Source organism: Aquila chrysaetos, chromosome 4, assembly GCF_900496995.4.
Source record: "Aquila chrysaetos chrysaetos chromosome 4, bAquChr1.4, whole genome shotgun sequence".
NCBI lineage: Eukaryota > Metazoa > Chordata > Aves > Accipitriformes > Accipitridae > Aquila > Aquila chrysaetos.
Window position 1 is genome coordinate 66,613,941 of NC_044007.1, and position 71,543 is coordinate 66,685,483.

Consider the following 71,543-nt stretch of genomic DNA (forward strand, 5'->3'; position numbering starts at 1 on the left):
ATTATTCAAACAGCTTTTAAACAATTACTCTTTTGAAGGGTCTAATTGAAGGAAATAAACCTGTAGAGAATCTGACTGAACCAAAGATCTTCAGCATCCAAGATTATCTATCTGTCACCCTGTGACCTATTTCCTTCACACTACTTTTTAATTTTTGTAGCAATTATAGTGTATATGGATAATACCTATTAGCATATTTATGGTCATTGCTTCATATTTATTGTCTGCACAACTCATTAATCTTCATCTAGTGTGTGAGGCTGACAGCTCAATCTATTTTGCAATCTCTGGGCAGCAGCCATATCCAAAAAGCTTTTGTTTCCCTGTAAATAAACTGTGTTCAAGACCAGAGGACAATGGTACATCATGCAGTGATTGACACAAGCCATGGCTGCTAATCAAAAGTAGATTTTATTACCAGCTGAGTCAAGTGCATTATGGGGCCATTGTTCTAGTGCTGTCAGGGCAAGAGCATACGTAGTCAGTCACCTTCTCAAGATGGGTTGATTGTTCTCCAAGATTAGACAGAGTTGCCTTATTATCCATCCCAGACAACAAGGCATCTCACCCAAACAGACGCCTTTACAGAAACTGCCTGTACATTGAATTGATTTGAATTGCTAATGCATAATCTGTCCAGCACAGATGTGCAATGAATATTTGGATGTTGTTTTGCATGTCAGTTGAGAAGGCTGAATGATGAGGTGATGATCGTTCAGTGATGGGTACTGGACATTTGCCAACAATTGAGTTTGAGCACTTTCCCTGACAGTAATCAGATCAGCTTCCAAAACGTCTTTTCTTCAATTCACTGACAATTTATGTTAGAAGATAATGCAACTCTCTCACAGTTAACACAGTTGGCAGCAATTTGCATTTTTTTCATATAATTAAATTTTTCATTTCACCCAAGAAGAAATACATATAAGCCGCATATAACCGATACACATATTCCAAGACACTTCCAAAGTAACTCCACTTGAATAAGAGGCCATCTAGATAAGTCAAACACATTGAAACTCTCCATAATACAGGTGGCAGTAGTTTTATTAGCTATAAAGCTACATTTGCTGTGAAAAATTAGGAATCTTGTTATCAAGCTGTATTAGGTAAGCTTTCCCAAAAAAAGCAAATAATGTAATAAGCATTTAACATATGACCATGGTCATGCTTAAAGTAGGTCAGCAAACACAATGTTCTGATTTAAAAATTTTCAATCTCTGTCAGGATTGACATAGTATAAAATAGGAACAGAAATGAACCCCACAAGACCGATATTATGACATCAAGGGACTGATATGAGCTCACAAAGTGACATCACATGATTCATGTGAATGTGAAAGAAGTCTTTATGCAGTCATAATCATAGAATCACACAAAAATTTAGGTTGGAAGGAAACTCTGGAGATCATACGGTCCAGTCAGGGACTTAGCTCACAGACACACTTGGCTGAGTTCTAAGTACCTCCAAGGATGGAGATTAAACACCCTGGAGATTGCCAAATACTGGGCAGAATTCTGCAACTTATGTTTGTTGTTCTTTCTCTGTGCACCTCTGAGGTGATTCTCCATCTTCTTTATATCCCTCATTATTTCAGATCTAAAAAGCACAGTTAAAACCCTACCTTTAGGATGTAAGTAGCCAAAGAACTACTGATAGCTTAGAAAATCACGGGCTTGTGGGGACACTTCTGATACCTAAAAAATTTTACCTTCTAACTTTATTTAGGTATGTGTCTAGTGTATCTCTAGTCATATAGCAAAACACTTGCCCTCAGAAATAAATAATAATGCTTCTCAAGAACTTCTAGAGCTCTTTTTAGAATATACATTAACTAATGCAGGTTTGTTATCTGTCTTTATAAGGTAAAGATGAGTACTCATGAGTGTGTGGTAGAGGGAAGAATCACTTCCTTAACTTGCCAGCCTTCCTATGAGTGAAATTTACTATAGCTAGGAAAAGAGTGGGAAGTGATTGAGCCAGAAACTTTACAACCAAGGTCAGAAAGGAGTTTACAGGTAAGTCTGATTTTTCCATATGTCAGCCTTGTTCAGGTTTAGGCTAAGTGGGTCTCATTTCGATTTTTATTATCATTTTCATCTGTCAAAAGCAAGACTTCATTATCCCTGCTTTACAGATGAAACAAATCACAAAGTTGCACTGGTGGCTTTTGGGGGGAAGAAAATTCCAGTTATGGATACTTTAATTTTGTGTGCTATTAAAAAGAGAACTATAGACATGTGTAACATCTGTATGCACTGCATACTCATAATATTGGCTAAAATTCCATGGATTTTCCAGCTAGAAATCCAGAAACAAAGCCTTTGAATAAGTGGCCTGAGAAGACTAAGTTTAGACCTTGAATGGAGATAGATGGCAAAATCTTACCAGATGTCCACTTCACACATCTGAACTCCAGCCTGTACTCCTCAAAGCTCTCCCCCAGCTGGATCCTACCTCACACTGGCACCTCTGCTTTTGACCTTAATATTATGCTGGTGAGCATAGTCAGTCTTGATGTTGTAGGCTATGCCAGGATTTTGCTCCATAGTCCAAACATATCAGATGAGGCCCTGCTCAAAACAGACTCTGCAAGAGAGGGAGCAGTGTTGCCTTGAATGCTCAAGCTCAGAGGATTCACCCAGACCAGGACTCAACCCTTTGAGAGCAGCACCATAGGAACCAGGAGTAGAAGCACCACTCAGCCATGGAGTCATGTTCCCATTTGTTCTCTGTCTCCAACGAAGTCTTCAATATTTCATTGGGTTTCCCGCTGATCCTTTAATTTCCCATCCTGAGCCATCACATGCTTTTGAGACACTGAAATGGGAGCCTGGGCATCATTCTCAAGGCTGTTTGTTTGTTAGTTTCTGCTGCAAGGAGAGTGGTACTTGAAAGATGTCATGGAATAGTCAGTGCTTAATGTGCTTCGTGAAGTAATTTTTTATCCCAAAGACATTTAACACAAGCCATTTTTCCTGCACTGAAGGATCCTTTCCTTAGGGCTAAAAGTCTTATTTTCCAAAGCATGGAAAGGTACTTCAGCTGACAAATAAATGTCAGCAGCGTGGTCTTTTATTTTTTTAAGCCTGAAAATGGAGATAAAGACAAATTGTTCCCTTACATATTATTCTGTAAAAGAAACACATAGATGAGTGGTAAAACTGTGTCATCTGCTGAGTAAAGGTTCTGTTTGATCTTGAGGTTGCAGTCTTCCCATGTATGGTTATGTGAAAAAAACCTCAGAATACAGGAATACAGACTATTCTAGACTGTAGGAAGGAAAAGAGTATTAATCAGTTCATGCGGTCTTCAAGATGTATAGACATGAGGGAAAATTCTAAGTCTTTCTGGAACCTAGGTAGCAGATTCATGAAGGCAATAGACCAAGTATATATGCCACTAATTGGTTGTACCACACCCTTAAGAGAATAGAAGGTGCTTTTTTTCTGAAAGAAATGTGGTGAAAACAAAAATAAAATGTGAAGAAATGGAAATAATAGTCAAAGTGCTAATTTTACCAACACTAAGCTCCCACTGCTATTCAAATGTAATCACAATTGCTGGCTTTATAAAGCCATTTCAAAATACACCATCTACAAACATTAAGTAAGCATATATAAGCATAGGAACCTTTTCTAGTTCATGGGCGCCACATGGATAAGCCCATGGCACAGTATGTGCTCCGGGGGGGAGTGCTGAGCAGTTCAGAATGGCTCAGGTCCCTCAGGGGTCCTGCTCCTTCAGCCAGGGAACCTGATCCAGCAGATGCTTCTAGGGCAGCCCTGGTGGGTCCAGTTCCACGTAGAAGCAGCTGGCAGAAAAGGAGGCTGTGATGCCCATCCTCTATAGTCTGAGACAGAGGACGTGAGTTCAGTGGTGGTCTCTGCTGTGTGGGTTGTAAGCTCTCTTCCTTATCTCCCATGCTGCAGCTGCTGCATCCAAGCAGTGCACTCTAATCGTGTGTCTGTGGTCAGCATTGCAGGGTCCAAGGGACCAAAACAAAGTCCTGTTTTCAGAAATGAAAGGGCAAGTCTTGTCAGAAGACAAAAGCTGAGCAGAGAAAGCTTAAAACATATGAAACTCTCCTTGCCTATAAGTTGAAGGTAATACTATTTTCCTGTTCCCAGGAGATTTCTGAGGCTACATATATTATGCTACTCAGGCACTATGGTAATAAGCATAGTATAAACATTTAATGTAGATAAAGAGGTTTCAAATGCTAATACAAGTGAGTATCTATGAAAGCGTAAGTGCTGGAAGTGCTTTTATGGGTGCTTTGAAAAGCAATTAATGACAAAGTGGCCAATCTGTTACATGGGCAAGGGGTCTGAAGACCAGATGGCCTGATTTACTTCTCAGCTCCAGCTGCAAGATACATGGATAGTTTCATGCCATGCTTACAAAGGACCGAGAGGTTTCCTTGGAACGGCAGTAAGAGTGGCTGGTTCTTTTAGGCTCTTCTAGGCCCTAACAGCCTGTTTCAATGAGGAGAAACCTCTTATTTTATGTTTCTTGGTAAGTTTTTGCATCTGAAGGATGTTGGGATTTGGCATTAGTCTTTTCTGTTTTGAGAATGCAGGCTATGTTTTTATATGGCTTACACTGTTATGCTGGAGCCTGAGTGCTATTTGATTGAAGCTGGTGAGTCTGCTTACTGTCATTATTACAAATAAATGTAATACAGCATCTGAAATATTGTAAAGGGTAGACAATTACAGCAGCATGAGTAAGGAGGAAGTACAGTGAGAAAAGCACTCAGTGAAAGCCCTCCCTTGAAAGATCATGGAGCATGTCCTCTTGGCATCCGTACCTAAGCATCTGAAGGACAAGAAAGCAATCGGCAATACTCAACACAGATTTGCCAAGGGCATATTGTCTGTGGCCAAGCTGACTGCCCTCTGTGTCAAAATGCCTGGTATTCCAAGTGCCGTGGAAGCTTTCATAACAGAAGGAAAATAAATTTTCTCAAAAAAAGCTGTTTGTAAAGAAGTTTCCAACTGTAAACAAAAGAAATTACTTCCTCTTCTCTACAGTATTTAGGGAAACATGTCTGCCCATGAAGGCTGGACATGGATAGATACCTTGAAGCAATGGTGCCTTCAGCAGTTAGGTAGCTCTCCTCATAACAGAGGTTCCTGTGACCTTCTGAACATCACCCATTTACAACACCATAATGCAAGTATGATGGTCTGACAAATCATAGTCAATGTTTCAAACATTCGTTAAAGAACTTTGGTGGAGAAGATGGCCTCTGTAAAAGCGCTGGAGTTGTGTCAGCAGGAAAATGTGGCTGGAGGAGAGGCCCCCATGGAGGATGGGACTGCGCTTCTATCTTAAGCAGTCATGCCAGAAGGGAAAGAGAGGCAACTCCCCAGTGACTGCCCCCAAGCCCGCTGACTGATTCCAGAGAACCCTGGGAATGTGAACTGAGCGTGTCGAGACCACTGACTAACACTCCTGAACTATAAAAGAAGGGAGGATGAGTTCCTGGTGTTTGCCCTCCGGAACTGGAACTCTAGGCTGGATGAACCAACGCTGGACCCAGGACTGGTGAAACCCTTTTCTTCTCTCCTTCTTTCTTTCTCTCTCTCTTTTTCTTCTCTCTTTTCCACAGTCCCTACGCCTCATCCTTTTAAACATAAACTGTTGACCAAGTCTGGGACTAGGAGTAGGTCCAGCTGCCCTGGGCTCCTCTTTGAGAAGGAGTCCAGAAAGCAAGGAGGTCTGCTCTGAACCTTGTGACTCAATGGGAGGGCTCTCCTTCTGACACAGTTTCATGTTCCTTTTTCCACTTATTTTTCTGCACCACCCTTTTCTTTTCAAACAGCAGCTTAATGACATGATGCAAGGTTCATATTGATAAGTTCACTTATACTTGGGCAAAGTTAGCTTGGCTGAATAAATGTTGATTGTTGTTTGAACTCCCCTGGTGTCATTTCACCTTAATTCTGACAAAGGAAATCCACGAACCTGAGTCGCTCCAACTTTGGGACACAACAGCAAGCTTTGCAAAAAGGTTCAGTAAGCAGATCTGAATCCTTATGGCTAGTTCTTAAATGGGAAAGAAAGTGCTTCCCTATTTATAATGCTAAAGCTGATGGGCAAGACACACTGGAAGACTTAAATTAAATGTCAAATCATGAGGTGCTAACAATAAATAATGGAGAGATTTCTGTTGCCTTTGGTGGCTGCAGATAAGCCACTGGATAAACTATTTACTGCAGGTAGGTTGAGCAGCCCTAGATGGATCATTCTGTCCCAGATGGATCATCTATGTGTTTTGTTACTTGTATGAGTGAGCAGACTGGTGTGAGCCTGTGCTGCCCACATCTCGGGGCCTTTATGGTCCCAGGCCCTGTCTGTACTGTAAAGTAGGTGGGAACGTACCAAAACTTCAAGAGCAATCCTCTCTCATCACTTTTCCTTATGCGATATAGACCTATCTAGTGTACTAGCCTTCCTTACTTGCCTTCATCACGTGCAAGCTGTGGGGGTGGCAGCATGCTCTGCAGATGGATGTGCTCTTTGCAGGATGTCTAGTAGGAAAGAATGCTGCTACATGATCCAGCAGGGCAGCAGCAGACAGAGAGGGGATATGAGACGCCTTAGAGGCAGTGATGTGACCCATTCACAGTGCCCATGATGTCTTCCTGCAGGAACTAACTGCTATTCTGTCCCTTGGGGGACACCGACACTTTCAATATTTGGCTACCATTTTGCAACATGGCACTGAGGTTGCCTGACCCCCTGGGATGTGTAGCCACTGTCAGAGGGTGTTCAGGGGTCTCAGTGAGGCCCTGAACTCCTGCCTGGCAGAACCTAAGACTTACCTTCAGCTTGTTGGCTGCAAGGACAAGCTAATTGCCAACAAGCCTTACCACATCCTTACACGTGCAATCTGTTGTGCCCTCTGTACTTTCTGCAAAGCCTTGGGGAAACTCCTTCACCAGGCATGAAGATAACATGACTATCATTTTTCAGGGTGCTGCACATGTGCAGATGGCACCAGTGTGTGAAAAAGCATTAATATGGGGTTTATGGAGCTGTGAATTCCTTTATCAGGTCTCTCAAATGCTCTCCCTCCTTTGCCACCACGCCTTACTGATTCAGAACTCATTTACTTCAGCCTTATGATATTCCCTCTATCCTCCACTCCACCATTTCTCCTCCTTTTCAAAAGTCCCCAGACACGTGTGAGACAGTCATAGGCTGGAGAACTTTTTTTTCCTCAGTTAGGCCTGCTCCGTAGAACACTCCATCAACCCCACAAGCAAATTTTCCCCTCAGGAAGATATTTGCTGTGTGTTGCAGAGCCCTCCCTTGCCAGGGAGGCTTCCTTTGTACTGTCCCTGCTCACTGTATATTGCACACCTTTCTGCACTGTGGACCTTGGCTTGACTCCTCGAGGGAGTGCTTGCTCTATCAAGTAGCTGGAGGGTGAAGAGGAATTACCAGGAAAAAGGACTGCAGCACAAACAATGTAAGCAGAAGGGGACAATCATCTTACTTTTGCTCTGCAAGGGACCCAGTACTAATGGCCCCTTGATCTTAGTTCATTGCCTTACTTTGAGGAGAAATGTGAAATGCATTAGCATCCACTCTAAAGATGCGTGTGAATTTTGAGACTGGCAGTGGATTGTCCACTCCGTTGAGCAGACAATGTAGTACAGATCCAGAAAAGGAACAGCATGCTATTCTACCATGGTGTCCTGGTTTTGGCTGGAAGAAAATTAACTCTATCCCATCCAAAACCAGAACACATGGCCAGCGTGGGTTATCTCCCCCCACCCCCAAGCCTGGAAATAGCAGCAGAGGGCTGCTGTGGGTACAGCTCACCCATATGTACAATCCCAAGAGGTCATACATCTGGAAGGCGGCAAGTGAGAGAGTTCCAGGAGGAAATCCATGCAGGAGCAAAGGGAGGTTCATTAGCAAAAAAGTTCCCAAACTTCTGTCCCATTTGCCATTTGTGCACGTCTCCTGAGCCTGCTCTGACAGAGCAAATGGACAGGCCCACCTCATCTCATTCTATGGTCCTGAGATGCTCCACTCCTTGGTAAGTCTGACAATCCATGCTGGAGCCTGTCATGAGGAAGGCTGTGCCTGGTTTTGGGTAGCTGTCAGACCATGGTTAGACACATGGAGAAACCTTTCTTGGGAAAAGGTGACTGAGCAGAAGGCAACTTTCACCTTCACATGAGGAGCAGGGCATGGACAGAGGAAAAGGCATGACGTGGATGCTTGTGTAACACTTGTTACCTCACGAGAAATAATGACTGCAGTCCTTCCAGGTCATGATAGTTCTGCTTTCTGAGACTGTCTCCCCCACTCCCTCAGCCACATTAAGTTTGCAGACCTAGTGGCTGTCATAGCATCTGGTCAGAGTGGGGGGATGAGAGCTGTCAGGAGACACTAGCCATGGCCACAGCTGCAGGCACAGAGAGTGGCTACGAGGAAGCCACCCTGTGGTGTGATTCGTCTCTAAGCAGCAGCATCAGGTAGACACTATTCTGGAAAAAAATAGCCTGTAGGACCTGATTAGTTGCAAGAGGTCACAATATTCCCCAGTGTATGCTTATTATGTGATGTGTATGCTTATTATGTGACTGCAAGGGGGAAGAAGCTGCTGGAAATTACCCCCCTCTTTGCACCTGGACACCATGATCTAGTGATACCTAAAGCTATGTTTCTTACCAGTATCTGTGCTTTGTGCCCAGGTCCACACTTGTTGGTCTGTTCATTAAGACCCTGGTGTGTGATGAGAGCATTGGAAAAAGGGAATGAGAGATGTTCTGGCCTGTGAAGGCCCAGTCCTGATGGCAGAGCATCCAGTAACTCTTCATTCCCCACATAGGGTGATATTTAGAAAGGTGTCCCGATGGGAAAGCCATGAAAAGTTCAGTTTAAGTATCAGCAGCTATTCTAAGTGAAAGCATGAATTGGACATGCTTATAGAGCGCCAATGAAGCTGCTGAGAGGAGTTAGAGCCATGGGAAAAAGCAGTATAAATGTGTAATATTTGCTGGCTCTTCTTCAGTACGGAGGGATAGGACTTGAAATCTTACTTGTTCAGCAAGATTTTGACACTTGTCAGCTTCTGCCATGGTTATGTCACAACTCATGTGAAAGTGAGTTTCATCAGCTTAAATGAGATGTCATCTGAAAGTCTATGGATAACTTTCTGGCTGTAGTCCCACCTCCATCCATTTCTCCTGCTCTTTCCCTCTGTAGGAGTTGGAATATTCTTTGCAATTAGCAAAGGGATTCTGTTACTGGGGGAATGCAAACAACACTGCAAAAGGGAAAAACTGTTTTTATCCTTCCTGTCCCTGTCCACCAAGACCAGCACCAAGCACAGTCTAATGGGCAATTTGAATATTTTGAGGAGGTGAGAGTTTCAAACCTGAACTTAGTTACTTTGCTCAGCTTGTAAAGGCCTGGCGTGAGCATGGTGTAGCCTGCCATTTTGCAAGAACCTTAGGAATGAATTGCTTGGCCTTTTGTGCATTAATTCTTAACAGCACAGTTCTAGGGTGAACTTTGAGCCTAGAATCACTATGGTGGAGGAAACATGTAGAAGAGGAAACACTTGTCTTGAAACCCACTGTGGGAGTCTCTCAGACTCAGATCCTGCCTGAGTTTTGTCTGTTTAATGCTCTTAAAGTTTTTTTAACTCACTGAAGCTACAGCCTTTGTTATTTGTTCTAATCAACTTTCTATTGCCATTGTAAATGACCTTGCTCTTTGCCTGGGTGAGAGAATCTGATATAAAAGGGTTCTAAAGAAGGAAGGTGAAAGCTAGATGAATCCTGCAGGCAAGAGAGAGGAGATTCGAATTAAGTTGTAAAAGGAGTTGATCTTCCTGCCTGTTTATCATCTGCTTATTACCCAGAGGAGCCTCCATCCAAGCAGCTGCAATATTGCAGTGACTGTGTACTGGTATCTGAGCACCAGGGATCTTTTTTCCACATTCATACCACGGTCATTGGAAGAAGTCTCACAGATCCCAGTGTGTTGTAGATTTCATCTTTCTTTCACTCTTCTATATGGCTTTCACATGCTCGTAAGAGAATAGCATCTCAATGCCACATACAATTACATGAAGCATTAATCACAATAGGCAGCAGCTTCTGCTCCTTTCTTCTTGCACATGGTGAGCATGCAAGCCATTCCAAGGTGAAACTGTCTGAGATGAGGAGAACACCTTCCTGAGTGTTTTGTAATAAGAAGGTGCCTCTTGTACCATAAGGAAATAAAGAGATAGAGGAAAGAAATTTGATAAAAGCAAACTGTAAGTGTATTGCATGGGGGGAGAGAGAAAGCGAGAAAGAGCAAACACAAGGTATCGATGCCAATATAACCACTACTTACCACAGTGTGACTCTGGACTTGAGGTATGGCTGCTCACAGCACAATACAGCTTGGTTTTAGTGTTTCTTCCTCGCTTCTGGACCACTCTTCAGCAACCACAAAGCACTTACAGTGTTTCTCGCACATGAAAATTATTTCATGGTTGGCAACCCGAAGTGATGTTGTATCAGGTTCTAGATGAAGATATGAACGATATTACTGTATCCAGCTGAGTTCATACAAAGATCTTCTGTTAAATCAGAATATATTTATCTACTTGGAATTTAGGTGAAGAGGCTGTGCCTTCCTCCAGTTCATTAAAGTAAGTCAAATATATGTATACACATGTATATAAATTCTGATTCCTATTACTGTGAAGAAAATTATGTGTAATTTCTTATATATCTATACTCACTGCTGTTACTCCAAGTTAGTTCTTTAAGAAACGAATGTGGTTAGGTCCTTTTTTAAGTCTGATTGAGAAAAATGCCTTTTAGGAGACTGGTTCAAGGAGGAAGCTACCTACTCTGGAGAAAAGCACATTTCTTGCTGAAAATCCTGCCTTTGTTATTATCACCTGCAGAAGTCTTGGTTTCTCCTGAGTCTCAGTTTGAAGAAGATCCTGGCACAGAGTGTTTTATCTCAGGCCTTTGCATATCTTTCTAATCCTTTTTATTAGCCATTTATTTTAATATTTTTTGTGATTGCTTTGCGCCCAGTGGATCTGCTTCTTCAAAATGGATCTTTCTTCTTCAAAATGGATCTTTCTTCTTCAAAATTCGCGGCTCTTCTGTGTACAGTGGTCTCAGGATTCACTTTCTCTTGACCTTTTATAAGGATTGGCAGAACAATGAATCATTTCTTGGTAACTGAAAGATCTGGAGCATATGAAACAGTCTCCTTTGCTCAGCTACAGAATTTTGCTTTAAGTTACTTTCAGAGAAAATATTCAATGCTTGGAACCAAACAAAAATCATGGAATCTTCTACAAATGTAGGTACTGGCTTCTTTGCACATTAAAGGAAGGAAAGTTAATGCTTAATCATTCCTATCAGGTTGATGCATGTCCTCTAATCCTTCTGGACTGCCGTCTATTAATTTTTTAAAAATCTGCTTCTACAATCCTTGTTGAGGTACATTGTTTGAGATGACCACAGTTGATATTTTTTCAAATTATATTTTAGAGAACCTGTTCACCTGCAGGAGTCAGAGTTTGTTTTGCCTAATATTAGTTAAACAGGTACATAATCCAAATCTCTTTCCCTTGTCAAATACAGAAGTTTGTTAGAGCTGCAGGGTTAGACTTCCATGTTAGATTAATAGCAAGTGCTCTGACTCACTGCAGAGAACATTCTAAATTTAATCCTAACTAGTCTGCTTCAGTCTCTAGAAATGTAGTCTCACTAATAACCCCATAACCCCCAAGTTCTAGGAACTGACTTACCTTTAAAAATATATAGGCAGAAAGTAAACTTACGTGAGCATTTTTATCACTATGGGGGACAGCCTGGACTGGGCCTCTCTCACTCAAAAGGTCAGATCTCTACAGGAGGTTGGTATATATAGAAAGTATCTTGAGACTTGAGCATCCCAGATTATTTATGAAATATAGCAGGAACGCAAGCTGGGCATTTTGCCCCGTCACCTATCATGAACTTTCATACAGTTTTAGTGATCAAAAATTCATAGATGATGTTTTGCAATACTATTCACTTTATTCACAGTAAATCACAGATTGGTAGCTTAATTTAAAAGTGTCAATTTCTGTCTTGAATTCACACTGAAGTGTTAGAAGAATACTTCTGTGCAGAAAATTAGATGCTACTGGAATAGGTGACAAAGCATCCTCTCCTTTAAGTATTGTTAAAGCAGACACTAGCACTGGATGAATTAAACATCCCATCTCAGCAGAATTCTCTCGGTGTATTGCTGTTTATGACAATGCATAGATTTTTCCTGGGACAGGAACAGTCTCAGGAAGGAGCTGTCTATTTTCATGTCCTTTAAGCACTGCGTGTGTTCTTTGAGTGTCTTCTTGATCCATTTTTCCATGGTTTGGGATACGTAGGAGTAGAGAGGTTCTGCCTAAGAACAGAAGAGGTCCGAATACAGATCAAAGATTAGATTGGATTTATATTCTGTTTTCAGCAGTGCCTGAAAGCAAATGTTTATGTCTAGTATTATTTGTGTGTTGTCTAATACAGTTTCCAGCTCCTAATCACCAGTTATTGATGGACTTTCTGAGCAATGACTGCATTTGGACCACCACTTTTTAAATTGACCTATTTGCCTAACCCTTTTTTGAATCTATTTTTGACTTTTAGTGTTATTTTAGCACTAAGGAAAAGAGTTCCCACAATGTAACTGTGCTGTGAGGAAAAACACTTTATGTTTTTGTCTTTACCCTGGAGTAAGCCTGTAGAACCTGAAGTCTAGTGCTAATGTTAAACTAGTGTTATCATGCAGGAGAAAGCAGCATAACATGTCTCTGGTCATCCTACTAGGCACCAGGGTGAAGAGCCTTGCTCTTTCTTTTCAGTAACCCCTTACAAGACCTGGAAGGCTGCTATTAACAAGCCTGCTTCCCTCAGCCTCTCCTCACCGGGCACATGCTACTCTCTGACCAGGTTCTTTTACATATTCAGTGCATGAAGGATTTAATGTTTAACACCAAGCCTATTGTTTTTTTAAGTTATCTTATGCTACATGGGACTTTGATCTATCAGAGTCATACAGCAATGTACTTAAATCACAATACAGGTACAAATCATACTTAGGAGAGCATCACAACTGTAATATGCAGTTGAATCACAATACAGATGTGATTTCCATTACTAATCTCTATAATATATTCACCATCATGATGCTGGGTGTTCCCAGCATCCGGGAAGGAATATGCGGGTTGAAAGCCACTCAAGCCCATAGCTCTCTTCAGAGTTCTTCCTGTTTGTTGTTTTTATTTTATACTCTACAGTGGGCTGAGCCGTGCTGGTATATTTGCATTCTTTGTATTAACTTGGGTACCAACAGCTACACAGCTGGTTCATTCACCCAGCTGATACAGCCATTTGCCTAGAGCAAAGGCTACCTTCTGGTTCCCTTTCTGTTGAGGTAAGTTCACAGCTGTGCAACAGCTATGCTCGGTAGTTCACGCATCCTGCCATCTCCAGGCCTGCTCTGCTCACCTTGCCTGGATACTGTGGGATGCCCACCTTGTTATTCCATGCTGCTCCTGGCTCCCTGCCCCTCAGTGACCAAATGGCCCTTGCTGCTCCTTGGCAGTCTAACTCTATCCTGACCGGATCCGGACAGGCGGTGAGAGGTAAGAGAAAGGATTGACTGAAGGGAAACTGAGATAGCTGGGGATTGAGTTGCACCTGGATTTCTTCCTGGCTTATTTGAGTGCTGTTTCCTTCATTAGCACCAAAGATGGCTTCATTCTCCCTGACCACTGATGAGCCCCCACTAGAACAGCAGGCATCTTCCTTCAGCTGCGCTGCTCCTGTAGGAGCTCACTTGGACGTCTCTCACCTCGGTGGAGGGCCAAATGCCCTGCTAGGCTCCAGCAGGTTCCTCCGAGCAGTCCTTTGCCACATTAGTCTTCTTGGGTTTCACCTTGTTAAGAAAAGGTTTTTTAAAAGGGAGATGAAAGAGGAAAATGGTCTGCCTCACGTGCCAGGTGCTAGAAGAGGTGTGCCAATGAGAGGTACATTCCTACTAGGTTTTATGCTACCATATTTCTCTGTCCTCTTGTCCTGTGTTCCTAGAGGAGGTGATGGTCAGGATCTCTTCCTGCAATCAATCATTACAAGGTTGGTTTGTTACTACGCATAGCACCTTGTTCAGCTCTAGGTTTGTTTACAGGGCTAATCCTAGGCCAGAATCAAAATTAAAAAAGAGTAAATCAGACAAGGTCTGATGCTCCTGTGATTTGTTTTACACATTTGTAAATACTTAAGAGACACAACCAAGAATTATGCTTTTTTTTTTCACATTTGCCTGGGAATAACCGAAGAGAGCTTCTCAATTTTTGTCTTTTACAAATCTTGCTGTACAGTGCAGTTCTGTGTATAATTGTGAGGGGAAAAGTTCATTAAATTAAAATATGGTATGTGCCTATAGTTGTAGTGTAGGTTGTTTGAAGGCTAATTTCCCAGTGATTGATTATCTTATGTAAGGGTTTTAAAACTGAGCACCTCTTGTTCCCTTTCTCCATGTAAAACAACTCCAAATGATTTCTATTTTCTTTTTCTCAATCGTTATATTTTCCTTCTCTTTCAGTGCACAGGAATTAGACTCATAAAGATACCATAATGTTAATAGGTTTGTCTCAGAGTTCATGAGGTCAAACTTGTTGGTCTTCCCATGTGACTAACAGTGCAGAAACCTGGAATCAACTCAGTTAATCTTAGCCATAAAACAACCCAGCACTGAAGAACTGCACATCCATAAATCAATAGAGACTAACCTCTGATTTATTTCTTTTTGGGTCACATGTGCTACTTTCACCATAAAAGCAGATAAAGGTAACTATAATTAAAGTGTCTATTTCCTTCTCTACTATTTGTGTTAACATTCATGCTATTGAATATACCCCTTTCATAATACTATATTTTTTCAGTATTCTACAGTTATTGTTTCATTAAAAATACCCCTGTGATATTAACTGTATAATAAATTACAATTAAAAATAAAATATCAGCCATTTCATCCATGAGAGAGAATAATAAAGCCATAATAAAAAAGAATAAAGTTTAGCAATGTGATAATGTAGCATGAGGTTTTTATAGACTCCATGTAAATGTTAAAATCTATAAATTTTTTATAGAGTGTAAAATTGTAAAAAAAATAGTAATGAAGGGGGTGGGGAGAGGAAAAAAAAGCAGCATTAGCAGGCTGGTTTAATCCTGAAAATGCTGGTTTCCAATTTCTTTGTATAATTTGAAAAAGAGTGTATAAAAATTATGCATATGAAATTTTTTGTTTGTGGCTTATCTTATTAACTACAGGTATTAAATTGAAAAAGGGAAACTGTGGGTTTCCACTTTGCAGCCCATAGTATTGGTAAGTGAGGAACCTTTAAAGCCTAATCATCTCTCTCCTTGCCTGCCTTTGTTCACACCTAGTATCCCTGTACATACACTGCCCTTATTTTTCTAATTATGCTTTAAACAGCTTCTTTATTTGGCTTCTTTTTATATATCTGGGTTGTAACTGAAGGTAAAAGGATGTGCAAATATGGGAAGGAGAGGACAGGACATGAATTCCTCCTTGCAATCATTTTCTTCTTGTTGCATCACCCTTCACACCACACTGGTGGGATATGAATTTAAAACCTTCATTTCTTGTAGGCTAACGACAATGTATTTAATTGTACTAGTCCAATACTTAATATTCCTTCTGACAGCAGATTGCACAAGGCATTTGCAATTTGATTTAAATAAAACTCTCTTAAATAATTTTTTATTTAAATAAAGGAGAAAGGAGGAAAGATATACCCACACAGAGTATGGAATTCTAAAACGGGTTCAAAACAGGTACAAGTAATTATTGCTTTAAAACCCTGCCATTTTGGAAACTCAGCACTGGTCAGCCTTGTTTTCTTGTATTGTGTTGGTCTAGAGACAGCACAACAAAATGTACTTGATATCCCCTAGAACATGCTGACTTATAAAATATGGGGGGTCACTTCTTGTCTTCTCATGATGGAGCTGCTTCCATTTCATTGACAGGTGGCTCGTCACTAACAAGGACATCGTGCATTCTCCTTGCATAATCAAGGTTCTTGTTGGATTTCCAAAAAGGAGGAGAGGAAGTAGAGAGGAAATAAAGCTACGCTGGCATAAAACAAGGAACTGACTGAGTGCTTGCACTTCTGAAACAAAATGTTTCTTTCTTCTGTAAACCTAAAACCTTGTTTTCATGCGTGGGTTGAGGGACTACACCTTCTCAGTGAGATCATTGCCCAGCCTTCGTTGTGGCCATCTTTGGCTCCTGGCTTGTTCTCTGTTGTGGAAGAATCTTGCTCTTGCTGCTCGCTGGCAGTTAGCTCAGGCCTTCTCAGGCCCCGAGCTCAGTACCATGGAGCCTGGCGCTCAGACTAAGCCAGGGCTTGTCCCCACAGCCTCCTTGCAGCTACGTGTCATAAGACTTGACCCCATGGCTACCCTGCAGTTTCTGTTTTGACCCCAAATCCTGTAGGGAGCTGTGATCAGTATGCAGAGGTGGATCCGTAGGCTTCTCTAACCTCCTCTGCACCCATACTGACCCCCTGCCCACCAAATCCTTTGGTCCCTTTTGGGAGCATCTAGGCTTTGTTATGCTCCAGATCAGCAGCCCTCAAGGAGCATCTCAAGGACAATCTGGTACGTGGGTTGATCTGCCCCTCTACCTCCACTGCCAGTGCTCCATATTTTTTGTCAAAAAGAAGGATGGGGGTGTCTGGCCCTTCACAGGAGCCTGCCAGCTTAGGGTGGCTTCAACCGACCTGGGATCCACACGCCAGCGGCTGGGGTCCACCAGGTACCCCAGGAACTCCACCCTGTGCTGTTGAAAAAGAGCAAATCTCTGGGGTTTGACATGGAGCCGCCACTGCTGCAAGTGATTCGGGACTTCCCTGGCATAGTCTGTGTGCCTGTTGAGCACTGGAGAACATGAAGATGCCGAGAATACCACTACACAGTTATCAAGCAGGCCGTGCAGCACATCATTTACAAAACGATGGAAGGCTGTCAGAGCATAGAAGAGACCAAATGGTATCACAAGACCCTCATAGTGTCTGTATCTGGTTCAGAAAGCAGTTTTCTGCTCATTCCCTTCTAGCATGCAGGGAGTGCAGAGTTTCTTAGAATTTGCCAACTTCTGATGATTCATGACAGGGTTTTCCAGTGTCATCACTCCTATAACAGCACCTACTTGGAAGGGGCCTCACTTTCTATGGGTATAAGAAGCACACGCAGCTTCTGAGGAGCTGAAACAGGCACTGACAACAGCCTGCCTCACAGTCCTGCCCAGGCCTTGGCTGGCATTTTGTTGTGGAAGCAGATGGCTCTGGGCCATCAGGGCCATATTCTGGGACAACCTGGCCCAAAGCAGGAGCCGTGACCCTATGTCTTTTTCTCTAGGCAGCTCACTCCCACTGAGAGGAATTATGACATCTGGGACAAGCAGCACCATGTATTGGTTTTGTGTGGCAAGGTTTTGGTAGCGGGGGAGGTTACAGGGGTGGCTTCTGTAAGAAGTTGCTGGAAGTTTCCCCTGTGTTCGAGAGAGAGCCAATACCAGCCGGCTCTAAGACGGACCTGCCGCCGGCCAAGGCCGAGCCAATCAGCGATAGCGGTAACGCCTCTGTGATAACATTTTTAAGAAGGAAAAAAGTTGGGACAGGCAGATTCGGCAGCTGGAGAGAGGAGTGAGAACATGTAAGAGAAACAACCCTGCGGACACCAAGGTCAGTGAAGAAGGAGGGGGAGGAGATGCTCCAGGCGCCGGAGCAGAGATTCCCCTGCGGCCCGTGGCGAAGACCATGGTGAGGCAGGCTGTCCCCCTGCAGTCCATGGAGGTCCACGGTGGAGCAGATCTCCACCTGTAGCCCGTGGAGGACCCCACGCCGGAGCAGGTGGGTTTCCCGAAGGAGGCTGTGACCCCGTGGGAACCCTGCGCTGGAGCAGGTTCCTGGCAGGACCTGCGGATCTGTGGAGAGAGGAGCCCACGGAGCAGGTTTTCTGGCAGGACTTGTGACCCCGTGGGGGACCCACGCTGGAGGAGTGTGCTCCTGAAGGACTGCACACCGTGGAAAGGACCCATGCTGGAGCAGTTTGTGAAGAACTGCAGCCCGTGGGAAGGGCCCACACTGGAGAAGTTCATGGAGGACTGTCTCCCGTGGGTGGGACCCCACGTTGGAGCAGGGAAGAGTGTGATGAGTCCTCCCCCTGAGGAGGATGAAGCGGCAGAAAACAACGTGTGATGAACTGACCGTAAACCCCATTCCCCGTCCCCCTGTGCCGCTGGGGGGGGTTGGTAGAGAAGCCGGGAGTGAAGTTGTGCCCGGGAAGAAGGGAGGGGTGGAGGGAAGGTGTTCTGAGATTTGGTTTTATTTCTCATTACCCTACTCTGGTTGATTTGTAATAAAGTGAGTTAATTTCCCCAAGTTGAGTCTGTTTTGCCCGTGACGGTAAGTGATGAGTGATATCTCTCCTGTCCTTATCTCGACCCACAAGCTCTTTGTTATATTTTCTCTCCCCTGTCCAGTTGAGGAGGGGGAGTGATAGAACGGCTTTGGTGGGCACCTGGCAACCAGCCAGGGTCAACCCATCACAGTCTTTTTGGTGGAGAATGCGGGCCCCACGTTGGGCGCCAAAAAGGACTGTGGTGGGTTGACCCTGGCTGGGTGCCAGGTGCCCACCAAAGCCGCTCTATCACTCCCCCTTCTTAGCTGGACAGGGGGGAGAAAATATAACAAAAGGCTCGTGGGTCAAGATAAGGACAGTTTAATAAAATGAAAGCAAAGGTCGCGCGCGAAAGCAAAGAAAAACAAATGATATTATTCTCTACTTCCCATCAGCAGGCGATGTCTGGCCACTTCCTGGGAAGCAGGGCTTCAGTACGCGTGGTGGTTGCTCCGGAAGACAAAAATGCCTCCCCTTCCGTCTCCCTTTACTTAGCTTTTATATCTGGGCTGACATCATATGGTATGGAATATCTGTTTCGTTAGTTTAGGTCAGCTGTCCTGGTTATGTCCCCTCCCAAGATCTTGCCCTGCCCCAGCCTCCCATTGAGGGAGGGGGCAAAAATGTTGGGGAGACAGCCTTGATGCTGTGCCAGTGCTGCTCAGCAGTAGCCAAAACACTGGTGTGTTATCAACACCTCTCTAGCTACTGATGCAGAGCACAGTTCTATGAGGGCTGCTATGGGGACTATTAACTCCATCTCAGCCAGACCCAATACACACCTAAAAATCAAAGCTGCCTCTGAGGAGTGGTAGCACATTCTTGAGGTAGCAGAAGAACCAACAGTGGTGCTGACCTACCACCAGAACCGGGAATACAACTGAGGGATGAGTTGCTTCTCTCCCCACCTTGTCTGCCAGACTTCCCTCTCTCCATACTTTGTTAACTGTCCATTCGTTACTAACTTTGATTTCCAACCCAAAAGTCTGCCAGCCACAGGAGCTGCCTCACACGTCCCTGCACCAAACGACTGTCAGAGCAGGCGGTTTGCTGTGCAACTGACAACACAGTTGCTGTTTCTACCACAATAAAGCAATCCCCTTTTCTCCATCTGTGTCCTCATTCTTGGGATGAGGAGCGAGGTGGATGGTGCCTGTGTCCACGGGCTCCTCCTCTGAGGATAGTAACGAAGGTGGAGCAAAACACAGCGGTGCTCCTCCAGAGGTCTGCATATGCTCTTCCTGGCAGAGCCAGGTGCTTCTGCAGTGATGGGCCAAGTCTGACAGGCTGCCCCAGGCCCTGGGGTAGGCCAGTCCTAGCCACGTCATCTTGAGGGCCACAGACAGCCCTAGACTTTAGAGGGCCATAAGGGCTCGCTCTTCACATGAAGTTTCCAGAGTCAACTCCACAAAATGAATTGTGTAGTTAGTGGCCAACTACTTCCCCTGCTGGAGCTCCAGCAAGACAGCCTTGGCCACTGCACAGCTGTGGTCCCCCCAAAACTGCTCCAAATCAGTAACTCATCAGGTTTTGGAGTACAGGGCCATTGTCTTCTGTCATAAGCCACTCTCAGGTTGCCCCGAGAGCTGGGAGATTATTACTGCTGAGCTTCTGAAGTCTCTTGGGATATACAGCCCCTGGATAGGCTGTGAAGATGAGCCACATCTAACTAATAAATCCTGATACCGTTGCCCAGTCCCCACTGAATGGTTCTGGAAGATCATAGTACCATAGAAGAATTTGGGACGGAAGGGACCTTTAAAGATCATCTAGTCCAACCCTCCTGCTGTGGGCAGGGACATCTTCCACTAGATCAGGTTGCTCAAGATGGGGAGCAAGAGATCTTGAAGCAGCCTGAAGTGCTGTGCCATGCCTCTACGTGCTGACCATACCTTCCTGCAGGAATTTGAGGTTAACCTGCAGCTGATGGGGAGCCTGAAGGCCAGGCTCCATGACAGTCAGCTCAGGGCTTGAGATGACCAAAGCTACCTGTCAGGAAGCAGCAAGACTGGGGCTGCTCTGCAAGGCATGACAGTCAAAAGCTGAAAAAGATCACATAATAGGACAGTGATCTCGCCCACCAGGGCACAGTGCCCAAGCAGGGCAGCCTGGTGACAGTTACAGATTCTGTTGGCAGTCCCAGTGATCACCAGGTAAATGTGAGATGGCAGGTCAAGTCCAAGTGCAATCCACGAAATCCAGTCCACAGGAGCTGCAGGGCTAGGCACGCACCTGCCAGCAACACAGCTCAGGAGAGGGCTGCAGGCCCAGGTTTGAGCGTAAATGGAGCTATCCTTGCAGCTACGCTGGCAAGTGTGCACTGGCATGTACCTTAGGCTCCAGGTTAACTCCAGTGCCACCTGGGGAGGAGAATGTAACATAAACTAAGCAACCACAGGAATTGGCTCCAACCATCTTGCACCTTCTAACTGGAGCTTAAAACCCAGGCCAAACATGTCTTGAAGGTGTTAATGTCAATGACCACAGATTATTTTCACACTCTCCTTCCAGTCCCTTCTGTCACTCGTTGCTATCCCTGTCCTGAAAAAGTTGCACAAAGATTTAGGAAAACTTTTAAGGGGTGGGGAAGAAGCACAAATGCAGGAACAGGCAAGAGAGATGATAGATTCAGGCTTGCCAGTTCATCTTACGTGAACAGAAATGTTGGAAGAAGGGACTGTGAGACCACCTGCTCCCAATCCGTAACAATAAGCATTATAGCATCCCAGCCTCCTGATTAAAGACAAGAACAGAGTTTGTTCATGGATTTTTGTATGTTTTACTTTAAATAAAAGCTTTATACTGGGTTGCAGTCCTAAGCAACAGAAAGACTGGTGTCTCTATTGTGAAGGACTAAATGTGAAAATGCCTGAAACTATCTTAAACACAATTTGCAGAATTCAGACTACAAAATAATATTTCATAGATAAAAACAGATCTCAAAAAATGAGGAAATGGTATAGTTGCTCAATCCATTTTCAGACTTAAAATTCAACTGTATGCATTGTGTGTGCTATTGGAAACCAAACAGAACAATGAACTAATAAAGATGCGCTAAAAAGAGAGGTAGGTAAAAAAAAAAATCAGATATACCTTGCCCAAAACCATGTATTACACTCAAAAAATAAGTCAAATTACTGTCACATGTGCAGTCACCGTACTAGGAGAAACGTATCCCCCAGCTACACTATTCAGAAAAGTTTACTGAAGAGTTACCACTAAAACAAGCAAAATAAAATGTCTTTATTGCCTGCTCCAGATTAACACATTTTTTAAAAGTGTGCTGTCATTTAGAATGAAATGTTAAGTGAAAGGGATACCATTTAAGTCTCTACAAACCAGAAACTCTCAAAGTAAAATTACATCCTTATGCACTGCAGCTATCTGCATAGACATAGAATTTCATCACTAATGTTTTTGCCTGAGGTAGTCTGGTGTCCTTGGTTTTATTCTAGTCTCAGCTACCTCCTGCTCACACACCTGTACGCTTGTTTATGACACCCAATGTGACAACATAACGCAATTTAAGAAGTAGTGTAAAAGGTCAAGTCATTTTAAAACTATACCATTTATATCCGTAACAGTGTTGGTTCTTTTAAACACGCGGTTGGTTGGACTGTGCAATTCTCTCCATACTTCAGCTGAGACAGCTCTTTCACTTAAGTTACTGATGAACATTTGAAACACCTAAAAAATAAAGCTGCGCTTGTCTTATCTGTACAAACCCACATTTTGTAAACTGAAATCAGTCATATCGTACAGTATTAAAGTAAAATGTGCAATGATTTCCTAGTAAGTTACTGCCATTTAACTATGCATTTTTCCAAGGCACAGTACACAAAGGAACTCCTACAATGGCAGATCAGCCTACCACATGAAAATTTTAAACTTCTAATAAGACAGTGGGACACGTTTTGCTTGTTCTTTGTATCAAGCAACATAAGGCAGCACAAGAAGCATAACAAGGAACTTCAAATGTCCCAGGTTCTTCATCATAGTCACAATGAATACTGGTCTCCCATACAAATTAGAAATACAAAGCTGTAAAATATAATATGGGAATGTAATTTTATTGTATTAATCTGCATATGTATTGGTACAGCTGTTCTGTGAATGCTTCTGAGGAAAATTTTTCCATAACTCTGGCTCTCCCAGCTGCTCCCATTGTGTCCTTTAAGAGAGGATCTCTCACAATTTTTTCCATGGCCTCAGAGAATTGCGTTGGCAGAGGATCACACAAAAATCCTGTAACGTTATGCAAGATTGATTCTAAAGGACCGCCTGAATTAACTGCTATAACTGGACATCTCATATACATTGCCTCCAGAGGAACAATGCCAAAGTGTTCATTGCTTGGCGTATAAAGCACACATACAGAGTTACTAAAAAGTGAGATCTTCTGTTCATCTGAGAACGATCTCAGAAAAGTGACATGGTCATTAACACTAAGCTTGGCTGCAAGTCTCCTCAGCTCTTCGTAGTGCTCCACGTTCTCCAGGACTCTTTTATCATAACCACCTGCCATAACCAGGTGAACTTCATTCCACTCATGAGAATCAAGCCTTCCTCGAAGCTCACACAAAGCTTCGAGTGCCAACGCTAGATTCTTTTTTCTCTCGTACCTATTAATGGAAAGAAACAAGAACTTTTTCTTTTTTGGTATCAGGTCAGCTATATCCACAGGAACTACTGTTTCAAAGCTACTGATGTTGAGCGACGGGTAGAGGACGTCTGGGTTTATGTGAGATAAAGACTTAAACGTGTCCTTGAACACACTGGCGGTGTACCTGCTGTTCACAACAATACAGTCTGCCATGCCAGTCGTGTACTCTTCCAGCCAGTCCAGCGGTAATCTGTAGATGCGCTTTAGGAGAGACTCTCTCTTGGTCAGAAGCTGATCAGGAAAGTGACAGTAAAACAAAACCTTCTTACGGGTTCTGGCCAGTCTAAGTACAGGAATGCAAGCAGACACCTAGGGCAACCAGGAGAGACAGGACAAGAGGAGACGTCTGTTATTTGTGTTTAGTGTCGCCGGCCCATACATGTGATTTCAAAGCCATGCCCCGAGAGCCAATCCTTTGCAAGCCAAATGCCTTCTCCCTCTCCCCTCCACAAGCGCATCAAGCTGCACTCCCTCGTCCAGGACCTCTTGCTGCGGCTCTAGATTTCCTCCCTCACCTCGGCCTGCCAGGTCGCCAAGACCCCCGCCACCCCACCCCTCGCCCCCCAGACCCCACCAAGCCCTGGCAGCTCCCCACGCACCCCCTCCTGCCAAGACCCACCACCAGAAGAGACCTGCGAGGGAAACCCAAGCGGCGGCCGCTTCCTCTCCCTCCCCCCGGCCAGCAACCCCCTCCCCACCAAATGGCGGCCCTTCCCCCACCCCGCCCCGCACCTGGTCGCAGACGAAGGCGTCCACCCGCTCGCCGCTGAGCAGCAGGATGTACAGCGCCACGAAAACCATGCGCAGTGCGGCGCACAGCGCCTGGCCTCGGCCCCACAGGCTGCGGGGCAGCCACCCGCCGGCCCGCCGCACCGACAGGCCCCGCGTCTCCGCGAAGCAGCGCCCGGCGTCGTAGTGCGCCGTCCAGATCTGCACCCGGCAGCCCCGCGCCCGCAGCGCCAGGGCCGCGTCCACCACCAGCCGCTCCGCCCCGCCCAGCCCCAGGTCCGGGTGCAGGAACAGGACGGACGGGCCTTCCCCGGCCCCCTCCGCCTCCGCCTCCGCCGCCATGGCTGCTGCGGGGCTGGACCGGGGGCCCGCCCGCCACGTACCGGGCGGCGGCGCGCATGCGCGGCCCTACCGCCACCGCGGGACACGTCAGCCTTCCTGCCGGGCCTTCCCTCCCGCCGGGCGGCCCGGCGCGCTGCCCGGCGCCTCGTCCCGCGTTTTCCCTGCTCGGCCGCCCCGGCCCGGCCGCCGGTGAGGGTGCGAGCGCGGCCGAGGCGTCGGGCGGAGTCGGCTCGCTCGGATAAGCGGCTGCTGAGGGAGGGTGGGGAAGGGAAAAGAGGCCGGTGCTGCTCAGGCAGCATCCCGGGCAGCCGGTAAGGCCCCCGGGAGGCGCGGCGCGGGGGCGGGGCCTGCTGCGGGCAGGGACGTGGCCGGAGCGGCCGTGTAGGAGCGTGTGTGGGGCCGTGCCGACCCCCCGAGCCAGCGCCGCCGCCGCCGCCATGGTGAGGTTCTGCTCGGGGCGGGGGGGTGGCTGAGGCGTCCTCTCTCCCCCGGCTGTATCCGCCGGCCCTCACCCGCTCCCGGTTCTTTCCTCTCTCCGCAGCCCGGGCCCAACCCCAGCGCCACGAGCGTCGGTTCCTCCGGCCGCTCCCCCAGCAAGGCCGTGGCTCCCCGCGCGGCGGGCTCCACCGTCCGGCAGAGGTAGGTGCCCGCGGCGGCTCCGGAGGGCGTGGGGGCAACCCTTTCCCCTCCTTGTCCTTTGTATTTGGTGGGGGGGGCAGCCCCGGCGCGGGGTGGAGGGACGGTGCAAAGGGGCTGAGCTGTGCGCTTCCCCGGGGGGGGGGGGGGGGGGGGGGGGGGGAAGGGCTGCTGCGGGTCGAATTCGTCGGTCCTCGGCGCTCCTGGCTGTAGCCCCAGTGGTGCTACCCCCAGCCATGGTGCTCTCTGCTTGCCTGGCTGCGCACGCTGATGCAGGTGTCTTCTGCAGAGTCTCTTGGGGTGCTTCGTGTTAGAAGCTGGCAGGCTGGTAACGTATCTTGGTTTTTGTTCCGTTCTGTTACCCCCTAAAGGAAGAATGCCAGCTGCGGGACAAGAAGTGCAGGCCGTGCCACTTCCACGGGTACTGGTGGGATGTGGCGATTCTACACTGAAGACTCCCCGGGGCTCAAAGTGTAAGTTGGATATATGGGTGGTGGCAGCCATGAGAACTAGATATTTCACCTGCTTATGTAATCTTTCAGTCTTTGGATTGAGAGATCAGTGTTCTGGTCTGCACTGGAAAACATGCTGAGTTGGTGGGTGCTTAGACAGAGCTGGGACAAAATATTTTATTTAATCTGTAAAGCTGGAGAGGTAGTTTATAAAGTTATAGTGGCTTTAAAAAGGTAGGTACAAGTTATATTTTGTAGTTGCCTAGGCTCACCTTAAGTGGTCTTTGAAGACTGCAAGCAATCCCTTTGAAGTTGGGAAAAATTACTTGTCACAGTGAATTTAGGCATCCTTGTGCATGTTTTTGTTCCCTTTTAATTAACCTTTTGCTTTTTCTTTGTTAATAGATATGTTGTGATCCTGCACTCCCCCTTGAAAACATAACGTAACTGATAAGCCACATGCTTGCAGAATCTCAGGTGCTTTTTAATAAAAGCTGAAGATAAATTATTTTAGCTAAGCTTGCAAAGCAAATAGCATTCCGATACCTTGTATATCCCTGTTTTTACAAGGTGAATGTTCAAAGATTATGGTCAAATATCTGGTGGTAGTGTCCCTTAAGCTGTAAAGAGAGCCTGTTTTTACTTTTTGGCCAGTTTGAATCATTCAGATAAGTTTTCCAGACAAGCTTTGCAACATAATACTTGGCTAACAAAGATGGCAGGTGTATTTCAGCTGATAGGTGCGTGCCAAGTCATACCCTGAGTGGGAGTTTGTGCTTCTTGTAGAGTTACACGTCATGACCTCTTGTTCTTACGGGGTTGAAGAGACTCAAGATGCTCAGGGATGACCCTATGGCTTCTTTTTTCTAGAATCCATTACTATTTTATTTTGGAACCCTTTAAGAGGGCTGCTGCTGGCTGCATGAACAGAATATTTGGGGAAGGGCTGGTGATAGTCTAGTTAGTGATTGTTCCATGAGTAATCCTTCCTCCGAAGTTGTCTTATGTATTTTTATTTTCATATGTGCTTGACACTTTAAAAATCAAAAACTGTACAGCAAACCGTCAAAGTAGTGGTGTTCTGCTACTGCAGGTCTTGCTTTCTCCATTCTGAATCCAGAGAGGAGGCAAGGCAGGGAAAAGAAAAGGACAATGAGCAACAATAGTGTTCTAAAGCAAATCTATGCAGATAAGCAAGGCAACTATTTTCTGTGTTGTTTGGTCTACTAAAGCTCAATTAAAAAAAAAAGAATAAAACCAAACTGAGAAAAAACAAAAGTGTTCTACCGTTAGGTAGATTTTAATTTTTTTTTCAGTAGACTTGTAATACAAGCTGTCAAAGCAGCTTTATCAATTTCAGTGAGTTTCCTTTTGAATCCTTTGGTTTCACTTTGATGCTGAATGGCCACTCAGTTGTTCTGATCTTCAATACTAGCAGGTCAGCAGGTAGATTTTCCCTTCTATTTATGTTGCAACACAGTGGTTCCCAGTTTTAAGGTTTGGAATACTGGGAGTGGTGGTTTTTTGCAAGCTGCCATGGGTAGCTGTATGGTCAGGCTTTTCATGGAAGAAACAAATCCGTGAAAATGAGTTGGTTTTACAAATCAACTGCATACTAGATGTAACGTTTTCTGAACTACGGCTTGGGAGCAACTTTCTTGCTTACAGTTTTCCGTGTATTTTTCTAAGTATGTTTTTTTTCCATAGCAACCAATTGTTATGATCTCTGTCCTATTCAGTAGGCTTAAAAATGAAGAGGGATTATAGAGGGGTGTGGTGGCCTCAATAAAGTGCTTCAGCCAAAGTTGTTTTTAAAGATGGTTGTGATCACTACTGCATAAAGCAGTGTAAAAGCTTAGCCTGGTGGGTTGGGGTTTTTGTGTGTGTTTTCTCATGTTGTTTAAAATATGAGCTCTTAAAATTACTATGAAAAAATACATAAAACCATCAGAGAACAGGTTATTTCATGCTAGCGATGATCAGGAGAATTCTACTCTAGATCAAAAGATTTATATTTTATATTATACATAATTATACCTCTGATGCTTCAGGTATTTAGTATCTGTGCTCAACATCAGAAATAATAAATCTTTTGAATAAGCAAGTTTGGTTCGCCTCAGAGAAGTACATTTATCTGTGGTACAGGATGCTACAAAATATATATGTCTTTAAAAACAATATTAGCAAAAGGAGTCTGTGGGGGAAAGCGTTGAGAGCGGGATGTGGTATTTTTTTTCTCCTTAAAACTCAGATCAAGCATTGCATACTTTGAAAAGAAGACTAAACCCAAACTTGTTGCTCTTTCTGTGGTACTTGGTACCTGTGGTTCCTGTATCTTGTCTTGAGCTTTCTTGCTTAAAGACCTATAGGCGGTGTTCCCTGTAGAGCTGTGATAGAGAATGAAATTGGGCTTGTGGTGTAATAGGCAGCCTTATGAAAGACATTCTGAGAATGCACAGTACCAAATCTTTAGAGGTGCCCGAATCTTTTTTTTTTAATTAGTATTTATTTAAACTGTGTGGTGGGCCGAGAAGATTCAGGTGTATGGAGGAGAATTGCAGGGTTTCAGCAGGTTGTCTTTGAGACTGGAGGAAATTAGATACACATGTTAGTATTGGAAAGTTGATTATTCTGTAGGGGGATCAATGTCATCTGCATGTTTAAAAAAACTCCAAACAATCCACCCTTTTTATTTCCATGTTGCTCTGTTCTGGTTAGTGGTGCTCCTCTACTCCTCTGTGCCCTTCAGCAAAGAGTAGCTCACGTATTACTACTACTAAAGGCTCAAATGAATTAAATAGTAATTCAGATACAGTGTAAGGACTTTGTGCACCTGATATCATTACGGTTTATATTATGTAGGACATAAACTTCAAATATGTATAAAACACTGGGGGTTGAGAAGTACATTCTGTTGCTTAGTGAAAGATAGCCCTTGATAGGGGTTGCTTACGTAGTTACTGTATGTGGGGACTTTTTTTATTTTGAATGTTTTGTCAATGATTTATTTGCTAAATGCTTTATGTCTGTGTTCAGGGTTCTCCATACCCAAATAAGTCTGTTAGATAATAATTGAGTTTTAAAACTCAATGTAAGATTACAGTTAACAAACATTTGAATTACACAGACCATGATCTCCTAGAAAAATATGTTAGTAAATTGTTTCAATCAATTTTCAGTTTCTTTTTTACTTTGTATTCAAGTAACATTTACCTGCTTATAAACAGTAACCTGGAGGGTAATCCAGGCTGGATAACAGAATTCATGGTGTTTCTACCAACAGCAAGTTGAAAATCAGAAACGAGATTGTATGAAGTGAGTGGTATGATGCAGTGTTGAGCGTGTGTAATTGTGTAATAGGGTGCGTAATTGTTGTGTCTCAGAACAGCGTGAAACAGCTGATTTAGTCTCTCAACATGCACCCTAAGATTAAACTGTTTTTTTTAAAAACATCACTATACCATTTCTAGACAAAGTATAAAAGTGGGAAGGAAAAAAGTTAAGAAATTTTTTAATTTATACATTTTAGGTAATGATTTAATCATAGAGTTAACTGACATTCTGTCTATCTCTTTCAAGAAAACAGAAGTTCCCATCTCTCATCCACTGCTGCCATTATTTTCCAACAAAATCTCTTAAAAAACAGCTAATGTGAATTTTATGCCAAAATTTCACTAGCCGCTAGAGGACTCTGTTGGTTTTTGTATCTGACTACATCGCTGTTCAGGTGGCTATCTGGGTAGTAAATACAGATGATAATTTTCTGGAGATTGTTTTCACAATGATGAGTAATAATGAACCATTAATTACTTTTTAAATAAGTTTTTTTGTTGTTACTTGACTATAAAGCAAAATATAATATTTAGGGTGTGTAAAACTGTACCTTTAAAAACATAGGGGCAGCAGCAGTTTTTGATAGAGATGGCTATCTCATTTCTGTGTACTTCAAGGTGTTTCTGTGGGAATGGAGTAAGAGTTTTCTAGCACAGTTGCTTATGAATTGATGAGTTCACTTGGCTGATAATGACCAGCCTTTGGACAAAGCAGACTTTTTTTTTTTATGTTAATGGTTTTTTTTTTCTTTATTTTTAGTGGGCCTGTTCCAGTTTTGGTCATGAGTCTTCTTTTTATTGCTTCTGTGTTTATGCTGCACATCTGGGGTAAATACACTCGTTCATAGACTCAGCTGCCAACTTAAAGCATACATCTTGGACCAAAAATATGGTGGATCCTGGTTGTTCTTGGAGAGAGACTGGGGAAGCTTCCTATCACCTGTTGAAGTTCTGTCAACTTTGGCTCTAATACCGAATGAGTTTCTCGGTTCGCTATTTGGGCAGGTTTAAAGTCTGTCATGGGTCATTGTGTATTTGTATCTGTACACTTAGAATACAGGTATTGCAATAAAAGTTGTATATGGAAATAGAAACAGTCTTAACTGTATTTTTTCCTCCTATTCCAATATACCACAACTGAAACTATACTTGTGGTTTTCATATATAACCATATTTCTGAGTCAGTGCCATTTGACAGTTCAAACCAGATTCTTCTATACTGTACCTTGCTATATAATTTTATGCCAGAAGGTCTTTTCCTTGTGAATGGGAGAGGCAAAATCAGGTGCACAAACATGCGAAGGCAAGTTAAACTTTACTCAGTGCTGCACTTGAGGAACAACGTGAACTGGTACCTAACTGATTTTAAAGAGAATAATTGCATGGCTGTCAAAGACATGTTTCTTCTGCAGGTCCAGACTCTTTCAAGGAGACTTAGGGAGGAAAATGGAATGGGGGGGACTGGAAAAGCAATGGCTGCATTTTAAATAACAGGACATGCAAACAGGCTGAGATACAGCTAAGTGACTCTTCAGATAATCACTCCAGTTTCCTTCTGGGTGTTGTTCTTTATTTTCCTTTTGAAAGGTCAGGCAGCTCTTCCTTCTCTTTTAAAGGTACATACATATTGGTGCATTAGTGTTTCAGTTGTTTCTCACTGTTGATATGGTCTTGAGATTCAGATAACCAAATCAGGCCTTTCCATACAGTTGGATAGAATTATTTTAGCCTGTTGTTCATGTTATGATTCCTGTTTGATTATCAGCTTGTAATGGGAAAACAATATTCTTGGTTATGCAGCCAAGTGTTGGCTGCTGACATGTTGTTGAAGCAGCCTCACTTATGTACCACCCTCCTTTAAAGCAATTCTTAAAGTAGCATTACTTCTGAAAAGAAGAAACTGTTCAGAACAGAAACAAGAATAAGGAATGTGGTATCAGGGCTCTGAAGAAAATTGCTTTGAGCTGTGCTTATGCCATAATACCTAGTGTAAATGTAGAGGGAAAGATAGAAGCTTGAAGCAGAAACTGAAAATTGTTTTACCAAATGTAATGGTAGGAGGGTTGTGTTTTCAGGGGATTGAAAGTTGAGGAACAGGGAATTCTGGTGACTCGAAGGCAGTGGGGTAGCAGGATTCACTAAAGCGGTAGAAACTGAGCCAAATAAATCATGTATCAAAGGGAAAATGATCCACAAATCACTTGCAGCTATGCATATGGGAGGGAAGTAAAAACACAAGGGAAAATGAAACAAACAGGGGGATTAGCTCACCACTTCAAAAGGCAGAACTAAGGATCTCTTATTTAAAAGCTGTGCCTAGCAAGAAACGAAAGTCTGTACAGTCAGTGATTTTGTTTTAAGGGAAGAAAGAAAATGCTAAGAAAAGGACCAAATGCAAGTCAGTTGTTCTACTGACCACGTGGACAGACTGTGCTGCTGACTTAATTTGTGGTACTCAAAGTGAAAGGAATAATGTACTCTAAGATAGTGTAAGGGAAAGGAATAATGGATAACAGTAATACCTATTTAGGTAAACTTTCTTTACTCTTGATGTTTTCTAAAACAGGGGGAAAGAATTTTCTTTTAAACACTTCTGGTCCCTAAAAGCTGTTTTGCCACATCAAATAATTCCATTTAAATCCTCCCATATTTTTGCTTGTCTGGTATCTTGCTGCTTCTAAAGACCAAATCAGCTACGAACTCAAAAAAAGAAAAGGGGCGGGGGGAAAGCTTACTGCTGTACAGCCTACATTTAATTCAACTGAGTATAAAAATGTTGACTGTTTTGACAGTGCTGTCCTTGATTAAATATTTTGTTTTCTAGAATGGCCTGTATCATAGATTTTTGCATATACTGTCAAAGAGTTTAATGTCTATAATTTTGCACAAATTACTTGCCACTCCTTGGCTTTATATTTTGGAAGTGTGAGCCTTCCTATGGTTTAAAAAATCTTGCTGCTTTAATTCATGAAAGAAGTGATACTTCAGTTGCATGCAGCTAGCTGAAACATCCATAGCTTTGTTTGATGTTCCTTGTACATAATAAAAAGACAGATTTCTCTATCTAGCACTTTTATGCTAATCATTAAAATGATCGCAAATTGGAAACATATGATACTCATACTTTATTTTTAGCATTTCATGTACATGAGCTGTAGTGGATTCTTGCAGTCGGTGTTTATCAAAACTTCAGCTCTGCAGGTACAGGTAAAGAAATGCAGGTTGCAGAGACTTAGTGGAAGTTGGCTAATAATGAATGTGAAATTCTGTTTTACCTGGGTGAATAAATTATGGTCATGCTGATAAACAGTAGCTAATCTGTAATACAAAAAACTAGTCTTTCAGTAGTAAGTGGAAAAGAAGAAAGGATGGTCGTTTGCAAAGCTTCATGTCAGACAGCTAGGAATTAGTAAGACTTTGGCTTTTTATGCTTATTTGTATGTAATTGAAACACAAGCTTGGCTGAGCTGACTTAGAAATGGTAAGTATCTTTATAGTTTACTTGAGTGCTACAGAAGGCTCTAGGTCCACAAAGATCTTTACTTGGTCTCCTTAACAATAAAGGTTCAGGAAATCTGGAAGAACTTACATTTCCATAGAAGATGCGATAAAGTACTAGAGTGTTTTATTCTTGACTTTAAAAAAAAATAAAAATATTTGCAACCTCAGGCTCAAGTGAAGAAGGGGTTTTATAAGGAAATGGTCCTGTTGTACATGAGTATGTCTATGTCACTTAAGCTTTCCCTCTCTCCCCCAGCAATAGATCTGAGTGTGTGAGCCAACGTCAGTCTGACTTAACAGGAATAGAAGCTGAAAGATGCTATTCTTGAGGGTTGGATGGAATAGGTAGCTGGTGGAGGAGACGACTGTGGAAGTTCTCTCTGAGCAAGAGACTGTCACTTTTAACTTGTTACCGAGGGAGAATAGGGGGAGAGCTAAACTTCTTAAATGCCTTTATGTTAGGAAAAGCTTTAATCTTTGGTGTTGCACCTTCTTGTGCACAGAAGTCAATCACCCACAAGCTATGGATCTATAGGGATGGGGGGGCTTCATTAGTGCTGATGTTTCAGAGCTACGTTTTATTTCTGCTGTCTGTGTATAAGCCAGCTCTACTGCACAAAACCAATCTGTTTGTTTGTTTTCCGTCTAGGCTTCACTATTTACTGGTATCCAGTTGGTTACCTCCAGGCCAACCTTTCTTGTAGTGTGCATATAGCATGTGAACTCCTCCTATCTTTTGTCATCGTGTCACGATAAATACTGTGCCTCTGATAATCACGCATAATGTTTGTCGTTCTTGAAGGGACCAAGGGGGAGGGCAGTTGTTCAACTGTCCCGTACATACACAGCTCTTCTGCAGCAGAAGGATTTTTTTTTTGCTTTTATCACATCAGACTCTGAATTTACCCTCCAAGAAGAAACTGTCAGTTCCTCCCAATGTCTCATTTATCTCCAGCTGCTTCTTAAGCTCTCTGAGCCTATCAGACATAACATAAACTAGTGTAAGCTCTCTTCAGTACTGTTCACAGTAAGTTATAATGCCTTTATTACAGGCATTTATGTATCTGTAAAGATCCATGCATGCACATATGTATGGTCGCTTTGTCAGTTTAGAAATGCAAAAGGATGTGTCTCTGAAAATGTAAGATGGTATGCCCTTATTAGACTGCACCGTGACAGCAGTGCAAAGAAGCAAACAGAACAGCTTGTGTTCTCTTCCTCAGCTGTGTTAGCTAGAGATGAGTGGATGCTATACTGAGATCATGTGGTGAGAGCTAAATGATTTTATAAATATATTCATGGATTCTGTGAGGGGCTTGGTAGAAAAATTTATCTTTCTTTTTTGTCTGGCAAAAGAGATGCCTCTTGTTTCTTCAGAGGCTAACTTGTTATGTACTTCCAGCTTTGATAATAAGGCTGCATTGACATCCTCATGTTAGCTGTTCATATAAATGTGTTTCATAGAAGGCTGTGTTTTGTAGACTTGACATTGTTAGTAATATGTTAAGAGTATTAATGAATGTTAATTTGGGATGCGAGCTATAAGAGGGGACTGTCTGCCTTTTGGCTTTTTTTTTTTATTGAGGGGAAAATTGTATAGCATTTGTGATTTCTGCTTTGATTTCAGAAGCTGGTGAAAAGAAAGGTAGGCAAGGAAGAGCAGGTGTGACGTTACTGAGTACATCTCATCCTTGATATATTGTGACCTTCTCTTCTTTCTTCTATATTCTAGTTGTTTCTTCTTCTCTGGAGGCTGCTGATTATACTGAACTGTGCCATGTAGTAGGATAATGCTCTGATGCAGAGATGTGGCAGGTAGTAACAGCAGTGAACAGAACAGACCCATTTTACTTATGATAAAATCCAAGTTCAGATGTGGATCACCACAGATTTGACACCTTTATCTCACACTCGGCTGCAAATTGCAAATAATTATCCTTGTTTCTTATTTTGAAGGATTTTTCACACAGCTGCCTTCTAGAATAGTGTGTGTGATCTTTTGACCGACCAGAAATGGAGGAATTCTTTGAAGTTACAGTATCATTTCGTAAAACAGAACTAAGCAAAACTTCATGCACCGCCTCCTCCAAAGAGCTGTTTGTCTTAATATTAACAAAGTGAAATTCTAGCTCATTTAGTGTGGTTTTTTTTGTTTTTTTTAGTTCAAGCATTTATCACTGAGTAAATATACTGACCTGTTTTCCTCCTCTGATACTACAGAGAGATATCAAATATATTTACAAATGCTGCAGAGGTAAGACATTATCTCAGTGAAGTGCTTCCAAAATAAAATTAGAACTAAATTTATAGTCAGTATGCTCCAGTTTCAGAGGGGCTGCATCCCCAACCTCTATTAATTATCAAACAGCATTCTGTGAGACCTTCTTCTGTGTTTGTTAGCTGCTGTTCTGAGTGTTTTTCTGGTAAGGTAGTATGAAAAGAACCTAAAGCAATGTTGCCTTACATTCCCAAGATTGGCTGATAAGTAACGTTACTCCTTTCTTACATAAAAGTACCATGCAGTTACAAGTACGGTATATGTTGTAATCAGTGGAGGAGAGCATATGTGTTCCTCGCCTCAGGAAGACGTCTGTGAGGGAGCAAACATAACAGCATGATACAAACTGCTGAGAAGTTTGCAAAAGACCACACTATTCTAATTGAGCGTGAATCTGAACCTGATGCAGTTGTGGGGCTTGGTAGACCCAGCTTTCTAATTTTATTCCATTGTTGGCTTCATGCTCCATGCTGAAAAGCTTTTTTTTTATCACGTTTTATGGTGTGTGGGCATGTTTTACAAAACAAACAAACAAAAAATTTATGGAAGGCTGAAAACTCATGCATGGAGGAACTCACCATGGTGGATAGTAGAATTAGAGCCTTTCTCTCCTCTTTCCAGGTGGAATGAAATAATACTAATCTCCCTGCTGTCTGCATGCAAAATTGCCTAATGATAGAATTGCCTTAATTGAATGAAAGAGTTTGTGGAGTGAGATTATCTCCCTGTCTCTGAGCAGAGAAAGAACCTCACAACACCTTTGGGAAGAAGAAAATGCTTTTGCTAGTTCTGCTTCCAAGAATATTTTCCACCTCTAAGCTGAAATTATTTCAAACCACTTTCTGCCCCATGGCAAACTCAGGAACAGAAGGGCATCAGATAGGGCCTCTTATCTTGGACCACTGCATGAAGATTGACCACTTTGAGGGGAAAATTTTTCAGTAAAATGACTTCTTGCAGCAAACTTTGTATCTCGGTTGTTTAGGCTGTTGTGGCTGTGGCAGTGTAGCTTCTCTGAAAAAGCATCTATGTTCTGCAGAAAGCACAGAGGTCTTTCATTTGTCCTGGTGTCCGAGTAAGGTAGTTCCCCTGCAGCTATTCCTTCCTGATGTTTAAGCAATGCCCCTACTTCATCCAGTGATAGCCCTTTCTCCCCACTTTTTCTGGCTTTTCTTGAGGATGGGTAACTTGAGGAACTCCTTTTCTCTGCGTGAACAACACAGAAATCTCACCTCTAAGATGAGATTTAACTTTAGATGAGGTAACTTTAGATTTCCACATTGTAGCTGCTGATAGTTGTGCACCTTTTGCAGTCACTGGTGACAAACCTGCATTTCTAGGGCTTAGTTCTGCCAACCTGTTTTAGTGTCGGGGGAAAAGGTGCTGTGTAGCTGCCTGTTGCTCCAGGCAGCTGAAGAACTGTGGACAGCAACTCAGAGTAGTCAGAGCATTTGTCAACATTATAGGTGCCAGACTGAGGTGAAATCCAACCCTGCATCCCAGCTGCTGCTGACAGAGCCACTGATCTTTAACTTCATTTTGGTGATGAAATAATCTGAGAGTGTACAGTGGTGATGAAACCCCAAAAATCTCATGAAGTCATATTTGGCAGGTCACAGTCATCAACAAAGACTTTCCAAAGAGCAAAAAGTTTAGCAGCACCATGATCCTTGAAGATAAAATAATTGGCAATTCAGGAAAGCACTTAAAAAACCCAGTAAGTCGGTAAATGCTGCTGGAGCATGTTTGTTCCACATGGGTATTACTTTCATTTTAACTTGCTTCATGTTGGTTGTGCCAACACAGAGTTAGAGTCTATCTGCTAGTGCCTTGGCATCGCTAGGCAGCGTTTTGTGCTATGTATGGCAACTGAGTCACCCCTATGCAGTGGGAAAAAAACAAATTGAATGGATGTAAGTTTTGACTAGTCTTAGTCTTGTATCAAAATAATTCTGTAACCAATGAGGAATAAAAAGAAAACCTCTTAGAGAAATGTTAGCAAACTGTTACTGTGTGTGTGATGGGCTTGACTGTCTCATAGTGAAGCTAATGGGAAACCTAAGCATCTGTATGAGGAGGACGAAGCAGTTGTGGGTTTGTGTCAGAAAGGAGATTTAATGCTTTTACTGTTCATTTTCTAAGCTCGCTCTTTACTGTAAACCTGAAATGAATACCCAGGAGCTATACTGATGATTAAATTCAACTTGATTGAAAAATAGACCTTCCTTGTACTTAAGGGAAGGAATGAGCTGTAAAACAATGTGCTTCCTCCAAAAGATTGCCTTTTTAAATTTTTTTTTTTTTTTTTTTTTTTTTTTAAATACTTGGAGCATTATAGAGACTAGGAACAAGAATATATTTGGTTGAAGTTGCAGGCTCTGGGCAGATTGTGACAGAGCTTATGGTATGTGCGGTCTTAATGCTATAACTCTGTCAAAGCTGTGTCCCTGACAAAATTGTGATTCTACACTTTTGAAATATGCCATAAGTGACTGATAGAAGGGTTCGCTTCAGAAGTTAGATGATACCTGTACCTGATGGCATCAGAAAGTTTTTAGAAATATGAGTGTGTTGGGAGTTTAAGATGTGAAATATTGGAGTATTTTTGAATCTCTCACAGCCTTTCTTAGCATGTCATGTGATGTTTTCAGTCTTTTTCTTCACAGACTAGTAAACAAGTACCATACCATAATGTTTGGGAATATATCTGTAGCTTGCCTATGGGGTGACTTCTGCCCAAACACCAGAGGTAGGAGAGTAGAACGCAGGTCTCTAGGGGTGGCCATGCATGGAAAGGGTAGGCAGCGCAGCTTTGGGTAGGTGTGCTGGCAACCCTGTGGGATGGAAGGAGGAGGAAGTCAAATGATAGAAGCAGAAATCACTGCTCCACCTCTTCCATACCCCATTGATAGCAGAGATCTTGTTTGTATGCTTTTGTTGTCAGCAGACTTCTGCAAACGTAACCAGCATACCCCGAGGACAAATCCAAACAGTTCTGTTCTAGAAACTCAGCACTGGTTTCTTCTGAACAAATGTACTAGCATTTTGACTTTTTAGGTAGCTGGGTTAAAATACATGTACGTGTATTTGTCTGTAGGGCATTAGACTATTTGAGGAACTAGTCAATTCTGTAACTAGGAAATTCCTCTCACCTCCAGATACAGCAGGAGGAGGGAATTGTGAATGCTGCCGATTTGTGCCTGCGCAGCACGTCAAAACCTGCCCTGTTAAGTCAGCTTAAGTACTGTCTTCAGTGAAGCTGGTGTTTCAGCACTATGACCTCTTCTTTAGCTCCGTCTCTTGCAGCCCTTCTTTCGCAGTTCTTCCCTCAGGCCGTGGAAGAACTGGGCTCCAGCCTAGTTTTATGCTTTGGAGGAGTGGATCTTGAGGCTCAAATGGAGCAACAGCCATAAGCTGTGGTGCATCCCACCAGATCTGGCTGCAGTGCAGTATGGCTCCCTCCTTGACCTCTGAGGTCTGCCAGCAAGGCAACAGAATAAGCTCTGCAGACCTCAAGAACAGTTTTGATGAAACCAGGCAACCTTCGAAAGTGACTTGGCAGGAAAAGAAAGATGGCAGTAGATGTCCCTTTCTGCTTTCTGAAGGTATAAGTAAAGACTGAAAGTTGTCTTTTTTTTTTGACCTCCTCCCACCCCTTTCAACCTCTGGCATCTGCTTTTCTTCTGCATTAGATATTAAGGCCTCTTTAGCCAGGCCTTTTCACTGGAGAAGTAGAGAAATTATGAAATCACGAAGTGTTAAGGGAAAATGGAGCAGTTCTGTCCAAAAGGGTGACTATAAGATGTTTTCTTCCTTAAAAAAAAAGCTATTTAAATCAACAGCTAATTAACATCTTGATGGAGGATGTTTTCATGTTCAATAGCTTCAGCTTTTCATTATCTCTACTACATTCTCAATAAATAGCCGTGAAAAGATAGAAGGTAGCTTGCCGCAGCTTACAATATATGGTAGATTGAAATAAAATAAGCCACATCTTACCCCAGACCATGTTCACATACAAAAAAAAAAAAAAAAAAAAAAAGTATTCCTCCTAAACAACAAAGTTAGCATTTATGAGGATCTGATGCTATCACAAATTAATGATCTTTTCAAAAAGTAATCTATGAATAAAAATCATTAAATTTAATATTAAAAATATTTTAAATATATATGCTTAACTTTCTATAATCTCAAAACAATTCTTTTTTTTAAAATTCTCAATTAAAAAATATTTTTGTTTTGGTCAAAATTAAAATGAAAAGTAGTTGCCAAATGTCAACATTTTCCATGAACTGGAAATTCAAATTGGAACCAGCACTTAACACTAGCTAGCTATGACAATGTGAAATAATATTGAAAATATAGGTATAGGTCATAACGAAATGTACTTTGGAAGGGACTCCTGGACTTCTTTGGTCCAGCTCCCTGCTAACAGCAGGGCAAGCATCAAAGCTCGACCAGGTTGCTGAGGGCCTTGTCCAATTGCATTTTGAGAATCTCCAAGGAGGGAGATTTCAGAGTTTCTCTGAGTACCTGTCCCTGTGCTTAACCACTCTCTGGTGAAGATTTTTTTCTTATATCCAATTAGAAGTTCCTTTGTTTGACCTTGCAGTGATTGCCTCTCATCCTGTTGTTGTGCATTGCTGAGAGCACTCTGGCTCCATCTGCTCTCTAACGTTAGATAGGTGAGGACAGCAGCTAGCATTTCCCCCTTAGCCCTCTTGAGCTAAACAAACCGGTTGCCTCTGTCCCTGCATGTCATGTGCTCCAGCCCCCAAACATCTAAGTGGCCCTCTCCCAGATTCTCCAGTTCGTCATTGTTTCTTTTGTACTTGGGGCACAAAGCTAGACACGGTATTCTAAACAAGTGTCAAATAAAGGAGTATCTTTAGGATTACTTCCCTTGACATGCTCTTTGTGCATTTTCCTATATGGTTAGTCTTCATCGCTGCAAGGGCATGCCGCTTGGTCATGTTCCACTTGTCCACTGGGACACCCAGGTCCTTTTCGGCAGAGTTGCTCTCTGGTGAGTCAGGACATGTATTCTTGTTGCACGGTGTTGCTCCATCCAAGATGCAGGACTTAACATTTGTCCTTCCTGAACTTCAAGAGGTTTTTATTGCCTCGTTTTTCCATACGTCTAAGGTCCTTCAGATTGGTGTGCTATTCTTCACCCTAGCTACCACTTCCTTGAATTTGGTGTCCCTCACAAACTTGCTGAAGATGCAGATAATGAGACCAATTGCCTTCCTGCCAGGAGCACGAGAATGAGTCTGCATCACTGCAGGTTTACTCTAAGTTCCTGTCCCTGTTTTTGACCATCCGCACAAAAAAACCTGGTATGTCTGGGCTTGTGTGCAAGGCTGGCATTGAGGTACTGGATTTCACATAAGAGGAGGCTCTAGCCCCGTGCTCTACTTTGCATGGAGCATGCGAGTGAAAACTCAGACGTGCTTGAGAGTGCCTTCCCAAAATTCACTAGGCACTGTTCCCAGGCCTTCTGCTTGTTCATTTCTCACTCACCACCTGTGCATTCAGATCTATCTGCTGGCTCATAAACCGGTTTATATAAAGTTCGTTCTTCTCAGTAGCCTACACCATTTCTGTTATGTGTAGGTCTCATACAGACCATCCTAGGAGATGCCTACAATATCCACTGGGTGGCCAGAGCAACACATAAACGTTAATTTCTGGTATGATTTCAGTTAGAAGGTGTGCTTTTCTGAATTTCCTCTCAGCATTCCCAGTGATCCCAGTAGAAGGAAGAAAACTTCTAAATATATACTCACCCTTTATTCTTTCTTCCCTTGAACTAATTCTCTGAAAGGAAGAGGGGCTCTAGGAATACAACTGTAACCATTCTGCCAGGCACTTCTTTGCCAATAAAGAAGGGTTCAGTCTCTAGGATCTCTCCCTAAAATGAGTTAAAGCCGCAACAAGCTGGTATCTGTGTGTCCAAGTGCTCTGGTGGACAGTTCCTCTTCCCTTTGTCTCCACAGACACAGGTTTTAAGATAACTTTACCAGTGGCTCTGTCCCACATCCCTCTTGCCTGCTCTCTGGCTTAAGAGCCTCTGGCAGGCTCATTGTTTGTTGGCATGAAAATCCTGGTTCTTTCTCTTGGGAGCATTTGTCCATCCAGGGTCTCAGGGCTGGGTGGTCTTCTCCCCGTTCTCAAGTAGACAAGATGCTAAAAGTTTTGAGGAAGAACCCTATTCATGTAATCCCAGTCAATTGGCAGCGCTCACCAGCCAGGTCCCACATAGTGGCTGAAGTATGGATGTTTTCCAGAGAGTTTGGGTACCAATGTCTGATGTTTATACCTGGCTCATCTTTGCCACATAGACATCAAAGCCTAGAGGGAGAAAATAACACCGATGCCATGAAGTTCACTTTCCCTGCTCTTGCAGTCAATGCAACATAAAAGCATTTTATAAACTGATCAAACTCTATAATTTAAGATATACAAACTTCCTATGTCTTGTCGGAGAAGTTACACTGGGATAAGTGCAGCAGTTAGCTATCTCCCTATGTTAAAAGACACCTTTTAGCACTGAGGTTGTAGGCGTAGTCATGCCAGGCTTAGTAAAATCTGTAGCTGATTCACGGGCTGTGTAAAAATGCCTGTACTTTAGGAAGATGGTATTGATATAGGGAGGTGTATTGCCTTGCCCCTAAAATGCATGAGCATCAGGTAATGAACAGCTGATATCTTAAAAAGCCATCTAATCACTATGTTTAGTAGAAAAGTGCTGTGAGACAATTGTATTAATGCTCCAGAACCTGTTTCCCCACCATCTACTATAAGACAGTGGCGTTCAGATAATGCTAAAGTTGGGAACAATACTGCTATTGATAATACATGGATAAGATGACAGGGAACCTTGTCATAAAAACTGGCATACATTCCCAACACAGCATCCTATCTACCGTAAGTGTCTTTGTGAAGTATCCGGCTGTGAAAAAGCTGTAAAGGCAGATTAAAGTGGTAGAGTGATGGCACCACAAGTTCTGGCATTCCAGGTGTAACTTGATTGTTGTATTGTAAACTGGCAAATATACGGAGTCAAAGCAATACTTTCACATACAAAGTCTCATTTTTTCACTGTGCATTTAACACCATCATATCCCAGACTCGAAAGTGTTACCGTAATGCCTAATTAGTATGCCCATGCTAAATATTTTCAGCACCTGCCGTGACAGAAGAGCTTTCATGCAGTGCTTCCCTTCTTACTTTTTATTTCTCACCCTCACTTGATGCTGCCGGGTAAAACCCCTGTAACACAGTCTTCCTGGAAGATCGTTAAGGTGCATCAGAAGACAAGAGTCTGTCATTCAGAACTGGAAGTAAATTTAAAATAAAAGCAGAGCTACGTTTTGTCTTGAAATAAGATAGTAAAGAAAACATAATACTCTGAGATATTCTTAATTCCTAAGAACCACTAATACTTACTAGGTAATAGTAACAAGCACTACCACCATCATTTCTTTATTCTCCTAGTGTGCTGCCTTCAAGTTTTGGCCAGACTAATCCCTCAACTTCTTTTCTGCTTTAAACAATCGTACGGCTTCTGCTCATCCCCCTGATATCCTGACTAGTTGCAGTTGCTACTTTGTAGGAGATATATCATTCATATGTAGCTCAAGTTCATATATGGGATATGGTTCACTGAAGAACTGACTTGGTCTTGGTCTCTGTCTTGGTCTTGGTCTCTGTCTTGGTTTTGGTCTTGGTTGTGGTTGGTCTTGCACAGGCTCTGTCTCCTTTTGCTTGCTGAGAAGGGCAGTAATCACAGGTACTGAGCTTTGTCGCTGTGTGTGGGATAAAGCCATTTATATCTGAGCAAAGCCAGTGCTTTGACCCTGCTTTCATTTCTGCACTTCATCAATGCCAACTCCCAATTTCTTTGTTTATGTGCCCACCTTTGTTCATTGCCAGAAAACACTGCTTGGGTTTCTGCTAAGGGGATCTAGCATCATCCTGCTTTTTTGAGGAAAAATACAGCTTGAGATGAAAGCGTCGGGTAGGTCCCACCCTATCACACCTGCTTCTGAAACTGATCCCAAGGCTTAAGGGGATGTGTTCTTTTGTCACATTAATGAAGAAAGAATAATGTTTGTCTCAAGTAAGATTTGCCGAGTTGGGCTGAACTTCGTACGTATGTTTCCTGTGAGATGTATGCTGTCCTTGCATGAAAGCAGTGTGGAAACTGAAGAATTTAATCCTTTCCTCGCAGCAATTCAGTGATACAGGCTGGGCTGGAATTCAGGATTTCTGAGGTCCTTAAGTTAAAAATATTCCCCTATGTAATGCTGTGCACTTGACGTAAAAGTATAAAGTCTATCTAATGTGAGTTAGCCCATGCATGAGCTGTCACTATTAGGAAATACAGGAGAGTGGCGGCACAACACGTCAGTTTACAGCAGAGATTGGCCGTGTCCAGTTTTGAGTACCCTCAATATAGGAAAGAGAGTGATAACCTAGTGCAAATTCAGCAGAGGTGGTCAGGGGCTGGAGTACTTGCTCTGTAAGGGAAGGCTGAGGGAACTGGACCTGTGTCGCCTGGAGAAGGGGAAGCTTAGTAGCAGCCTTCCTGTACCTACACAGAGGTCATGAAGAAGTTGAAGGCAGGCTTTTCACAGCAGTACATGGCAGGAGGATGAGAAACAATGGGCATGAGTTGAAATGAGAGAGGTTGGATACAAGGAGAAACCTTTTCACCGTGAAGACAGTCAAGTATTGGAGCAGGTTGCCCAGAGTGATTGTGCAGTCTCCTCCCTTGGATGTTTTCAAGACCCAATGGATAAAGCCCTGGGAAGCCTGGTCTGATCTCATAGGTGACCCACCTTTGAGCTGTAGGTAACAGGGGGTTGCACTAGATGACCTTTCAAGGTCTCTTCCAACCTGAATTATCCTACAACCATATGATTCTTGTGGAGCCTTTCTGATGCTGACTTGAATGTCTGCTTCCTCTGAAACAGGATATTTCTGCTGGATAGCAGTTGAGGTAAAGAGCTGAGGTTGAGCAGAACCTCAGTAAGAGCCTACTTCAGATTATCAAAGGTCTTGGAGAGTTGTGGAGAGAAAGAAGATTCTTAGTTTTATCTGTGATTTTATTCAGTCTTTGGAACTTGAATTTTTGATTTACTGGACCAAGTAGAGATAGTTCCATGAAATTAGCTAAGAATACAGTATGCACTCCAAATAAATAAGTCATGTCTGCAAGAATCATCAAAACTGTACATGCTACTCCATCTGGTGGGGAAATCAATAACAACTTCCAGTGTTTAAAAGGTGGAGACATTCCTCAATCACAGAGGCAGGGTTTTTCCAATCTGTTTTGTATCTGCAAGCAAGTGTCCTTGCTTTTGCAATAGTTACACTACACGGGACAGACAGGAAATCTTAACTTGTTTGGGGAATTCTGTTTTTTTAAAAATTCTGCAGGTATAATTACTATTTTTTGTCCTGTTCCCTTTCTTTCAAGATGAGTAGCTCAAATCAATGTGGTTGATGGGTTGCAAACAAAAGAGAGTCCTGAAAAATTGGCCCTCCTCTTTTCTACATGTTGTAGACTCAGAACATGAGAATGTTTGCTAAAATATCCAGAGCAGATCTCGGAAATCAGTCTTTGTGGTCCAGGATTGCATTCTGTCTGTTTGTAGAGGGCCTAGCTCAGTGGTCCCTGATTAATGCCTCTCCACACAATCATCATCATAGTAATTTCAGTCATCAGCTGGAAGTTTCTTCGCCAAATTCTGGAATGACTCTACATAGAGGTAAACGAGAATGATGACGTTGATGGTGCCTGGAAGTAACATGAAGCATGTTAGGATGGAATTAAAATCTCATCTATTTTTGGAAGATAATAGGAGTAAAGGTCATGTTGCCTCTTCCATGAGCTATGAGAGTCCAAGTCTGATAGTAATTTCTCTCTTGAAATAAGAGAACCTCACCAGAAAAACACATGAAAGAGTAAAGGCTAAGCTAAGAGTTGCATGGATTTCATAGGTGTCTTTTTATTATCATTACATAATCAGTAATGTAATTACTGATTTTTTTCAAAGTAACACACACATTGAAATGGAGAGAGAGGTCAGAGACAGTGACCCTCAGTCTAAATCTGCATTTGGGTTTGGATATGCAGGCAGAGACTGAGGATTATGATGACTGTCCTGGAGACTCACACATGCTGTTTATTCCTATATTTTGAGCTAGAGAGGGAGCAGTGAGCACCTTTCAGGAGTACGATCGCTTCATTGTGGTGAGAAGTAAGCTTTCATTTGGACCAAAGAGGGTGTTACAGTGCTTTTCACAGCCATGAAATCTTCAGTTTTGCTCTTCTTTTGCAATGAATAAAAATGCCTGTTTGTTTCCTGTATGATGGCAAATTTGTAATTCAGACATTTGTTGTAGAGACTGACTGATGAGTAGTGAAATCTAGTCCCTTCTAATCTAGTCTGAATTGAATATCTGATCTTGAAGAGAAAGGGTTTGCATCACAGTCCCCACCACTTGTCAGAGGTCCACTTCTGATGTGAAGACATACATTCTTGAGAGGTTTTTTCAAACTCAGAATTTGGCTAGAGTCTTTTCCGCTGTCGGCTTTCAGAGCTCTGTCATAAGGCCAGTGTTCAAGGAAAAGCTGTAGCCTTGTAGCCCAGTAGATATGGTGTTGCCATTTATTGTAAGAGGCCATAGGCTTTGTTGGAAGTTAATAACAGAGGCCTCTGGACTTGCTGAGGTTTGCGTGGACTTGTCCTGGCCTGCCTGCAGATTTCTTTTAGCTTGTTTACCTGTAATAGTGATTGTCTAATGACCAGGTTACTATTTCTTACTTTGTTTTAGCTTTTGATCAGCTTTTTACAACTGTGTGGTGTAACACGTATTCTTACATATTTTTTGTAACCAGAAGATATTAGTAACAAGTACTTATTCTCTGTAGAATGATCTGTGTATGACTGATCCAAGAACACCTTGAGAGTACAGGGACAGGATGATACCAGAGGCCCCAGGGCTATGAACAGCTCACAGAGGTCACTTACTAGTGATCGAAGGAAGACAACCTTTAGAGCTGGGTAAAACCAGTTAGGGATAACAAAGAGAACAAATATTAAGTATCCAACGTATGTAATACACACCAAATGTAGTAAGTACATGTGTAACATAGAGTTGGAGATGACTGAAGAAAGACCAAGGTGCAGAGAGTGTTAGAAAACATGTAAAAAGGACTCCAAGCAGATCCTAGGTTGAGGAGGAAGAAACCATCAACATCATATTGGTGAAAGACTTGAATACTGATAGCTCACTGTTCCCCTCCCCCTGCACTGAAGCTATCGTTGTTAAGACCCAGGGGGGCAGTGGAAAGGAAAGCACACTGCCAAAAAAAATGGGTAGATATTGAAACATTTTTGTATATACAATTTTAACTGAATATAATTTGAACTGTGAAGTGTTAGCGTCAATGTAACTGGATGGGTAATTCTTTCATTAGACTGTTAAGACTTCAGGTAGACTCACAGTAAGTTCATGGCTTTGCATATAGGGTGTGTTCCTTTTGCCCTTAACATTTCAAGTCTATCAGACTGATGGGAATTCAAACAGTCTATAGTGTAACCTGAATGCAATGATTTGGTAGCAAAGGTTAGGAAACAGTCATGAATGGTTTTGTATCCCTGACCGATATAGCAAATGTATCTTGGGATGACCTGTCATGAAGGGGTACATAGCCACCTTTTGTCATGCTTAGCTGGAGCAAATGAATCTGTTTCCAGAGACCTTTTTCAGAAGAGAGTAAAAGGGAAAGCTCTGTTCAAGGAAAGTGTGTGATTGTCATGAGTTGCTCTCATCCTAAGAGAGGCAAGATGTATGACTTTTTGAGTCTTTAGGAAAAGACAGCTTGCACGCTGCTGAAGATGACACTACTGGATTTGGCCTTCATGCACTTGACCCAAATATAGTGAATATGTTGTTTACTTTATGAGGTATTATTTGGGGATGATTCAAGCAGTCATCATCCTCTGATCTGCCATCTTTCAAGAAAATTTTTAAATGCTTCTAGAGTCAATCTAGTTAGATCTTGTGAGATGTTGTGCTGTTGAGACTTCTCAGGAAGCAGGAGGAAACCCACCACATTTAGAGCTTATTTACTTTGTCTAGCAGCGGGTACAGTGATTTGGGTAGAATACTCATGACATTTCAGAAGCTGTAGCGAGAGAGCTTAGCTTGGGAGCAGGTCTGTGAAGGAGAAGGGTCTGTGATCGTGTTTAAAGGAGACCATCAAAGACAGAGGAAATGAAGCTTCTACTGTGTTGTTTTAAAAGACTGGAGAACAAACCACACCAGTATTAAAAGGAAATATTGTAAGCCATAGGCTGTTCCCTGTGAGGCCAAAATGCAATCCCTATAATTCAAACTGCTCTTCATATGTGTGAAGGACAGATTTAGACCCACGAGGGAGAGAAAAGCTGTGAAGAAGAGGAGGAGGGCTAACAGCTTACTTCTTGGCTGTTAACATTGAATAATTAAACACTAACAGCCAAAAGGAAAGCTGTTGTTTTCCTAGTCCAAATACCCAGCCAGGAATAAAACATTAAGCAGCTATACAAATGATGTATTTCATTTTCTTTTCATAAAACAAACCACTAAGTTAAACAACATATACTTTGGATGCATGGAATATAAGTGCATTTCATATAGCCAGAAGTGTAATTTCTGGAATTTGTGCTTTGCATGTCACGGGTAAACTGAACATTACTCACTATGCTGAGTTTTTTCCCTCAAAATTCATTATGCATCTGTGGAAACTAAAGCTAATATCTAGAATACTAAAGCTTTAAAGCATGACTACCTTATGGTAAAGAATACCCTAAAGGGCTTGTGTGTCCAAAATCTTACCTGTTTTTTTTTTCCAGCTATGTTATTTGGTCCAAAATTTTTATTATTTACCAACCCCATCCTGCTTCTGGAAAGTGAGTCATTAGTCTGTGCTTTTATTGATGGAGGGTCTTAAGGTGTGGCATTAGACTCTGGCCCCTGCTCCTTTTGTAGTCTTTTCACAAAGGCTGAACTTCTGAGAAGTTCTCAACCTGCAGCTCAAGCTTACCAGAGAGGAGAATAAAACAATTTGTTTTACTGGTAGTTTTTATTGTGTGTAAAGGAAGGATTGTAAAAATTAGAGTGAAACAGAGACACCACATTCATGATTTCAAACTACAACCCATACCCATTCACATGTTTTATACTGTAAGAAAACTCAGAGGAGAAGAAAAAAAATAACAAACCCTAAGAGAAAAAAAAAAGACATATGAAATGAAGGAGAGATGGCACTTAGAATCCAGTATGTCTGACAGAAGAAATACCCCCCAGAGCCAGAAAATTGTCATCAGGTAGCAATGATATCAGTCTAGAGCTCCTTCCAGCTTATGATCACGAGGCCCATCAGCAGAGCTCCCCGTACACAGCACCCCTTCACAGTCACTCGTCAATCAAACAACTCTGAAAATAAAGACCACATGTCATCAAATTTATGGAATTCTTCCCTTCCTGTTTATGCAAGAACTGCCAGATCACTTATGTTGCTGCACCAGCTTTCTGTCCTCGGAGGTGTGGGTAATTTTCTTTTCCTAGTGTCAGAGTAGATAAGTCCTTTTGGTTCTGGTGCGAAACTTAAATGTTGTTGTTATAGGACAATTTCACACTGCACAGGACACCGGGGACCTTTGTAGGAATGCAAAGGTAATAGCTTTGAAAGGCTATTTATTCACCTCCATAAAGCTCCTCTGCCACCTTGGGTGGGGAGGCATAGAAGGATGGATCCAATACACCATGTTTGCCTATGCAAAAGCCTTCATACTGGTTTGTATTGGTTGGATTCAAGCGCTGGAACTGGCAAATTGCTCCAAAGAGGGCAGTGTGTGATTGCGTGAAGGCCATAGGAGCAAAGTATAGAGGCACATATGAATGGAATGAGTCAGGGCTCAAAGGCTGTATCTGCATTGCTAAATAAAGTGGGCTAGGGACTGCTCTGTGATCCTGGGTCCAACAGGCATGGCTGAGGTCGTGTTCATACAGCTCAACTCTCTTAACCCATCCTCCCCATCAGAGAGGCTGGGTGCATCTGGCATGGCTGTTGACCTGCATTAGCTCTTGAAGCGTTGCTAGAGATCAGCAATGTCATTTGGTGTGGGCCAAAGCCGTGCTAGAAACTGTGCTAACACTTCCATGGCAAGGTTGATTGCTTGTCAGTGCTCAGGCCTATGCCCACACCCTGCTCAGTTTACTTGGACGGGTGCAGTCAGAGGTTCCCGTGCCCATGTCATGCTGAAATACCAAGTACGGGACAAAACAGTCCTATTTCAGTGCATTGTCACCTGTATGTAGCTCACTCCTACTCAACTTGCATCTTCAGAGGTGCCGTAAGGAGCAGAGATCACTCCTTATAGTAACCAGCACTCCTTTCTCTAGTAGAGCTGCATAGATAAGGAAAAGGTTGAAATTTATATTAAAAACATTCGAAAAATAGCAGTAGTTCTGCTGGAAGTGTTCCCAGTACACCATATGTCAACCTTTTCTGGTCAATGTAAAAACCACAATCAACTGTTACGGGATTAGTGTTTCACCTCAGATGGATCACCCCAAGCTTTGCTTTCTCACTGATGCCACCCTGCCACCCTTTCCAAGTGACTTCAGACTCCCTTTGTGTCACCTTTTGCTCGAGGCTGTTTCCAATGTGTGTCCCCAGAGAAGCCATCACGGGCTCACAAAGCGTAGCCTGCATGTTCCCCAAAGCCAGGACGTCATTCGTTCCTATACATGCCTAGGCCTGGGCCCTGTTTCTCCGGTTGCTTGTCCAACCTTAAAATGTTCTTTGCAAAGCTTTTTCTGTTGACTTCCAGGTTTCTTTCTTTGATTATCAGAGGAGTATCCCCTTCCTCTTCCACACCTGTCTGTGTTTTCATTCTCTTTTACCCACGAGATGAATTTCTGAGGGTTCTCCACCCTCCTGGCCCATGAGGGACAACCTGATGCCTGTTCTTTGCTGGTCTTTGCTCCATATGCTGAAGATGAAGGCTTTGTATATTTTTAACGTTCTCCCATAGCATTAATTCTTTATATCCAATATGAATTATTGGCAGATTAACAGCAATCTGGAAAAGCAGATGGTGCTTTCCAGACCTCCCTCCTCCTTCCCTGTCATGGTTGAAAGGAAACTAACATTAATGCAGCCCCAACCTTCAGTGAGAGCACAGGCCTACTCAGTGTGTCACGTACAGCTTTATCTCATGTACGTACTTCCTATTTCTTCTGGATATAGAAAGAAACCTCCAATATATATCAGTATTTTTATATTATGCCAAATTTTATCTATAGTTAAAGACGCAAACATAAAACCACCATATAACTGCATCCATGTATAATCACATAAATATATATTGGTGGCCCTGCATTTGTACTCCTAAAGATATGGATGTGTGTTCACAGAAATACATATGTATATATGTGCATACGTGACACATCGGGTATTTATGTGTACTTCCTGAATCCACTGGGCATCAATATTGACATGTTTCTCTGTGGAAACTCTGAAATTTAGGTCTGACTGAAAGTTGTTAGCATGGCTTGGAATGGTAAATATCCACCAACTACTGATTAATCACAGACATCTCCCCTGGCTAGAAACAGACCCTTGTATCACTGCACAGTTGCACTATGTCCTGCTTTTATGCTTGCATCATGTTTGGCACCTTTTCAGTCTTTCTCTGCTGGACAACTTTCTTCAAAGATTTCATGTCAAGAAAATTCATCATGCTAGTTGTACGTGTGCCTTTCCCCTGTACTGGCAGTATTATTTGTCACCAATTATACTCTTAACGACGGATAAGAACTAGTTTGGATGTGCATCAATACACCTCAAGCTCTTTCTTCCAGCTTCTTCCAGGAAAACATTCATTTTTTAACAATTCTTTCCATTCACAGGAGATAAGATTAGCATGAAATTCACTGAAAACAGCAGAAACTGGTAGCAAATAATATACGCACATGTATATACACACCAACACACAGAGGTTTCAGTCTGAGACATAAAACCTCCTTTTGGCAGATGCTTTCCCTTTGTCTTCAGTAGTCTATTTTTGACCGTCTTTCCTCCCAGCCTACAATTAATGAAGTCAGTCACCAGAGGCAGTGAAATTGTTTCTTCTTTATCCTTTTATATACTAATAACCTGTGCTGTTCCTTATTGTGTTACCTACAAGAAGGGTTTTTATGGAAACGTTTTCAAGGCAGGAAGGATCCCACAGCACTGGGGGTTAATGAAGCCTGTGGTGCCCTCTTAAATTCTGCACTTCTGCATGACTTACAACATTTATTTTTTGAGGTTTTTTTTAAGAATAGTGTTTAGTCACTTGGTCACAGCTTCCCTACATCGATTGGCAAGAGGCCACCTTGCTAATGAATATAACATCAATGAGTATGGCATCTTTGGTGGTAAGCACTGCAAGGAGAGAACATCAACTGGGACATGATGGAATTTTGTGAGGTTTTGGTGTGGTTTACTTTGATTTCATTTCTCTGTTTGTTTTGTTTGTGAGATTTTGGATGTTTGGGAAGTAACAAGCGTACTCCGGGCAAACCTTGAAAAATAACAGTGTTTTCCCTCATCCATGCCGAAGTGCCATCTCATTTAAGATCAAGCGGATTAATGTAAAGTTTACCGAGAGAATTTTGAGCCCCATGATGCAAAGCAAAATTTATTTATTACTACTGGCTTGTGGTGTCATTTCAGACTGTTTCATGCTCGTCATATAAACATCCCCTTGCATTTACTCAGCTATATACTTATACTCCAAAAGGAGTAGCATATGGTGTGAAAACCAGATGCCCCTGCCCACATAAAAGTTCTATACATTTGGTTGAATGTAGTCAGGAAACAGTCACGATCTTCTTCCCACTCTCAGACGAGTCAGCTGAATGCAGCCGAGCCCCTGTTTAGCTCTCAGTGACTGCTGGTGTTGCCTAGGCTCTCCTGGGGTTGGAATGGGACAGACTGTCTCGTCTCACGGGAAGGTTTCACCGTGCTCCTCTGAACTTCCCGTGCTTTGTGTGTTAATTCTCTCTACTGCCATAGTCTTTCTTTTCCCCTCAAAGGCTGTCTGGGTTCCTCCACAGAATCTCTCTGCTTCATTCCTCTCCAGCATCTGGCTCTAAATCTCATTCTTTGCATCTGTGGAGCAGTTGACATCATCAGGGACCTCTCTCCCAATTGCACCCTATAGGCAGTTTTGGCCTCCGCTTCCAGAGGCCAAGTTTGCAGCCTGTCTAAAAGCTGCCTTTAATTCCTCATCTTTTTAGATCAGTACTCCAAATGAGAACCCGTCACTCAGCCTGTAATAAGTCACAACTTTCACTTCTGTTGCATCTTCACTTCTGACCATTCTTTTGTTTGGAGGTCGATATTTATGTCAGCCATTCATTTTTTTATAGACTCCCTTCAGCTGCCATGCTCCTGCAATTTTCTGGCACGTGCAACTGTAACAGAATACGATGCTCTGAACACCAACACAGGTCCGTTCCATGCGGCGTAAAATGTTTGGCGTGCTTTGCAATGAGCTGATGGGTTTGTCTGTGTGAAGCAGAGGTCTGGTTCCATGCTCTGCCAGTGACCTGCCATGCGGGGGCAGAACAGCTCCACCTAGGAACATGAAATGAGTTCTCCCAAAGAGAGCCGGTGGCTCTACAGCTCATCTCTCCACAGGAGCAGATATTCCACTGAGGAAACCTGCAGGATAAACTGAGTTCCCTAGAAGCGCCTTGGGTTCAGGAGAGTCTCATCAGTCTTGGGTTGTCCTTCTGCACGTTTGCAATAGCTGGTTTGGCTGCTCTTCCTATAGCCCCAAGAACATAGGAAGCCCACAGTCATGAGAAATTTCATACCTTCTGCTGCACCTGAGTTGTCCAACAAGCCAAATTCAGCTCCAAATAGCGAAGATCAGAATGAGCCAACAGTCCACATGACTACTGTGTGCTGGAAGTGTCGTTGTGTAGCCTGGGTCAAGTGTAGCACCAACGGAAATTGCATATGCAGAGGAACTGCATGGCATGCAGAAGGGGTCTCCAGTGTATAGACCTCTGCGTCTCCCATGTACTCGTCAGTTGTAAGATGTGCGGAGGCATGGCTTTCTGGTAGGATCTATATTATTTTAATATTCCACTTTTTTCAAAAATTCTGGGCCTGGACAGTAAATCTTTAAAGGCATTGGGGTATTTTTAGCGATGCTATTCTGAAAGTCTTCCCTGCAGAAATTGCAAATACTATTTTAAAAAGTCTCTACAGCTCTAAGTCATATGAGTCACTAAAAAGGGTTTATATCTTCCTTTTTAGATTTAAAAAGACTTTCTTTCTCCAGTAGATTCTTACTTTGCTCTCCCAGAAAAACTGGTGGGTTCGTTCTTTCAGTCAGGCTAAAAGGCGTTGTTGAAGGCCCTTTGATATGTTTTACTCATGTACATCAGATGATGCAGGTAATGAATGGAGAGCACTGTGGCTGATGTTTGACTTCAAAATACCATTTTATACTGGGCTTGGACTGTCATTTCTGTCCTGATGGCAAAGCTGCACTTATTTCATGCCACTTGATTCTTCTTTGTTGCATGGGACATGCCATTAAAGGCCACAATTCAAGCAAAGAATCTTTACGTTTTTTGATCTTTTATAAAAAATGAACATATAAGCAAAAAGGCTTATATGGAGGTGGAGGCAAGCACCCCTGCTCTCGCCTCCACTTCCACCTATAAAGGAGCTTCCTTTCTGAACTGAGTAACAGTATATTTCTGGTAACACCTGAATTTCAGTACTCTGTATCCTGGTCTGGAAGAACTTCCCACTGAAATTGGTGAAAACTGCTAAAAACCTATTTTTTCCAAAACCTGCAAGAAATAGTGCAAAGCCTTTAAAAAAAATCTGAGTTAAATCCAATTCCTTAAATCCCTGATGGAAGAAATCTTATTACCTTCAATACTATTATATACAGGACAAAGCCTGTAAGGCTTTGCCGAGTGATTGAAAAAGGCAAATTAATGACAGCACTTGAAATTACCTGTAATTATCAGTGACACCGGGTCAGCATCATTGCAATGACAGTCTCACAGAGTGGTGACTCTGACTGGTTCGGAATTTATACAAAACTGCAAAACAAAACGTGACCTCCACAATCAGTATTAAGGTATCTCTGGAGCATTTACGCATCTGAATTCACAATCTGCTGTGTAGCTGCTTTCATCTTTTGAAGAGCAGTTAAATTCTGAAGCAAAGGGTCCCAAGCGTTTTCCTCGTCAAAATCACCTCTCCTTTCCCATTCATATTTACTCAGGCCTTTCCCTTCACTGTCACCATCACACAATGTCTCTGCAGCAGCTATAACAACTGCTTATATGGAAAAGTAATAATAGGAAGGCGTTTAATGAATTTTAAACTGACTTTAATGTAATTTAGCAGCTGGAAACAAGGAGAAGAGCCAGCACAGTGTGACCTGCCAGCTCTCTATGGATTGTCAGTGGTCAATGTAGCACATATTTCAGCACTGCTCTCCAGGGTATGCTGGCGATGTTTCTTTTCTCCAGCTACATTCCTGATTTCAATTAAAGCAGAGTCTGAAGTACTCTTTCTGATATAGTTAATACCTTCCAATAAATGCTCTTGGCTTTGTTTCTCCCCAGACGCCGTCCTTCCTCACACTTCTTCGCTCAGTGAGTGAAGCAGACATCACCTGAAAAGCGAAGATGTTCTTTTTAGAGAGACTAGAACCGAAGTTTTGTCTTGAGAAAGCAGGGAAGAAAAAATAGTCCTTTGGCTACATAGCAATAATTCCTCCACTCCCAGAGTACCTCTCCAAATGTTTCTTTTGTTCCTTCACTGTTACTATTTCACTATTAGGTCTGCAATGTTGTTGGTTTTTTTACTCTTTCTATAACTATAAAGGAATTTCCAACATAAAGCCACTCATCAAACTATACAGCTGAAGTTTTTAGTTTGCAGGGAACAAGCATACCTTGAAGTTCTTTTCTCTTTATTTTCCACTAAGTATATGAACCAAATTGTTAACACATTGACCCAATGCCTTGGAGGCATTATAAAGCTTTTTATGACAGCCTACAATTAGTATTATATAGTTTCTTTTGAAGGAGGCTTGCAACAGGTGTCTTAGCTTTCTGCTCCTCGCTTCCGTCCCCTCCAGTTCAATGAAAAATGTGCAGTTTAACACCATTTATTAAGATCACCCTTGTTTCCAGTTCAGATGTGTCTGTGCTAGGACATGGGAGGAAATTACAGTTATATGCTAAGCTGGGCAAAGGACTGCAATTGCCTTCATTTTTGTAAAACTTCATTTTTGATACAAATTCATTTTTGCAGTTTTCAGCTGTTTTGACCTTTAAAAAAAACACAAAACCAACCAACTACAAAACCCTTCTGTCACACTATTGTGATGAGCTCCAGAAGCAGCTCTTTGTGGTGGTCCCACCACTGAGATCCAGAACAGCACAGAGAGTTGTGCTGGTGGTATCTGGAGCCATTCAGCTGCTTGGAGCTTTGTAGAAACCAAAGAAGATGGTGGCCTTGTGACAGTTTCCTTTGCTTGCTATGGAAGGGTTGTGTTGATCACTTAAGGTTCATTTGGCCGGATACCGGTATAATCCTTCGTCACTCTTTGACATTCTCATTTTGCCTGTTTGGGTAGAGGACCAATTGTGATAACCTGTAGCTGCTGAATCATAATAACCAGTATGTCCATGGCCGTGCGCAGCAGATAGATAGCCAGAGTTCTAGGGACCTGGCTGCTGATGACTACCATATCTCCAAAGGCATTCAAGCAATTGCGGGTTGTACTAGCTGAACATTTAAGGTAGGGTGAGGATGCCTGTACCTCCTGGCCTTTGCAGATTTGTGTGTTGTATGAATCACAAGTGCCGGCAGCTGTTCTGATCACAGCTGTGCAGTTGGGCTACTCACAGCTATATGGCAAAGGTTGCTCAGGGCTTCTTAGCACTGTAAACCAAACTCAGTGCTGCTACCTCCAAAGTGAGATGCTAGGATAGGACTCAAGGTGTGGGAGAGGAGAAAGGAGGAAAAGGAGCTAGCTCAGAGAGAGAGAGGGGAGAGCCTGGGGAATGCAACTTGTTGCTGCTGTAAAATGGGATGAGTGAGACTGAAGACCTCAGTTGAAACCTCTGTCTCCCTCCCTTCATTGGTGTCAGCAGCTGCATTGACGTGGCTCTCTGCAGCTCCGGCATATTCAGGGCAGACGTCAGCGCTGTGGTCATTTGTCGACCTGCTGCCCAAGGCAGCTGCATCCTCTGTGCTTAGGATTGGCCCTGCTGTGCGTGAAGGTGCCCCAGTCCCCAAAGACAAGATACGTAAAGGCCATTGAGCACTGACCTCTCACTTCTATCCTTTTACTGCACTTTCCTGGATAATTTCACAAGCTGTAAAGTCTCACACTGCAGACAGATAAACAACATTTAAGTTGGGACCACTGCTGAATATCCCTCCCCAGTTACACATTCCTGTCACTTCTCTTGTGGTGTCTCTGGTACCCCTACACAGTGAGCAGATCAGAAAACTGACCACGTAACAGAAGTGAACCCTTTTGGATCACCAGTAAAGCAGAGGAATGTGAGAGCTAATGCCAGGGAGGAGACTGGGATGTACAGCTGGGGTGAGACCAGGTGGGACTGTGATGCAGAACAGCAGGCTCAGATCAGCAAGAGTATATGGTTTACTAACTTCTATTCAGGCAGCTCTTTTTGCGGTCTGGACCTAGCTTTGCTTTGGAGATTTTAGGCACAACGTGTATTATTTCTGGTAGCGAACTTCTTGTTTCCAAATCAGACACTTTCATCATAGAACAAATGCATTTGTAGTTATTGTCACTGAAACAAAAAGGGTTATTTGTGATGAAGAGCAATGGTATGACACTCGTCTGAAAAAAAAACCCAAAACCAAACAAACAAAAAACCAAAACCCCAAACAGTAACATTTCCATTCCCTTTGCCCTTTTCAAATTGACCCTATCTCCCCTGACATTTCCCTTAAGCATCAGCTTTAGAGATCATTCCAGTTTTCAAAAAAAAACCCACCCAGGCTTGTTGATGAATTCAGTGATCTGTATAATTAGTACCTATAGCTGGGAAAAAGCTCGATGCATACAAAAATCCCTGTGATTCTGATAAATATACATGCACATACAAGTTCCCTGAGACATTGATAACCCCACATGCAAATTTTGAGAACAATTGATTTCAAAGCCTGTAAACACATATGTACTTACACTGCCTTGTACTATTACCATAGTTTTGAAATACCCAGTTAATAGATGGGTTCTTTTCTTAACTGTATACTGAATTGTGAGCATCGTGTTCTAAAAGTAGTTCTTATTAATATGAAATATGAAAAAAGAGAATGTTTGACTAAGCCTGAGGGTTCCTGAGGAATGGTGTCTGTAATTGTCAGGGCTAGAAGAGCCTAAAACCATCGCTCAGAGCCCAGAGCTGAGGTGTGAAACACATCAGTAAGTGCTGGGGGATTCATAGTTACTTGCAGACCACAATGTGAGTGGGCAGGCTTGTGAGCCTTTCTGAAGGGAGGCATGATGCTTTGATGTGCCCAGTAATTACATTATGAGTTCTAATTGATGTCAGCAGTAAAGAGAGAGTGCCTCATGGCATGGAAAAAAAGACTGGCAGATACCTCTAGTCGTTTGCTGTGCTTTGATAAGAGATTGTCCAAGTGAACATCTCTCCATTCAATCACATTTTCCACTGGAAATTCCTCTTTCCTTCACGTATCTTTTAACATACAAGACTCTCTGTGGGCTCATTTGAATAGGTTGCCACACAGGTACCTCAGATGAAACCACAGGCTGTAGCCTCAAAAGGAGCGGAAATACTATTTTAAAGATCTTGTCTCTCTCTCAGAGTCAGGCTGGCACTGTCTGTTGCTTTCCTGCTTTTATATGTACTTGCCAAAAAGAAGCTCTACTCTTTAAGGACTTAAAAAAACAACTAAATAAATAAAAATCTCTCTCAAGGCCTGAAAATGCTTCAAACCAAAATGTGCCACGGTTGTGCTGCACCTTCAGAAAATCCAAGGTTGTTTCACGAAATCCTGCATGTAAAGAGGCTGGAGCAATATTTAAACCCTGAGGTGTGTCATAGGTCTAATTATTGTATCTGTCTCTGCATAACGGTTCTAGCTCTATGTGAGTAATTGGGGCAGGAGCTGGTGTCTAAAATCCCCTTTCAGACCCCTGTTTAGCAGCATTACATAGGTGAGGAATCAGTGACAGCGTGGGAAACATGACTCACATTGGTAGCGATCGTTGAGATTAGACTAGAGAACAAACCTTCTTCTAGCTAGAGTTCTGGATGGTGACAGCGGGACCTGTATGGCATTTGGCTCCGTCATTTGCCAGCTCAGTAACTCACCTTTTGGGGTCTCTGGTTCCCCACCTTCAAAATGCTGGGCAGCAAAGAGTGGGACAGCACTGTTCGTCTTGGAAAGAGCAATGAAGAAGAGCTCTGCACAGAAGCCACCTACTACCAGAATTGTGTCCTTGATTATTCTTCCTTACAATGAAGACTAAGGAGAAAAACCGAGGTGAAAAGATGCTTCTTTTAGGCAACATAGGGAGGAAAGAGAGCTTAAGAGACAGATAGATGAGAGTCAACCATGGCTGTGACAGTGGATTCATTCACCAGGTTTGCTTTAATGTTGCTCCTTGAAGAACCGCGTTTTAATAGAGATTTTACAGTGGGGATACCAGTTGCAACTTGACATAAAATCTGAACTGCGCCATACTTACACTGGAAGCTTGTAAGAAGTGAATTAAAACCTCAGTATTGTTTTACTGCTTATTGAGTCTGAGAAATGCCCTTCATAAAAATAATGACCCAGGATGTGGTGGTTCAGCTAGATGGGGATGATTCCTTCCTCACCACCTGAATCCAGCATAGCAGCCAGCTGGACAAGTAGGTGGGGATGCTGGTATAAGCAGGTACCGGTATATGTGAGTAGAGCAACTTGAAAACACATGTTCAGTCAGGAGTGGCATACACCATCCTGTAATTCAGGCACTTTGTTGTGACAGGATATTTCTGGGCATGGCGGGTCATTACTGGCTTAATAAGAGCTTCCTCCAAAGCTGGCACATGCCCTCAGGTGCTATCGGCTGACTCAGGTGCTCTCGGCAGGGAGAAGGACTTGGAGTAGAAGGCAAAAATGATCATGGGAGGATGGGTTCAAGAAAAGCCGTCACTTTGTGAACACTGCAGGCCTTCTGGAGGGCACGCTTACGGTCTATGGACTCCTAAATCTTGAAAAGCGCACCTTGCAAGTGGCACAGGATAGGGAGAAGTCAGTACGCAGCATCTGCTTTCACCCTCTGGAGACCACAGAGTCGTTAATTCATAGAGTCATAGAATCATAGAATGGATTGGTTTGGAAGGGACCTTAAAGATCATCTAGTTCCAACCCCCCTGCCATGGGCAGGGACACCTTCCACTTGACCAGGTTGCTCAAAGTCCCATCCAACCTGGCCTTGAACCCTTCCAGGGATGGGGCATCCACAACCTCCCTGGGCAACCTGTTTACAGTGTCTCACCACCCTCACAGTAAAGAATTTTTTCCTAATATCTGATCTAAATCTACCCTCTTTCAGTTTAAAGCCATTACCCCTCGTCCTATCACTACATGTCCTTGTAAGAAGTCCCTCTCCAGCTTTCCTGTAGGCCCCCTTTAGGTACTGGCAGGCTGCTATAAGGTCTCCCTGGAGCCTTCTCCTCTCCAGGCTGAACAACCCCAACTCCTTCAGCCTGTCTTCATAGGAGAGGTGCTCCAGCCCTCTGATCATCTTCACGGCCCTTCCCTGGACTCACTCCAACAGGTCCGTGTCCTTATGCTGGGGGCCCCAGAGCTGAACGCAGTACTCCAGGTGGGGTCTCATGAGAGTGGAGCAGGGGGGGAGAATCACCTCCCTCGACCTGCTGGTCATGCTTCTTTTGATGCAGCCCAAGATACGGTTGGCTTTCTGGGCTGCAAGCACACATTGCCGGGTGATGTTGAGCTTCTTGTCAACCAACACCCCCAAGCCCTTCTCCTCAGGGCTGCTCTCAATCCACTCATCGCCCAGCCTGTATCTGTGCTTGGGATTGCCCTGACCCATGTGCAGGACCTTTGAATATTCCTTTGAATATTCTTTAGGGGGCATTAATTGCTATTCATCAATAACTACTAGGGTATTCTGTTGGAAGATTAACACAGAAACTTTGGTGTCTTTATCCGGTTTTGTCCTCTTAGGTCTCACAGAAAGGACTGTAGTATATAATCAGTGTAAGTAAAGGATATTTTTTAATTCATTTTTGGCTTCAGTACAACAGTGGCATAATTATTGCACATAATTTTGCAAGGAATTTTTGAGTAAAAGTAGTATAATTACAGTCTATTCACTCTTCTTGATCACCTACAGGTCTGTCTCCCATTCATTTGAATGGATTCAAAATTAACTGTTTTTCCTGTTCCTAATAATGATAAATGACCATAACTAGATCATAGAATTTTGCTTACATTTCTAAATGATGCTAAATTGTTTTGAGTGGTTTAAGGTACATTCATCTTTTTTGAGTTTGATGAATTGCAAATTACAAGTACCAGGAACCTGTTACTCCCCTTTTCCTGCCCACCAGCCCCAACACTCACCCCAGTTATAATATGTTACGCTTTAAAAAAGGTGATTGTTACACTAATGCCAGTGAGGATAGGAACTCAAGTGTGTGAAATACAAATGTAGAAGGAAAGCTTAGCCCTAAAGAGCTGAAATACTACTTAATAGGATGATAGGAAGAGGTGATGTAGAAAAGATGGAGAAAAGAATGAAAACAGTGCAGTAATATTTTGTGTAACACTATCTTACACAAAATGCATGATATGAAGACGTCTGGTGGGAGGTCTTCTGAAATACATATAAACTATATGTTAGATCCTCACTGGAGTGCTCTCATGACTGAGCACAGGCTGTTTAGAGGAGATCAGTGGGGTTGCTGTGCTCTCTGTAAAGGTGCTCCTTGACTTTGCAGAGCTCTAGTAGAAATCCAACGATGTGTGTGTCAAGAGTCAAGGTCTAAGGGCAGAGTGACACTGAAGATGCTGTGGTGGGGTCTGACCAACCCCCCCTGAACAAGATGTAGAGGGTGAGGCTTTCTACAGACGGTTACAGAAGTGTCCTTATTCCAGGCTTTTGTCTTCATGGGAGATTTCAGCTATCCAGATAGGTATTGCTAGGCTTGCACCTTGTAAGCAACCCAGGAAGCCCCTAGACTATGTTGCTGACAGTTTATAGAGAATGGTAGAGGGGCTGCTTGCAAAATGGGAAGAACTGGCAGAAAGTATGGCAGAAAAGGCAACTTGGGCTTTGGTGACCATGAAGTGATTGAGTTCAAGGTACAGAGGAAGGCTGGGAAGAGAAGCAGCAGAATTAAGACCCTGGACTTCACAGAACAGAGTTTGGCTTAGTTAGGGAATTTGTACACAAAATTCCTAGGGAAGCTGCCAAAGGAGAAAGGGGTACGGGAGGGATGGCTGATTTAAAAAACAAAACTAAACAAAACAAAATACCAACCAACCAAACAGGTCAAAACAAGCAAAAAAAAAAAAAAAAAAAACAACCAAAAAAAAAAAAAGAGAGGTGAGAAACAATCTGCCTCATTGTGCAGGATGGGCTTTCAGCAGAACACTCTCCTGACAAAGCATGGAGTTGCATGATAAGCCAGTAATGCAAACAAATAGCAGGCAAGAATTGAAAAGATGAATGTACAACAAAGGAAGAGTATAAAGATATTGTATGAGCACTTTTTGACAAAAAAAGAGTAAGGTTAAGGCCCAGCTGGAGCTAAGATGAGGAGAGGGCATTAAGGGTAACAAGAAGGGATTCTAATGACAAAATAAGTTCAAAGAGCATGTAGGCCCGCCGATGAATGGGGGAGAACAACATAGCAGCAAACATTACAAAACAGGGTCCCCAATGTCTTTTTTTGCATCAGACAAAGCCTACTCCCAGCTTTATACATACCAGCACTATTTGTTATGGAGGATAGCCTACAGAGAAGGAGCAATGAGTTAAGAGGCAACTACAACTGGATGTATTCAGATCCACAGGGCTTGATGAGATTCATCTGATGGTCCTGAAAGAGTTACCTGCTGTCTATCACCTCTGAAAAATCAGAGTGATCTGCAGAGGTTCATGAAGACTGGAAAAAGGCTAAAGGCTAAAAGGCCTGCCTTTCATAAAAGGAAAAAGGAGAATACAGGGAACAATATGACAGTTATTGTCACCTCAGTCACTGAAAAAGAACATCTTCTTGAAATTCATTTTCAAACATAGCAAAGACAAGAAGGCAGTGGCCTGTATGAGGAGGCAGATGGCACCGTTAGCAAATTTGCAGACTGTGTTAAGTGGGGAGGAGTGATTGACACACAGAACGGCAGAGCTTTAGTCCAGAGGAATCTTCAGAAAGTTGAAGACTGGGACAACAGAGATTTCATGAGATTAAGCAAGAAGAAATGCAAGTTTCTGCATTCAGGGCAGAATAACTCCAGCATTGGTACAAAGTGGTAACTGGCTAAGCAGCAGCCTGTCTGGAAAGGACCTCAGGCTTATGGTGGACTGGTTGAACCATGTATGGTTGAGCCAAAAGTCATTGTAAGGTAAACCACACACTGGGCTAGAAGGAGCATACCCAGCAGATCAAGGAAAGTTGTTCTCATCCACCTTTACTTGGCAGCGGTGAGGCCATACCTGGAATCATTCATCCGGTACTGGCCCTCCTTCTTCCTCCCAGTTCAAAGGAGGGTGTAAAGAAGCTGAAGGGAGTGCAGCAGGAGGCTGCCAGGATAGTGAAGGACCAAGAGCACAAGCAGAGGTTGAGGGATTAGTCTGGTGAAGAGGAGGCTGTAGGGTGATCTTAGCAACAGCCTACGGCAACTGGAGGGGGAATAGCAAAGACAACAAAGCTAAACTCTACCACTTAGTAGCAGACAACATGACAAGGAGCAACAGCCAAGAACTGTAGTTGGGAGGTTCAGGTTGGACAGTTGGGAAAACATGAGAGGGATAGTGCAGCCCTGGAACATGTTACTGAGAGAGACTGTGCAATCTCCACCCTGGGAGATTTTCAAGAGTTGGCCAGACAGACCACAGCTGATGGGAGCTAGTGTGGGTGATACCCATGGTATCAAGCAGGAGGATGGACTGAATGATCTCCACAGGGCCCTTTCAAGCAACTTCTCTATGATTCAACTATAAACATAGTTTATAAGTAATAGGAGATACCTGTATGATTGCACAGATGCAAAGCCAAGTGTTACCAAGATGAGATGGGCTTCTGGGTCAGGGCAAGAGCAAAAATCTCTAGGAATGTTTTTAATGATGTTGTATTTTTCTTTTACATGTGTCCTGAAAAAGGAATGGTCATGCTTTTCTGCCTCCAGGAAATGTTTCCTGAAACACTGCTTTTCCTGTTCCTGATAGCTGCTGAGCAAAGAGTTCATTCTGTTTCCCAGTACTAGTTTATGTATCTTGTCTGTCTACAGATTCCTCTCATACTTCTTCAGGGAGTTTGAAGCCACTTCTGCTGAACTTTTCTTTGCTCTGCACTTGTAAAATCTTTTGGTGCCTGAGTCATGACTCCTGAAACTTTCTCTTGATTTTTGCCCTTTGGTGTCTTTATTGGGTTTGGTTGGGTTTTGTTGCTGTTACTGGTTTTAACAACCTTTATCCTAGATCATACAACTGCAATGAGCATAACTTTTATAAAAGTTCAATTTGTGGTCTTCTCTTTTACTCTGTTTCAGTTTCCTCCATATTAGGGAGTACACAGTTCCCATCCTTCCACAAAAAAAAACAGAACAAAACAAAAAAACCCAAACCAAAAACCAAAAGAAAAGAAAGCCAAGCCAATGTTTTAAGCAAAAAAACAACTTGCTTCAGCCAATGTGTTGCTCCTCTGAGCTCTCAGAAGAGAGCAGGGTGTAGTGGAGACACCAGGATTGTACATTTTTGAGGGCTGTGAGAGAGGAGGAGCATGGAGGTAGGTGCAGAATAACCATCAAACTCACTGAGATTTTATAAATATTCCTTCCACATTTCAGCATAAACCTGAGATGGTTCAATGGAGTTGCAAGTGCCTGCTCTGCTGAAACTAGGCTGTGGCCTCCCCTAGTCTCCAGACAGTGCCTTTTGCAAGGGAGTATGTGTGGGACTTTCTCAGGCTTTCCAGTTGCGTCTGGTCTGTCTTGTATTAATAATCACTGAACCACAGAAAGACTGACTTGGCTTCCTTCATATTCTTGTTGTGAATCAGGCAGAGCTGGGACTTGTGTCTGGTTCTCTCAGATGCCACATGAATTTCCCTCACGAGCAAATTACTAGCTATCCTGGCATTCCTTTCTTCCTAGTTTTGACCAAAATTTGTGGCTCTCCTTGTTGATACTGCCTTATTTTCCCCCAAAGTTTGTATTTGACTAATTAACATTTTCTAACAATAACAAAAATATTCAGCAGATAATTGCCCATGAAACACTGAAGACAACAAAGAAACTGCAATGTAGGGCATCCCCTTCAAGAGATCCAAAGGTTTGTGATTTCAGCTCTTAATTTCACAGTAACTTCTTGAGGTACACTGACTTCTCAAATGTCTTCTAGAGTTTGCTGGACTTTAACTAGGTCTTTGTAAGAACATTTTTCTGTAGCCACACAACTAGGAATCCTAGCAGCTTCATTGAGCTGGTTATTTGTACACAAAAGGAAAAAGGACTATAGGAAACCCCAGACAGCTGATGAGTGACAGGATTCAATAGGCTGAAGCAAGGGAAGAAATGGAGAGTGTGTATGCATGCATGCGCATGAGAGGGGAAAGACATTGCTGCAATGGTGAAATGAACATAAAAGATTAGAGAAGTTGGTTTTGCTTGTTGTCTGTCTTTCCACCTGTACCCCTTTCCCCAGTATGCCTTTGTTAATAAACAACACTCTTTCTTTGGATTCGACTTCTAAAAGTTAAATGGAGTTTTCTGGGACTGACTTGCACTTTGCTGGAATTATGAATATTATTACCCAGATTTTTCTCTTGTATTTGGAAGTTTCCATTCCTTTGTGTCATTGTTACATTATCTTCCCTGTTTTTTCTTTTGTTATGTACTATTTCATATTTCAATGCCTGCTCCTCTGACAGGTGCCATCTGATTCTATCCTCTCTGATCTTTTTATTTTTACATATTTCTCCAACTTCACCTCCTTTTGATTGGCTATTAGCTGGATTATTGCTCTTGTGAATTAGTTTCTGTTAATGATTTGAGATTTTACTACCACGTTCAGCTTTTTCAGCTGCACATTTTGGTTTTACTTTGATAATACTTCTCTACTTTCCATTACTATCTCTAAACGGTATGATCCTGTAGTGATTTCTGTGATTCAGCTACAGAACAAATATTGCTGTCAGTGAAACCAAAAGCAACCGTGGTGGTGTATTCAGAGGAAAAAGAGCTGGCCCTTAGTTTCTGCCTGTATGTCTTGTAGTAGTCTAAGTGGTGGAAGGAGAAGAGGCTGTTAGACAGCAGCTACACGGTAGCATCTCCCTTCACTGTGTGAAACTGAGCCCAAGTACGACAGTAAGTTCTTACTTACTCAAGCATTCTTTCACTGCCTCCAGAAGAAAGCAGCAGGACAGAGTTTTAATTGTTTTTGGCTGCTCCTTTGAGGTTGCATGCGGGCCATCAGTGGGATTTGCACACTACAGATTGGACATCTCTGGTTTAGAAGAGCTGGCAGAAGAGTGCTGTAAATTTTGAACTGAAGTTGCATAAGGAGCTATTCTTGGTTCAGCTTTGCTCAATACCTTTATCAACAATTTGGAAGGAAATGTGTAATTGTCACATAGATGCAGATGATATAAATTGTGATCCAGTAGCTGGATGCCAGCATTTAAGACCTTCAGGCACTGAGTTCAGTCTGTTTTGCTCAGAAGAAAGGGATTGTTCAAACCACTTCTCTTACCACTCTTTTAAGTGCAAATGGTGAAATACATAGTTTGGCATTTACCCCTCCATCAATACTGTTCTCCTGGAGATGACTCTACTTCCATACAGTGCTATTTTATGAGGGAAAGGGTTGGGTTCATTCTGTGAGATCTAACAGATTGTAGGTAACAGAAGTTCACTCTCCGCAGGTTGCACTGGGCTTTGGTATGCACCCAATACAGGTGGGGTTGTGGACCCTCCCTGCCCTTTCCTATTTTGAGAAGGCTAGTATCGCTTGTGATTTATCAACACACATGCACGCACACACGTGCACACATGCACACACACACCAATTCTCATGGAATCAATGCTGCAACAATACACAGCAGAGCTGGAGGGCAGGATGCTGTTCACACTCTCTTCTTTCCCTTACGTATTATAACACACACAGCCAAGTGTGTTTTCAGTTCAGTTTTTCCTAGCAATTAATATCCCCTAGTTCTGGTAATAGCTCACCTGTGGCAAATGTGATTATGGCTGATTCCACATGAGTAAATTAATATTAAATGCCAAGGTATAGATGGAAAAACATAGAAGCAATGAAGTTTTGATCCAGCAGTATAGATATAGCCCACAAAACACTTATTTATCATGTGGATCAAGCAGCTTAGTACATTTTCTAAGATTAGATCTTTCAGAAGGTTCACCTGTGTTTGCTGTCAAGTTTTATTTGCACAAGCAGAGATAGCCAGTGGCACAGTAGTGTTATCCTACCAGGGAAATATTTGGGTGAGTTCTGCATAGGATTCTTGCATTTCCTCACATAGACTTAGACCTATGGAGTTCTCTAGTTTGGTGGGCAATTTCAGCTAGAAGGAGATCTGTAAGGGAATTTGTGTCTTCTTTGGCAGACATAGAAGACAATGTTTTGCTCTGAAGGAAGAGTACAACCTAAACAAATGGATGGGAATTTAAAGCCTTAAGAGGACAGAAGAGATAAGTGTAATGAAGACAGAGGGCTCTTCCCTTTCCCTTCTTTCCTTTTCCCTTTCCCTTTCCCTTCTTTCCTTTTCCCTTTCCCTTTCCCCTTCTTTTCCCCTTCCTCTTCCCTTTCCCCTTCCCCCTCTTCCCCTCATTGTAATCAGGCAGGTATTCCCTAATAAGAGGGGGAAAACATTTCTGCTTTTGTATGGCTAGTCCCATCCATTTGCCTGCTTGCAACATCCAATCTGACATTGTTACACCATGTAAGGGAAAAGTTTATTATCTCTTTAGCTCAGTTTGACCGTGTCTTTGCTAGTGTCTGCCTTTATCACTAAAAAATGGTAATTATGTTATTAAGGTGTTAATGTGCATCTACACTGGGCACAAGTTTGAGTTTTACTCAAGGTTAGTTAAAGAAGATGGGTTACCTTTAACCTAATCACCACCTCTTTCCAACTGGAAGGATGCCCAACCAATCTTTACTTTCTAAAGTTCAGTCTCTCTTTTGTTTTATTTTTGCACTGCTCAGTTTAATAAGTCTCTGATATAAACCCAGGTTCCACTAAAGTATTAATGCCATTTTTGTCAAGAAAATCAAACAATAAAGCGAGATCCAGCCTTAGAGAAGCCAATGGATTTGAGGGAGCTTTATATCTTTCCTGAATAATCACCACATACCTGAATGTATATATAAAATATAATGTATATATAAAATAAAATATCACATCATTAAATGAGAATTCTCGGGTGTACTTCAGAAGCATTCTAGTGTATATATGCTGAATCTGACATTGAATCTCTAACTTCTTTTCAAGGTGATGAGTGCAGTATCAAAATATTAATATATTTGTGTGAATGATGCCGACAATTATTACAAGCCCACCTTTTGTTGAACTGTGCAGTCACTTTGTGAATCAAATGTAAAGTTGGGGTTTAGTCAGGAGATTTTGCCAAACATTGTATTAGTCGTAACTGCTTGCATCTTGTAGTGTTTAGAAACTAGAAAACTCGTGAGACACACATACCGCGCTAGTCAGGACCACTTACCAAATCCGCTCTCACTGCACAGTTCGAGCAACCAGCTCATTTTTTGACTACCTGGGATTACACCAAACTTTTCTCTTCAGCAGATGGTATGGTAGTCATGACACTGAAGAAACACTAAGAAACAAATAAGCCATGAGAGAAGAACAGATAAAAATGTTTCCTTTCCATAACATTTTCTGTCCTTTCCTCGCCGTAATTTCTCTGCATACGTACACGCACTCGCATGCACGTATGCACCGCTCTCCGAGTCCAGTGCTCTGCTGCCAAGCTTGCTCCAAGACAAGCATCTGGCATTTGCTGCGTCCTGCCGATGGGTTGTGAGTGACACACACACACGGTGCAGCTGTCTGTATCTGGCACTCAGGTGATTATTTGTTTGCTAATCAACCAGCAGCTCCATTAGTTGAGTTGGAGGTTAGGAGAGGGTGATTAAATACACAGAAAGAGAGGCTGTTACGTAGTTGTGGGTGAAATGCTGGGTGGTAATTACAAGAGATTGTAAGGATTGTTATTGTAACCGGGGCTGTAGCAAAAATTAAATCTATCAATTCAAACTGCTTGTCACTGAATATCCAACGGCAGTTTCCTAAAGCAGAACAAAACCCCAAACCTGCTCTATTCTGCAGCAAGAATAAAGAGGTATCTCCATGTTTGGATTAAAAAGCTGCAGTCACCTGCAAAAATGATCAAATTTCAAACTAAATCAGATATGCAGTTTCTCACAACCACTTGCAAAGGACGTCAAGAGTTATGTGTGAAAAGAGAAGGAATGAAATCTGATAGCTTTGTGCTGCTCAGTTCAATTAGTTTAGCTAGCTGACCAAAATTGCAGGTGTTAATTCTGCAGGTGCCAGTTGGGTCTAATCAATCTGCAGGTTTTATCTGATGCTTAGTGTAGCTCAGCTGGCCAAGCAGCAGGCTTAATACCTAGGAGAGAGGGATGGTCACCTGCTAGCATGTGATTTGTTGCTGTATTTTATGCAACTTGTAATAAAACATAACCCCATATAATTTTTAATTTATTGTGGTTTTATATGAGCATTTAACCTATATAGAATGAGGAAAAAGTCCTCAAATGATTTAAAAATGTCAGCATTTTATCATTAAAATACACAGGGTGACATCCTGAGGTCATTGGTTTTGACCTCTGCAGGAATGGAATAGTGTCATTAATGTTGAGTAAAATGCTCCTGTGCTATGGGCTGGAGTATGTAATGTAGCGGGGTGGGCTGAGGGAACTGCAGGTATTTGGCCCAGAGAAGAAAAGGATAAGGGGAGGTCTAATTGCTGTCCTTAACTGTCTAAAGTGGGGGGGTTACAGAGAAGACAGAGCCAGACTCCTCTCAAAGTTGTTCAGTGAAAGGAGAAGAGGCAATGGTCACAAGATGCAGCAAGGGACATTCTGACTGTAGGAAGGAAATTCTTCACCAGGAGACTTAGTCAAACACTGGAACAGATCTCTCTGAAATGTTGCAGAGTCTCTGTCCATGGAGACATTGAAAGCTTGCAAGGCAACTTGGTCTGCCTTGAAGCTAGCCCTGCCTTGAGTAGGTGGTGGAAGTGGAGACCTCCAGAGACCCCTTCTAGGCAAAATCTTCCTGATGTTCTGCATTGCTGTCCTAGGTTGCACCTGGCCCTGCTCTCCCCTCCGATCTTTCAGGAGATGGAGCTTGTCCTCACCTTGAGATCCGGAAAGAAATCAGAAAGGACAGCAGAAAAGGCTTGCTTTGAAAAAGAAGCTTTTAAGACGTGATTGTGGCTTTGTTAGTTTACTGTTTCTAATTGAAAGCTTACGAGGAGTACGGTTTTGCTTTCTAGTAGTTAGCCAGCCGACTCATGCGCCATCACTTGTAAGGACCACACAGAACAAACTCTGCACTGAGTTATGCTCAAAGCACCTCACAGGCTTCATCATATCTGGATTTGCAATAGGGGCTGTGAACAAATAACTGGTTCAAAAACACTGTTTGGTTTAAGGTTAACTAATTCCAGAGGTTTTGCTAAATAAACAGCACTTGTCCCTTGGGTGCTAGTAAAAGCAAGAAGGCATCTCAGAAGTAGGGAGAACCCGTGGAAGCAGAGGTTAGCTTACCATTCCCTTACCAAGTCATGCCTTCGGCCAGGAAATACAGTGCCGTTGAGGCAGGGCATCACTGGGACCCAGGGGAGGTTTCACTGGCCGCAAAGGAGGCAAGACTTGAGGGACAGAGGGGTAGTTGTAGATGCATGTCTTGGGGAGCTCCGTGAGATTTAATCCTGGCAGGACCGAGGAGTGGAGTGAGGTGGCATTAGACATGGTCTTAGAGAATGGTGTTTTGTCTACTTTGTAAAGATAATTTTATCACACGTCAGGGCGAGGTGAACTTTTGATGCCGGTTCCCACAGCATATCCACTGTCTGCTGTATTTTCTGTGCTGCTGTGGGTGCGTATGTGCAAAATGATGGTGCATTGGCCATTTTAACATACTCTGCCTTTTGCAAGGGAACGCGTGAAGTGCAGGCACTCCAGGACTCACACACAGCCTGCCTAGTGCTGGAGCCGTTGGTGTCCAGGGCGATATTATACACAGGTTTCCTACAAACTTGCCTGTCACAACACTGCAAATAAGCCAAATCCCAGTTCCTCTTGGACTCTTTCAAAATTAGTATGTTAGGTATACATGGGGGAATTGCAGGACTTTTAAAAGACAGAAGAGGGGCTGCACAGTTGTATATACCCTTTGTAGGCCTTGGTCAGACCTTGCTCCCGGCTTCCTCTACTTTTCTCACAAAGAGGAAGACAAGCCATCTTCTATGGTCACAGGCTGTGACTGTCCTAGGACACTTGCTTAGGCTGCTGCCTTGGAGTCAGAAACTGCTGTATTTCACTGGCTCCAAATGCATTCCTCTAAAGAAGAGGGAATAAGATACTCCCGGGAGGTGCCCTGGACCTCTGGAAGAAGTTGTGGGATTGTGTTTCTTCTGCTGGGAACCATTTTTTTTTCCTAGAACCTGGAACTGGGTGATCACTGTGTTTAGTGCAGGCACATTTCCTGGGACACCTCTCCAAACCTGCCTTGAATCATCTGAAAAGCCATCTCTGTGTGAGGGCCCAGGAGCTCATGTGTTCAAAACACCTGCTTTTTAAGACCTCTTATATCTGTTCAAGCCTGCATGCTCCTTTCAGAAAAGGAGCATTTTGGCCCTCAGTTGGTGGCAAAGAGATGATGGATTGAGTTCCCCCTGCCCCAGCCCCGGCATGCCTGCCTGTGGCCGGCTAGATCTGCCGTTGGGTGGTCTTAGATAGCATTCGGTGAGGCAGGACCCCTTTGCAGAGCTTCATGGTGAGGTTATGCGTGGCCGTGGTGCATTTGCCTTGAGGATGAGATGACTCGATGGCCTCCATGATGGACCCCTTCCCTCCTGGAGGGCTTTGGAGATTGACGTCAGGCCAGAGAGCACAGAGCTGGTCTCCGCCTGAGGAGGGATTTGGGATGCCTGAAGGCCTTCAGCATGGACACAGGTAGGTTCCTCCACTTCGGGGCACCCCTCAGGGTGATCTAGCAAGGCCCTGTCGATGTGGCCAACGCTGTTCTTTCAGAGTTATGTGCACAGCTCTGGAAACCTCTTCCCCCCACATAATCCTTCTGCCTGTTTCCCAGGCTTTTGCAACTTGCAAAGGGTTAAAGAGGTTTCTCGGCACAGGGCTAATCTGCTTGGGAAGCAGGGTAGATTTAGGAGGGGTTCTAGTGGGGTTCCAGCCCTGCAACTTAGCTGCTGTGCAGCCACGCAGGTTTACACAGCGCCTGCCGCTCAGCCTGGGAGCTCGCAAACCGCACCGGCTCCTCCCAGAGCACAAATTGCTGCTTTCCCTGCACACACCTTCATTTAATGAGCAGTAGCTTCCCCCTGTAGACAAGCCCTCGGGCTGCGGCAAGTGGCCATCCTCTATTCTGTGTTTGTAGGGTGCCCGGCAGGGCCTCGCTTTAGGTTGGTACTTAGGCGGTATTGTAGT

The 71,543-nt window shown here is 42.9% G+C and overlaps 2 protein-coding genes across 3 annotated transcripts; one reads left to right on the plus strand and one right to left on the minus strand.

Annotated features, from left to right (window-relative positions):
* Positions 1-21,734: 21,734 nt before the first annotated feature.
* Positions 21,735-24,320, minus strand: ALG2 (ALG2 alpha-1,3/1,6-mannosyltransferase). The gene is made up of 2 exons (XM_030012111.2): positions 23,918-24,320; positions 21,735-23,494 (listed from the first exon to the last, which is right to left on the minus strand). Exons 1-2 carry the CDS (start codon positions 24,254-24,256, stop codon positions 22,592-22,594), a joined length of 1,242 nt encoding a protein of 413 aa, XP_029867971.1. The 5' UTR covers positions 24,257-24,320; the 3' UTR covers positions 21,735-22,591.
* Positions 24,321-24,558: 238 nt separating this feature from the next.
* SEC61B (SEC61 translocon subunit beta) lies at positions 24,559-29,770 on the plus strand. 2 transcript variants are annotated; one of them, XM_041123093.1, is made up of 5 exons: positions 24,559-24,696; positions 24,798-24,895; positions 25,264-25,365; positions 28,572-28,659; positions 29,437-29,529. In XM_041123093.1, exons 1-4 carry the CDS (start codon positions 24,694-24,696, stop codon positions 28,633-28,635), a joined length of 267 nt encoding a protein of 88 aa, XP_040979027.1. In that variant the 5' UTR covers positions 24,559-24,693; the 3' UTR covers positions 28,636-28,659; positions 29,437-29,529. The 2 variants fall into 2 exon arrangements, with proteins under 2 accessions (XP_040979027.1, XP_029867973.1); XM_030012113.2 differs by lacking the exon at positions 28,572-28,659 and having other exon boundaries at positions 24,560-24,696; positions 29,437-29,770.
* The last annotated feature ends 41,773 nt before the right edge of the window (positions 29,771-71,543 follow it).

What these genes read in the sequence shown, in the direction of transcription:
- ALG2 (XM_030012111.2), bottom strand. Translation starts at nt 24,256, where the DNA reads ATGGCGGCGGAGGCGGAGGCGGAGGGGGCCGGGGAAGGCCCGTCCGTC. An exon ending in ACGCCTTCGTCTGCGACCAG is followed by an intron (nt 23,495 to 23,917) that starts GTGCGGGGCGGG and finishes TGGTTGCCCTAG; the next exon opens with GTGTCTGCTTGCATTCCTGT.
- SEC61B (XM_030012113.2), top strand. An exon ending in GGCTCCACCGTCCGGCAGAG is followed by an intron (nt 24,896 to 25,263) that starts GTAGGTGCCCGC and finishes TACCCCCTAAAG; the next exon opens with GAAGAATGCCAGCTGCGGGA. An exon ending in GACTCCCCGGGGCTCAAAGT is followed by an intron (nt 25,366 to 29,436) that starts GTAAGTTGGATA and finishes CTTTATTTTTAG; the next exon opens with TGGGCCTGTTCCAGTTTTGG.